The 72,089-nt window shown below is 42.4% G+C and overlaps 1 protein-coding gene across 1 annotated transcript; it reads left to right on the top strand.

Moving 5' to 3' along the window:
* Positions 1–18,038: 18,038 nt before the first annotated feature.
* Positions 18,039–40,625, top strand: CDH17 (cadherin 17; the record flags this gene model as incomplete). The annotated part of the gene is made up of 17 exons (XM_080610253.1): positions 18,039–18,083; positions 20,839–20,937; positions 21,590–21,727; positions 23,269–23,407; positions 23,716–23,874; positions 24,555–24,754; positions 26,462–26,593; positions 27,419–27,569; positions 28,198–28,413; positions 29,809–29,885; positions 31,306–31,497; positions 32,503–32,747; positions 34,561–34,691; positions 35,827–36,063; positions 37,003–37,119; positions 37,221–37,337; positions 40,516–40,625. 17 exons carry the CDS (start codon positions 18,039–18,041, stop codon positions 40,623–40,625), a joined length of 2,505 nt encoding a protein of 834 aa, XP_080466379.1.
* Positions 40,626–72,089: the final 31,464 nt, after the last annotated feature.

Here is a 72,089-nt window from a genome sequence, read left to right as displayed (position 1 = left end):
GCACACCAGTCGTGTGTGTCTTGCTTTATAGCACCAGCACTGTCTCACCACCTGGCTAATGATTTGTTAAGAATATGATGAGAGTAACACACTTCCTCCTAGTTCTGATTTGTATGCCTGAGTAATTATAAAATTGAATCGTTTTCTAAGTGGCAGTGGTTTCTAAGCACATACTCCATGTGTATGTACTCAAAAGACTCCAGTTAGACATGGGTTGCCCAGAGCCGAACTCTGACTGCTCTTTGGGTCAATAGGAGAAAGAGAAGTGGAAATTTTCAATGTGAAAACTCAGGAGTATCACATGGATAGACTGAATGATGTCTGACTTCCAACGCCTGCATCTATACATACTGCACACAGGGACTAGTGTTTCTTCCCTGTTGCACTGTTCTCTTGGTGTGTATGGCAAGCTCCAGGATATCACACCCTCACTGGACATGACACTGCCCACCTGAGGCAAGGAGAGCAGCAGAGAGCTGAGGGGAGCACTGGCAGGCACTGGGCAGGCAGCACTGAACGCAAGGGTGAGGGGTAGCACAGCGCTCACCCCTCTGGAGGAAGGACCTCCAGCACTGCTGGGCTTTGCACCCATTCTCTGACTGTGTGGGTTTCACTGAATTGCTTAATGGCTTAACGTCGATGGACCTCGGAATGGACCTGGGTAACTTTTACACGGCCAGGAAGCTGTTTCTGTGACTACTTGTGGCTTTCAGTAATGTGTTTGCATTTCTCCAATTCACAGCTTTGCTCAGAAGTTGCTCAGGGTGTACTTCCTCTCCAGGTACTGTTGAATCACTGAATGATGTCAATAGGGTGTTTTCAAGCTTTGTCACTGTAATATCATTTTAGTTGCTTTTTAGCTATGTTTTCAGTCTTCTGTGCTTCAAGATTTTCCTCTTCCCCTTGGTACAATCTTGTGATATGAATGGCTACATTTGCTCCTCCTCGTTCAGAAAACGGGATGCTCCCTTAAGGATGCTCCTTTATCGGGGAGCAATCCCACGGCAGGATTTTTACCCATACAGAAATCCATTCTCTGATGTTTTTGGCAAAACAAATTGATATTTTTAGGTTTAAGGACTTCAGACTGGCCTTGGAGAATTATTGAAAAGGAACCTAAGGACCCTTGAGAAGAAAAGCCCTACTGCTTTGGACCAGTGGTGTTTCCAGCCCTGTGCCGTCCTTGAGAAGAGGAAGCAAAGCAGTAACAGGAGATGCTGTTCAGGGATATCACCTATGCGACCTTATGAACAGCAGTTTTTCACTCACTTTCTCCACTAGCTTTGTGAAACTGAAATTATCAGTCACTTCCCCTTCAGCCACCTTCTCTCCATGTCAAGAAGTCCCAAACTTTTCAGTGTTTCCCCTAAGGCAGTTGCTCAAATCCCTTAACTGTGTTCATTGCTCTTCTCAGTTCCTTCTATAACACTCTTGTACCTGAGAGGCAGAGGCTGCAGCACATACTACTCAAGATGCTACATTTCAGAGAGCGATACAACATCACTTTCTAGCCTGATTTCAGTACCCTTCTTGATTATCTTTCATATTTGTCGGCACATTTGACTGACATTACACACTGCTTTCAGACCAGTCAATGGTAACTGGTCACCTGCCATCTTTTTACCCACTGACTTGGTTTTCTAAGGTACTTCATCACCAAGAATAATTTTTATGTAAATTATGCTCCATTTAAATGCATTAAACATTTATTTCATGCATTGCTTTGAAAATGACCGATTTGTAATGCATAGAACTTGTCCTAATTAGGGATTTAAATACATATGTTTGGCCACAGGATACAACTCCTATAGTCTAAGTGCTACAAAACTTGTCTTTGTAACGATTATTGAACCAAGTCCTTCCCACAGATAAAAATCTTGTATGGACACCTGAAGAGGTGACAGGTCGGTGAAGGACAGCTCTGTCACCCCTGATAGTGGGATTACACTGTACAACGAGCAGGAGGAGGGATGCCTGCATCTAGTCCTTGCAGATGTTTGCTCAAGCAAGCGGTCCACTCGATGTCACTCACAGCAGTGCCATTTTGAGGACTAGATGGTGTCCTTTTTACTGAATCAAAGAAGGACTAAGTGCCAAAAAAGATCTGTTGTTTGTTTGTGAATAAGAAGTTACGTCATCCTTCTACAAGAAAAGGAAACACGTCATGGAAGTCTGACACTTCCTTTAAGGTGTGCTCTTATCTCCGATGGGTGGGGCCTGGAAACGTTCTGACCTTTGGCATATACTGAAACAAGGTCTTGAGACTGAGTGCAAACTTCTCTGAACTGCTCAGAGCTGGAGGCATGCTGCATGGAGACAAAGAACGTTTCTGTGCAAGTATAATTTTCCATTTAGGTCGTGCAGGCAACCTCTTCAATAACTTGCTGTCCAGATAGTCAAAAACTATTAAAAATGGGTGCAATCCATGAGATAGATAGCACATAGATCCACTAACTGATTTGCATTTGCTCTGAAAAAATTAATTTCATGCTTAGAATTTGGTTGAAAATAGGCCTCTCTGAGCTTACAGCAACCTCAGGGTTAAGGATGACATCTTAATTTTATTCCTGATCCCTTCCTTGACTCTGGATCCAATTACAGCCAGGCTACTTAACAAACATGTATCTCAGTTTTCCTCCTGCATGCTGGGAGCAGCACTGACTCCTTTTCTACCATATGTCATATGGTTGAAAGATGTCATTTTAAATGCCGTGCAAGTCTCAATGATGGCTGGTGCATTTGGGGAGGTGCATTCCTCAGGAAGCAGTAGATGACATCCAGCCCCACCAGCTCCCATGTGCATCACAGTGTTTCCTGTGTATAGTCCTGACCTCAGTATGATAAGACATGGGCTCTGCCATGTGGAGGCTGAGGGCTGCCAGCTGGGAGAGGTCCAGGCAAACCTTGCCCACAGTCCAGCTCCACGCCTGAGGGCCACTACTTTGATGGTTCCTACCTGCAGTATTTCATCAGTGTGGTGATTAAGCACTCCTATTTAAATAGAAGAAAGAAATGACCAGTGTGCTTTAGATTCACAGAAGGATTTAAGTGCTTAGCTCTGGAAGGCAGGGTTTGCTATGAGTACTGCAGGGACTTTGCAGAACATTCACATCCCTGGTGGATGGTATGGGCTGCAAGGCTGCTGAAGTACAAGACACCAGTGACAGTTCTGGTGTCCAGAGTGGTAACCTAGATGGGGAAAATGCGGCTTCCTGGTCCTGCTGCAGGAGTCAGAAGACCTTGGTTACAACAGTCTAGGCTGCTGCATGCCGTACGGTAGAGGAAACCCTTCTGCAGAACCTCAGGCATGGTGCAGGCTCTGTCACTGTGCATTTACTGCAGTGATTCTGGCTATCCTTGGCAAAGTGTTTCCTAAAGTTTGCTGCAATACAAGTAAACTAACAAACTCTTCCTTCTCTAAATAGAAAAGGAGTTTAGCAGGATGGCAGGCAAGTGTATGTAATATATAAAGTTATATAGTGTTGAGATTCTGACCTTGAACCAGGTGATTAAAAATTGCATGTGTCTTCAGAAGCCACATTATTGCCTGGATGCAGTATGTGTTTAAAGCAGTTACAGAAATACTAACCACATTTGCAGAAATAGAAGACCATAGTCAGCTGTTGACATGTAAGTCTAGCTAAAGAAAATGAAACTACTTGAAATCTGGATAAGAAAAAGCTATGGTTCCTAAAGTGACTCTCCACAGATCTGCAAAGCAGAAGGCTCCTTGCACAGCACCTCCAAAAATCCCCAGGAAGACCATGTACCACTGAACCCCTGCCCTGTCCGCTTGCAGTCCTGCCATCCTGGCTTGTGTAAGTAGCACTAATGCTGCTCACTTCACAGAGCTCCTCTCTTGGTTGTGATCTTTGCTATTTTGCACAGGACTTTGCATTAAAAGCTATTAGCAAAAATAACGAAGCCAGATGTGCTGCCCAGCTGCCTGGCTACCATCTAGCTTGTCTGTCCACAGCCCCTTGGCATTAATAGCTCAGCTGGAAGCTGACGCCTTCAGCATGGCTGACTTCTGCCAGTCCATGGCTGATCCTTACCAGTCCATACTCCCTCAGCAAGCATGGCATATACAAACAACTACAGGCTCCTTCTCACGCTGGCAAGCAAGCCAGGCCCTTGCTGGACATAAAAGAAGTAAGAGTTCCTGTTTGGAAATTAAAACAAAGGAGTGAGCTAGTGACTTTTAGGCTTTGAATTCTCTCAAGTCGACATAAGTAAGGCCCTTAAGAATGTTGTTTTCTTTATTTTCATTTTTGCTTTTTTTCCGCCTTCCTCTGGTAACTCTTCCCTGTCAAAGTACATGTAAATGAGAGTTGGATGTGGCCTGAAACTGTAGCACAGCCAGCCAGAAAGTTTTCTTTCTGCCCATAAGGATAGTAAGGCAATAGCAGGGGTGAGATAAATTATTGTTTGAATTGGTAGTGACACACAGGGCCAGCATTCCATTTAGAGCTGGTGAGACAGCAGTAGCCAATGAAGGGGAAAGCAGGTTTGCTCTGTGCCAGTTGCCCACTTAGCTCAGCTGTGCTGGCTGCTGTGGGTAACTGCTGTGCCCTGGTTGTCACTGCTGTGGCTGGTCCTATACGTTTCTTCTGGAAGCCTTCCTGGGTCCACACAGGATCCCAGCTCTTGTCCTCAATACTGAATTCTATTTCTTATGAAATAATTATCCATCGTGCATCTAGAAACTTTGTTTCTCCTCTTAGATAGCTTTACTATTCTAACAAAAAGCCAGCCATGTGCTTCATAGCACCAGCCAAGAAAACTTCCCCAACGACAGACTGAACTCCAGTTTTCAACATTCAGTAGAAACCACCTTAAAAACAAGTCTTGATTACAGTCGTAGTCTTGTGTAGATCCTCACAGTATAGTCACAGTTGTCCAAATACAGAAGCAAAAGTCACCTACAGAAATTCCCAGTGGCATGAAAATATATTTCTGAGAGGTCTCTGATAAAAACTTTGGGGATTTTTGTTTAGATTGGGTAAAAATTAATAACAAAAATTTAGATCAGTACTACAGATACATTGAATTGTGTTAAAGATACAAATTAAAGTGTAAGTGTACAGTAGATAAACAGCTAATGTTTACAAATAAATTAAGAACACATGCATTTATATGTTATAGGAATAAAATATTTATTATTTATAATAGGCAATAATGGTATGCTATTTAAATGGAAGTTATTCAACATTTATGTAACATTCCCTTCCATAAGTCCTTTGCAGCATTTCTACTGTGTCAAACACTTGTGCTTACTCAACAAACTGCTTTCCTTTCTGTAAATAACCTAGAAAATATCTACATAAATATACACGCATAACTTCCATAGTAGCTAGATATTAAAAGCAAAGGAAAACAAACCTGAAACCATAAAAGCTGACATTCATTCTTAAAGTGTAGCGAAGTCTGCAAATATGGCATATTTAAAACTGGATTCCAGAAGCAGCCAAAAATAAAGGGAAAAAAAAAAAGAAACAAATTAAGGAAAATAAATCTGCTTCTGTTGTGCTCACCAAGCTTAATTTAGTAAAAACTTGCAGTGACATGAAGTTACCAATTCTAAGAGTGATTAGTACTTTGTAGGAATTAACTGTAAGAATCCTGTTGTAGTCAAACTATACACACACAAGTCTGTCTTTTATTTATACTTAAAATACTTTACCATTGTCAAAACCTGCTACTTCTCTCAAGCCTGCTTTTGAAAATAAGCAGAATATCAAATAGGCTTGTGTTTCTTGTGTTTCCTTCTTTCTTTTAAAGTGTTACTGGAAGCAAAAGGGCTCTTAATGGGGATTAATAAAATAACCTGATTCGCATTTTTAAAGTAGACTCAATTCTTTGAATTTACTTAAAAGACTTCCAAAATTAAAGATAGAATCTAAGAATGAATTAGTAGAAGTGTCAATGTCTGACAAAGGTGATCTTGTAGTTGGTCGATACTGTTGCGGTTTCAGAAATAATTCTTCCTTTGCTGACTGCTGCACTGGAAATTGCTGACTTTGCATCAGAGCAGAAGGAACACCTACAAATGTCTCATTCAGTGTGGCGCAAAGCATTGTGAGGTGCTATAAATGAAGTTGACTTGGACATTAGGTGTCAGAGTTTACACTTCAAGGAGCTTTACAGGAACACTCTCCCTCCAGCGCAGCTGATTGCCCCCGTCAGCCACTGCTAGAAGAGCAGAAGTGATGGACACATCTCCTGACCAGCTTTTCCTAGGTTCTAAATATGAGAAATACATTTAAGAGAAGTATTAGACAGTTTTCCACAAGCAATGCATCACCATAACCAAAAGATGTAAATAAATTAAGGCTAAGAGAAGTTCAGCAATAACCTATCAAATGCAGGAATCTGAAGGCTGCACTAAAAATTAAACTGTTTTCAAAATAAATAGGAATGTAGCTAAGCATGTTTTGGCCAACAAAGGACAAAAAAGTCCCCTCCAGTTTTATTAAAAAATCCCAACCCACTACCACAAAGAGTGATACCCTGTCCTCAATTCATCTCTCTGTGATCTTGTCACAGTAGGTTGAATGAACATCAAAGGCATTGGACATGTATTGCTTCTCTTTCTGCATTATCTGCTCATTGTGCTGTTTAATTTTCCAGCAAGAGTAATTCATAAAAATAGTTTACAACCAGCACTACTGTTTCAGGAACATAATTCAAAATCCTTAGACTGATAACAACCTCTTTGCACTTTAGATTAAAGATAGGAGCTAAATATCTCTGTAGTTCCAAACAGCATACTAATTCATTTGGAAAATACACAGAAAATTCTGACTGTGACGTTGAAACAATCTTATTTTCCGCTTGATAGCTTTCACAATGCTATGAATATGTGAGGAGTTGTCTTTTGTTCAAAAACGTCTAATCTTCATAGATATAAAGAGACAGGATGAGTCACACAGCAAAAGGTGAACAAAAAAACGTTGTTCTTATTAAGACCTATTTAAGCCTATCATGGTGTTTTGCGGCCTGAATTATGGTTTTTGAATTCCTGGAGTTGGTGGCAGCACTGCTTTTGTGGAAAGCAGATAATTTTTCTTGCAGAGATCTTGCAGAATTGAATTAATCCAAGTCTGCAAAATACTTGGAACTCCTATAATGCATTATAAATGTAAGCATACCATTAACCAGTAACTGATGCAATTTATTCAATATTCCACAAACTGCTGGGTCCACTCAGCGCTTACAGAAGACCCATTAAAACCAAGAAGTTCAGACAAACTGTTCTCCAGCAGGCTGGGTTTTGTTTTATAGATGTGCTACTGAAGCGTGCTGGTCTCCCTTTGGACTGGGAGGAAAATCTGCCCGTGGCAGTGAGCTTGCTGGGTGCCAGGGAGATTGTGCAGCCCTACACTGCTGTACCTGTGTTAGGGATATGGTCTAGGAAGTAGCTACAGACAGGAAATGCAAACGTGAAAGCAGGCTAGAGGTACTGTTCTGACCTGAGGCAGCCTAGCACACCTTGTTGAAGGCTGGGGTAAAAGCAAATGGCTTTGTGTTTCGTTTCCTAGTGACACCTTTAACTTTGTGTCTGGGCTTCCCAGGAAGAAGTTTGTCCTGTGTTCCTGTTGTCTTTGGCCATGAAATTAACCTCTGAGTGCACAGCATTTACTTTCAGCCTTGCTGGTCCTGAATCCCTGTGTCATGGTTTGGATGCCAGTACCAACAGTCCAGCCCAGCACTGCGGCAGCTCTGCTCCAAGGGACTGCGATGTTAAAACTACCAGTTCATCCTCTGGCTACACTGACCCTGAGATGTGAAAAAGCAAAGGTAGCTCTGTACTGATGAATTTATCCAACTGATTCCCTTCTAACTTGAAAGGTGATGAGACAGATGCCAAGTCTGAGATGTTAAAGTGGGAGGTGAGGAAGGGCATCAAGTCATGCACCTTCCATTAATGTCAAGCAAACAGAGGTGTATGCTGAGGCAGGCATTTCCATATAAGTCATAAGTGAGGCAGGGAAAGAGCTAAAATGGTTGCACTCTTTGGAAGTACAGAAGTGAACATGAAGTACATACACTGATAGCCTAATACCACAGCTATTTAGTCACAGAAATAGTCCCTTGAGGTCCTAGCTTGCAAATGGTGTGCCAATGAAAGCTGGTTATCCACTGCTGGTAGAAGTTAAAATTACGTGGTATTTCTGGCATTTTCTATTCTAAGCACAGGAACTAGTACTTTAAATTGTAGGTGGCTGTTACACACAATATGCACAGTCCTATCTAGCAGATCACAGGCCTTATCCTCTAATGGCTCATCCATGTGACAACATCTTGATTACCAAAGTAGGTAATTGAAATAAATGAGATACTTTATGTTTGGCTTGGCCAAACAGGAATGGAAACAAAGGAATTTAAAATTCCTTCCAATAGATAAAGGTCAGTCTCAGCATTGATTCAGGTTTGTGTTGTGAGCCATGCAATTTGACTCTGAAATGAAATAGTCAGATCCCTAAAAGGCTCAAGTCCACTTCTAGCACTTCTCTGGAAGTTCATAATACTTTTGGTGAAAGGCATGGCTTAACCAGATCTCATGGTACTGCTGAGATGAGTGGTAATAGGACTGTTCTGTGATAATTTTTCAGCAGAAATTACATTTATGGCCATCTGACAATTCCTCTAAAGAGAATGTGTGCTAAAATAGACCCCAAATTTTCTATTTAGACATCAAGTGCCTTCATTGCTAGTCAAAATCAAAACAGGTATTCAGTCCTTTCCCCTCTGTCCCTACTTTTGTTGAAGGCTTTAAGGAAGACAACTCAAGGTTGGAAATGCAGATATTATTTAGGGAAACGTACTCTGGGAACTCAACTATCAGTAAGAATTCCTATGAGTTGAAGTTTGCTGCTCTTCTTGCTATTACAGTTGCTGTACAACTCAAGAGAGCCGCTTGGTATCTTATCAGGCTGTAGAAGTTCCACCCTGTGATGTAACACAGTGTCAGTATGAATACTGTCTACGTGGAGAAGAGATGAGCTCAAACCAAGGGACGAATGAGTCAGGATTCTCTGATGCCTGCTTAGGGAAAGAGAGTGATTTCTTTGAACCCATCCCAGCAGAAGCATCTTGTTATAATGTTGAAGCAGTTTTATCTTCACTGGTCAAGATCTCCATTCTTAGGTTTATATTAGCATGGCAACAATAAATCCCGCCATTTAGAGGACTCATTAAACTTGAGATGAGGGTGTTGGACAGATGCTCTGTTGCTGTTTTTGCACAGCCAGGGCAAGGGCAGAGTCAGAAAAGCTTGAGTGGCAGAAACTCAATTTGTATTCAAAGCTGGGCGGATGGGAGGGAGACAGACAAACAGCATCAGCTTCCAGTTACTCATGCCGGTTTTTGAAAGATGTTTTCACTGAAAGGTTGGTTTTCCAGGTTCCCAGGTGAGCAGTGGGACATGGGACTGCCCAGGCACTGCAGATTTCTGTGTATGGTTCATTGAATTTCAGTTTGGCTTTACTAATTCATAAGTCTGTCACCATATGCATATTGCGTATTGTAACAGCAGTTTTCACTAAAGAGGTTGGGAACCAGATATAAGAAAAAGCTTAAATACTGCCGTTTTTTTTTCTCAAGATACTGGAGTAAAATCTAAACCCAAAGCTCCAAGACCTTGGTCCTGACACAGCTAATAGGGACAGTGAAACACCTCAGGAGGTCAAACCCAGGAGGTGAGGAGGTGAAGCAGTGAGCCGCACAGTGCTGGGAACCAGGGAAGGCTAAGCACAGGGCTGAACGTGGGTGTCTATTCTGGCTCTGGTGCTTGGGTGCCTGCAGGAAAGTGTTTGTGCTACATCTGGGACCCAGAGTCCCAGATCCCTGCCGGGGTCCGTGGGGATTTTCTGATTGTGATTTCTGATGAGCAGAGAGGCGAAATAAAGAGTACCCGAGTCCTGCTTCAGTGTGAAGGGCGAATCTTGGCATTTGGGCTTTGCTCCTGGGTTTATTTCTGATTTTTATCCAGTGACTGCTATATGGAGCAGTTGAGGCAGCAGAACCTATGATCACAGTGATAAACAGCCACTGAGACTAGTTTGTTTTATCATGTGTATTTCAATGTCCTACAGGTGGGTACGTACATCCAGATGATAAAATGATTTAAGCCCATCTGTTTCACAGGTCCTAAGGCCATCTGCATTTACATGCGTGTGAATAAACAAGAAAGAGTGTCAGACTGCCAGCTTGAAGTTTGTTTCATGTCATAATGTTATCATGATTTCTAAATAGACTATAGGTGAGGAAAGACTTGGATTTCCTATTTTGTTTTGACAGAGTATTACATATTTTGACCTGTGGAAATTGTGGACACGTCTTTATGTGTATTGAGTAATGACTGAAAGAGGTAAATAAATGACTGCTTCTGCATTTATAAGGAAAAAATATGATTTTTGAATATGCAGTTCACAACTTCTAATGCATATGCTACCCTAAGATGTCATGAGAATTAGCTAGAGGACATCAGCACAATGAAAGAAAGTGAATTTTCCTGTGCTTCAGTATGGAGCTCAATTTTTAATCTCCTTTGGAGGTCTTGCAATAAATAGTGTAAACACCAGTTATCTCTAGAATATGCATTGTTTATTTCAGAAGAGCCATTTGGTTCCATTATGTCATTGCTTGCAAGAAAAAAGAAGGAAACTAAAATCTGTCATCCTGACCCAGGCAAGTTTAACAGCCCAGGAGTTTAACAGCATTAGCTCAGCACCTGACAGGGATCTGAAGACAGCAAATAAGGGAACTTCTCAACAGGCCTCTTCTGCCAGTGATGAAGAAGGCAAGCCAGTAGAATCTATCTGTGTGTGATGAGAGAGGTCAGACATCTGTTCCTGGGGAAGTGGGGACTGTGGCTAAGAATACTACATGTGTGGGCAATTTCTGCATGGATGGGACTGACCAAGGCGTTCAGGGAGATCCTCTGGGAACAAAAGTGGGGATGTGCTGCTTCAACAGAGCCAGTCATGCTGCTGATTGAACTTCCTCCTGCTTTGAGGGTGGCCACACCTACCTGTGAATGGAACCAGCCTGTGATATCTCTGCTCAAGTCCTGGTGGGGATTAGTGAACTGCAAGGTACTATCAGTGTCAGTGCGAGCCAAGAATGAAGTACCATGTGGGTGAAAGACTGCTGGAGGAGGTGGCTAGGCTGAGACACAACAGTGGCTAGGAGAATTGCATCAATGTAATGGACATGGAGTCCTCCAAGGGTAGCCAAACAAAGACGCAGAAAGCATAGAGCAGCAACAGCAGTGGTGTGGAAATAGCCTGTGAGCTTCGCTGAGGAAAGACAGAGGCCATGTCTTCTAGCAGATGGGCAATTCACAATGACAGCTCCAAGGAAGAAAGCTACCAGAGAGAGTCTCTGCTTCTGAGACAGTGTAAACCTTTTTAGTTACCTCACCTGAGCTACTGGTGGTCTGTTACCTGCTTCCCCAGACAGAATAACTGATCCAGCTGAGAATTAATGTTGGCAGGTGAAAACTGAATATTGAGTTCTGGGAACAGGGATGCCTCAAGAAAGATTTTTATCATCCAAGGCCAGTCAGAAAGCCGCATCTGGTGGGTAGGAGAACAGAGTTGCACAAGTTGTATAGCTTCATCACCCTGGACATCAAGAATTAGTACTGTGAAGTGCTGAATACATTTGCATACCTTTTTTTGCAGAGACCTTGCTGAACAGTCAGCGCCATGCTTTGCTGTTGTCCCAACACATGCCTATATAGTTCACCCCCATGCTTATGCCCTTTACCATGGTGCCTCTTGTTCTGCATGATTGCTCACAAAAATGTTTCATCTGATCTTTTGATTGGTGCTTTTTGTCCAAGTTCTCTCTCTCCAACACCACATCTTGCACTGTTGTATAAACATAAATTATCTCAACAGGAGCAAGGGTATAAACAGTATAAAGGGCAAAGCTATCAAAATATAGGCCCTGTAATACTTAATTTGTTCTCAAGATTATGAGAGCCACAGAGATTTGGCTGAATAATTTGGGACTAGACCATTGTATGAAAGGGTAAAGTGCTTCAGAAGGAACTGTCAGGAAAGAAAGTGAAATGTTAATGGGGATGAATACATTTATTTTGAAGCGTTGAGTACAGGTGATGGGGCTGATATGAGTGTATGGTAATTATACCACAATGATACCACAGTCCTTGCAAATTGAAAGAAGGATAAGGAAAAAAAAAAAAAAAGATGGACTTGAAAAGAACATATTTCCATAAAATAAGATTATCAATAAGAAGAATTTCATAGGAAACAAACCAAAGAAAAGCATCAGCAGGACTGACCAGGTCTCTTTATAAATGGAACGAATGGCATAATATGTCCCAATGCAGAAGTAGTATTAGGAAGGGTTGTAAGAATAAACTACTTAGTTTATTAGTTTAAATCAGAGCTCTTTCCTGTTCTGAAATTCACAAGGAAACACAAAGATAGTCATAACTAGGCTACACCATTAAAAGTGATTGTATAGCATAGGGAAATACAAACAAAATCAGAACTACCAATGCAATGGAAATAACATGAAAATACTTTATAAGTGCATTGGTAAGAGCTGTATCATTTGGAAGATTCTGTTTGAAGGAACCTGTCCTCAGCAGCATTGGAAAGTCTCACCTAGGAGAATCTGGGGCACAGCTCATCAGCAAAGGTTGAGAGTGACTAAGCAGTGTCAGGGCAACAATGTGAAAGAGCAGATGTCCGAAAGTACCACAATGTATTACCTATGGAGACTAGGAGTGGTCATTGTTTGCACTTTTTACAATTGGGGAGGTTGCAAGTGTAGCTGACTCTGCTTCAGGAGAAGTAAACGAAGTAGATGACTAGAAACTTGTTTCTTTTAAGCATTATTTTTCTATGGTTCTTTTTCCTCCACTGGTGCTCTCTCCTTTTGACACATATTGATGATGTTATGAAGTTATCATGCTCTAAGAGATCCACAAAAGAAGTATTTTCTAAATAAACAGGGAAACAAGCTGAGGTCAGGCAGGTCCTGTTAGTTTTGTGGGAGTGGAAGAGGGATGTAGAGAGACATAGGGTGAATTGAAACAAGGAGTAAAAGTAAAAAGACAGAAAGAAAAAGTTAAAAAGGAGAGAAGGAAGAAAGACAAAGCTGATAAATGGGAATAGTGAAAAGGATGTGACTAATGATATGAGAAGAGTTGTTTCTGGAAAAACTGACTCACTGAACAATGATCACACAATAAACACCTGGAGGTTTGCCTTCTTTTCATCAGATTTACTGAGAGAAACAGCTGGCTCAAGGCACCAGTCTCACTGCTGAGTTTCTTCTTGTGATTTCATCTGTGGCACAATGTTATGACTGTTGTAAAGCCTTAAGTGCTTCTGCGCTTTGTAATGTGTTTGACATGGGAGATTTTTTTTTCCTGTGTGGTTACAACCTGTAAGCCGCTGCTGTGGCTGATAAATTATTTCAGCCAGGGAAAGATACTGGGGATGAGCAGGCTCACATCTTCCTGTGACTTAAAAAATACATAGGTGTTCAATTAAGTATATTCTGTACCTTGAATTTATATTTCAATTTCCCCACTGCACTTCCTAATAATTGGACTTCCAAGCAGAGATACGAGTGTTTGAAGAAAAATACCTGACTTGTTTTTTTGGCTCTGACTTCTGACATCACAACATGAGTTATTCTGCACTTGTCATGTAAAGGAGGGCTAAAAAAAAATGACATTAGGACTTTGTTTATGTGAGTTTGTAATTGCAGCATGGATTGTTGCTGGTTTGAATTTTCTACTTCATGCTGAAACTACTGCTCTTTCATGTCCAACTAGTACACAATTGATCTGCATGTAGGTCGTTTAGAGTCAACACATTTCCAAGAAAGTTCAGTTCCTACCCTCTTATTATATTTACTTTGAAATCATTAACAATGAGCTCTAATGCTTTTATGGAAACTGTTGGTTTTGAGCTGTGTTCTAAAGATAACTCACTGCTAGCAGACAGCTTTGAGAAAGTCTGAATCATTCTGAGTGCATAAGCAAATGGAGAACAGTTGTGTTTGCAAGCATGCTGAAAGCACAGGGTTTTTCCTGGAGAAACAAACACTGATTTTGAGGGAAAAGTGTGACCTGAAACACATAAACCTTTCCCAGAACTGTACACCTTCCAGCTGTAATAGATTCTAAACGCTTCTTTCTTTGGACACATAAGTCAGAAATTGATGTGCTGCACAAAAAATTTAACAGCTTTCAAGAGCAATCTAACATACTGGGGAAATTGAGAACAGAAGTTAGAACCTGGATGAAAAGTGACATTTCATGAGAGAATAAAATAAGCCTGTTAAAAACTTCTGAATAAGCATGATATTAAAAAGTGAGTTGGCAGAAAGCATAACATTTGAAGGATGATGATTTTTTTTAAAACTTGTTTTTTTTTCCAAATATATTCTATTTATTCTATATTTTACCATAGTCCTTTAGAGTCCTGTTGATTTCCGTTTCCCTTACTACAAGTGCTATAATGCAGACACTAGCAGGGCTGGTTCACTTGAAGGGCTGAAAACCTTAAACAGAAATAAAAGGTGACGGGGGAAAGGAATGATTACCTCCATTATGCAATGAGCTCCTGGAAAAGGGAAAATAGAGTGATTTGCCCAAAATTACCTGAAGTAAATTTCTTGCAGAGCTCAGGCAGAATTGGAGCTTTCTGAGTTGATGACTGACGAATTATTCTCATAACTAGGCTTGGTCCTCCCCTTGCACAGATCTGCTGTGAAAACAAGCCATCTTTATGTCCAGATTCTTGTCTTCTCAACATGAAATTTCCCAGTGACTAGGCAACTAGCAAATGTGATCTCCACCCGAGGCCCACACCTTCTCCTTTCTACCTGCTCTCCTACAGAAAGGATAACTTTCTCTCTGTGGCTCCAACCCGTTCCCTCTGTGTTCATTTCTCACAGCCCAACTGAAAAAAATGTATTCAGAAGGAAAATACCAAAGGACATGGAAGTACTGAAGGCTGTAAACTATCTCAGGGCTACATTGCTTCCTTACACGGCTGCCGTTTCATACCACACCTAGTCATTAAGAATCAATAATTCTCCATGCTGTTAATGTTTGAGCTGCTGAATCTCTAGGGCAAGTCTGAGGAACTATAAACCTCCATGTGGAGAAGCACGGACAAACACTACCAACCTGCACAAAGGTGATTCCCACAGCTGAAAGAAAGAAGCATTTTTAGAGCAAAATAAACTCCTTGTGTTACAGGTAAGGGATGATCTAACTGTCATTTCACAGGAAGATTTTAAAACCTGAAGCAAATGCTTTGCTGAAGGCTTTTCAGGCAGCATTAGGAACTCAGCTGTCCTTGTAAAATGGATGACTGATGTGCTAAGGCTGAGTCTGGTTTGTATTTTATTTGGATCAATTTCCTCTGTGTTCTCTTTACTGAATTTGAACATCTGAGATAAATCATTTAAAGAAAGTAACTTTTTATTTATTTATGTATTTATTTAGCTATTTTTTGTGTAACCAGATACTTGTGATTGTTACTGATCTTTAGCCTCCAGGAATATCCTTTGTTCTTTGTATGTTTATTATTGAAAGTTGCTGGAATATTTAAATGGTGGTTATCCTAGAGATTTCTGTTCAGGCAGGGGAACCATAAGGGATTACTAGGGATATAGCGCTGAGATGAAGCTAAGAAATGAAGGGGAAAACATGGCTCCGACGCTCAGCCAGATCTCAGGCTGCTTTCAGTTAAGCTGATCCTATTCTAACCCTGAAACTGTCTCTTACTGAAAACTTTTGTATGAATTTATATATACTGAAACTCTACTCCGAGTGACAGAACAGTATGTATTTTGGTGCTTTGGTCCTTGGCAGTGCAATGCTTTGTGAGACTTGGTAATAGCTTCCAGCCAAAAATTAACGTTCAAGGGCTGATCAAGCCACTCATCCTGGCCTGGCAACAGGCATCAGTGGCACAACATTAGGGAATGATGCTTGAATAAGAGAAAGGAACAGTGAAGGCACTTACCATGCAAACCCATAACCTACAAAATGGCTGTATTTCCACTTTAGCGTTTTGTAGTCGATCTGGACAGAAACCTGGCTGAGACACAGCGCATTTGAGCAGCACATGAAGGAGTGCATTTTCCAGCATTTTCTGTCCTGTACACTAAGGCTGGACGTGTCCCTTCCTTAAATTTTCTCCTCGCCATAGTAAGTCTTGCTTCTTCTCTTTTTCCTGAATCCAGACCATGGTATCCCCAGACCACCTCATGCAGAGATGAGGGCCTTTTCCCTCACTTCTTGCCAGGCTCTCACAGTACTTTTATCTCCCCAGTGTCCCTCCACCACAGGCTGGCCGAGAGGCACATATCTCCCTAAGAGGGGTAGGTGAAACCATGCAGGCAGCTACTGGGCACACACTGCAGCCTTACCCTCAGGGAGGACATGCTTTTGGGTCCTTTGTCCCACCTGCCACCTCAAATTACTAAGAGATTAGATTGTTAAAGTTCCCACCCTACTAGTAAATGTGACTAAAACTGGCCAATGTATCCAGAAAAGACCAGGAGCAGGAGAGCAGAGAGGTTGTTGGACTTACGGAGGAACTGACTGAATTTCTGCCAAGTCTCTAACTGAATGATCAGCAATGGTCTTGTTTCAAAGTGCCTTCCCAGGAGGTTCAAAGTGTCTTCCTGACCTATGTCCTGCCTGTGCCAGGCTCCAGCACCTCTGGCTGCAGGCAGGTCAGTGAGGGAACCGCGCAGCAGGCATCACTGCCACGCAGCTACCACGGGTTCACCTTCAGCCCTAGTTTCCTGACACATTTATTGTTTTTCCTGATCAATTCAGGTTTCAAAGCAGCACCATTTTATCTTCATCCCATGTTCACACAGCTAGCTCCAGCCCAAGAAGAGAGCCCAGTAATTTCAAAAGGTGTAATTGCACACACTAGAAGACCCTGCTCAGAATGGGATTTGCAAGATAAAATCCTGTGTCATATCCTAAAATGAATGCTAGAGAAAACAACACTATGGGCAGCAGTTTCTATGCTTACAGGTCCCCTTTTTGATCAGCTGGTGATTTCCTCAACAAGAAGGAAAAGGAGGGAGAGGTGGGAAAGTTATGATGGGGAGCCCAAGCAGGAAGATATCTGGAGGGAGCTGTGCCTCTACACTGCCTCCAGAGTGCCATCTTCTCCTTGGGATCCTCCATGGGACAGAGCTGTGGTAGCTGAAGGTTACCTGTAGGTGTGAACCACATAACATGGAGCACCACTGAAGATGGCAGCACTGTACACCAGCTTCACCTCTTTTCAGAGCCGGCTTTGTCCTTTTTGTTAAAATCTAGAAGTTGTGGGAAATCAGGATTTCAGTTTTGAAGAACTGATCTAGTTTCCAGGAGGATGTAACACAAGTCATGGCAGTGTGTGCTCAGCAGTTTTTTGGCCTTTGAGGCAAGCAGTGCTCCCTGGACTTGAAAGTTCCATTTCCAGTAACAATGTGTTTTAAGGGTGCAGACACCTCCAGCTTCCTCTGCCTCTGCAAGCCACACTGAACAGTTGCTTTCTGTAATCAGAAGATAGAGGTTTCAGGATGGTCCTTGCAAGACCTTCATCTTCTTGTGGTTATAGTGTTTCATGAGAACGTGTTGTTGCCTTCAAGAAAGCAGAAATGAAAATGGGACTTGTGTGACATAGCATCACTGCAGCAGGGAGGTTGCATAACTTGAAGTTTCGTGCTGCTTTCTACCTTTGACTGCTGTTGGAGGCTCTCACAGCATGTGGCACCTCCTACACCACTGGGGACACACTTGATGGGAATGACCTTCCCAGCCAGCCCAGGGACACCAGCAGTCTCACCTCCTGTGGGCAGAGCTGCACTTGGTCCTTCAGAGCAAACTCCTCGCCTGCTCCCTCTCTACAGCTTCCAGAAGGCTTAGCTGTAGCCTTTATTCACAAATAGATTGGGCCAGCTCTTTGGGGTTAAAGTGATTATCACCTCTTCTTTGCAGGACCCAAATCAAAGCCTATTCCAGGATGTTTAAGCTATGTGGACTTCAATTTCTGCTTATCATTCACCTGGTGAGTTACAGCTTTTCCTTTGTTTATCTGGGAGCAAATGGCAAAGGTTACCTGTGAGCCTCTGAGCTCCAGTCCGTGGGGTGTCCCAGTCTGCAGGTCAGGCTGGCAGAGTGCTCCAGCAGAGCAGCTGTAACTACGGGTGCAGGAGTACAGCCCTGGCACATGTGTGACCCATGGCCAAAAGCTAAGAAGAGATGTCAATCATTAGGAAAAAAACTTTAAAAAGCCTAAAAGACACATACTTACCCATTTTGCCTCTTGTACTTCCTCCTTAGTTATTTCTTTTTTTCCAATGACTGGGTTTCATGCTAGGAAAGAATTAAAAATAATGCAACAAACCACCGAACAGTGAAGACATCTGTATCATGTTCTGTACTATAATCTATACATGTGCTGACATATTAAATGTATTCCAAGACATATAATGGCACATAGTTTAAACCATTCATCTTAATTATATATGCTCATTATGTTGTCTATATAAATCTCTTTTCAGAAGATTTTCTGGTGCTGAAATATATTAATTGTGCTATTTATGGCTGTCATCTATTAAATTAAATAGATTGACGTTTGTGAAAGCTACAGTGGTGTCTTATACTTTACAATTGAAATTGACAGAAAAGATAAAAAAAGGAGTCAAATTCAAGTCTATTAAAAAATGCCTCAGAATATGGAAACCCCGAGGGGTGGGATTGATGTACAGTAGCGAGTACCTCTTTCTTCCTTCCCATTTCAAAAGCTGCTGCCCGTAGTAGTACTGGCCCACAACGAAGCCGCTCTGCAGGCATTACAGCCATTTTCAAAAGGGATGCCAGCCAGATACTGACCAAGGAGAAAAGCCTATTTCCCCATCAGGCCCCCGAGTATTGATTCATGCTGTAGACATACGCTTGGAAATATTTATGGTCCACATAAAGTAATTTTAATCCACAGGAAGAGATATCTCTTATTTGCTCCACAGCCTGCACTTTGAACCCTTTGGGTTTTATAGCATCAGCCTTTGTTCTTCCATGGCGGAGAACACGACCAAGCAAAAGCCCTCCACAGAACAGCCCTGGGAAAAACCTCCAGAAGCCAGGCTGTGCCCACCAGTGCGAAACAGAAACAGCCACAGCAGGTTAGATCTAAGGTCCTGCTGTCTTGTTTCAGGCAGAGGCCAGCAGTCAGCATTTAACAATAATGGTAAAGGATAGCTGTAAAGTATTCTTTCCTGGTATGTGAACCAATTACATGACTTTTTCTTTGACATTTTTCTACTGTTGTTCGCTAGCATCTCTCCTCCTCCTTCCCCAGCTATCACTATATTCTAGTATTCCTGTTTGCAAGAAGAGGCACAAACTCCTTGTAGGCGAGGAGGGCAGCATCTCTGGCTATTATTAAGCAGAATCTGGTGTTATTCAAACATGACTTGTGACACACACACACAGAGCAGCGCTTTAGGGTAAATCGTGCTGAACTCAGTCATGTTTTTGTCATAGACAGAATTAAGTTTTCCCTTGGTAATATGTAGACTGTGCTTTTCTGTTAAGTCTGAGTAGCTGTCCCAGCAGCAATAGCACCAAACCCAGGGGAAAATTCATGCAGCAGAGAAAGTGCACTCCCAGAGCCCAGCTCCATGGAGCAACAGAGAGGGTGGCAATGGCACTCCAAATCCATAAAGCAAAATAAAGTCATTTTTACTCCAAAAGAAATGGAGTTTTACCTGTGCAGCCAAATGATGGAGACCTAATTCTGACAGGCAGCTTCTCAGCATTAGCAAGACCTTGGTGACAGGGAGAGAAGGGTAGGCATTCAGGGGAGTTTCTTCTTGCATGTGGAGAAAGAGGCTGATTATCTGAACCACAGGATGAATTGTCTTGTGTGCAAGGGCTGCTCTGGGAGGCTGATTTTTGCTTTCTTTTTCTTGTTTGAAAACAAGAAAGGTACTGAAATGTTAGGGCAGGAGTGTGTGAGGAGGTCTTTGGGAGGGGGTGGTTGTAAAACTCATATAAAACTCAAAAAAAAGAAATTGCCAGAAAAAGCACCATGTGAAGGCATTGTCAGCCATTAGGAAGAAAACAGACGCTGAGACAGACTTACAAGGCATTTTTGCAACAAGGTAGAAGCCAAAGATCAGCAGGATGTGTTTGCTCTGGCTGTGGTCTGCACTCAAGTGCAGCTGATGTGAAGTCACAGGGCTCAAGCAACTTTCCCAGATGCTGGGGTAGTAGGGGACCTGGGGAGCTCCACCTTTTCCCCTTTCCTTACAAAAAAGGGTTGGATTTACTCAGGAAATTACAAGGGGTGCAGCCCCAGTTCCTTCCCATCCCCAGATGTGGCACCGGGTCTCCCAACACACTTGTGGCCATGGGACTGTGTGGCTCCTGAATGGGATGTGGCTGGTCCTGCCAGGGACCAGGAGGTGGTCCAGAAATGCTTTTATGAATTTCTTCTTGCTGTCAGTCTCCATTCAGCTCTTTGGTGCTTCTGTTTGCTCTTGAACGTAGATCAAATCTCATGTAATTATGCAGTGGTCAGAAAAGGGTAGGGCCCAAAAGTTTGTTTCCAAATTGATTAATAAATAACACTGCTTTTAAAAATAAATGTACGCTAAATAACTCAGAGGTGTTCAGCACAAACCAGAAAGAGTCTCCTCCATTATATTACAGCAAAATAACTCTCAAGAGGTTCAGCTGATGCAGACCTGATGTTTGTATGTGGTGACAGCAGACATCCCTCATCTGCTTTCCTCCATCCCTTTCTCTATCTCTCATAGGCAATGTGCCAGAGTCTGGGGGACCTGCATGTGACTGGGCCTCTGAAGGACATGAATTTCTCTATTCCAGAAGGAGCGGGAGTGCGCTTCATTTACCAGGTAATCAAGTGTCTCTTGGTAGCCAGCCCAGTCAAAACCCCCGTAGTTTGCATACTGACCTTATGTGCAGTATTGTTATCTGTGCTGGTGGGAAGAACAGTCCCCTGAGAGGATCTGAAATTAACTTTGACTTCCTCTATCTGGGAATTCAAGAGTCTGCATGCAAAAGACATCAGACAATCCCTTCTCAAACACATTTTGAGATGATATCCAAAGACAGGGATTAATAAAACCAGCATTCCTAGAGAATGGGTTTCCATGTAACTTGTGTCATCATTTTCCTTCAGCTCTGAGGTTTTCTTCCCAAAGCCATAGCCACAGAAGGACAGATCCGGCTCCCATGCAGATGGAGAATGTGTCATTTTTTTCCATTCCTGTGCTCAAACAAAGCCTCGTCCTAAGCAGACGTTTGCTTTGGAAAGAAACCACAACTGGGATTTCCTGCAGCATTCAGGAAATAATGTGAAAACTCCTCTGTTGAGGATCAGAAAAGAGCAGACTTGTTTGAGCAGACTCTTGGAATATCATTCCCTCAGCCAAGCACACTGTTGGCCATAGATTTTAAAGACATAAAAGCATGAAATTGTTTTGGTTATGGTGAAAATGCTGAAAAAAGGGGATGAGTTTTTCCTCTGTTTTTTCCCCATTCTAGTTCACATCTGAGCCACCTGCTGTGAGTTTTCTAGCAACTGGAGAAAAAGATGGAATAATTGACATTGTGCCAAGGACAGGCATCCTGTACCTCAATGGGTCTCTGGACTGGGAGACTAAAGCAGTGCACAGGCTGCAGGTAAAAACTTGGTGAAAAATAGGAAGGGAGGGTTATTCATATTCACCCTTTTTTGGTAAACCTGAAATTAATGGAAAACTGCTGAAATTACAAATTCTTTCCTTTGTCTATGTTTACAGGCAGCTCTTTCATTTTTAATATTGAGCTTTGCTGACTGGCACATGGTTCTTATAGTTCTGAAACTATTGCAGGAAAATGCTGCTTAACACACAAAAGTTATCTTGAGAAAACAGAAATTACCCTGATGCCAACACCAGCACTTTAGTTCTTCTAATATGAGGAGGACTCTTGACTGGAAGTGAAATCTGGCCCCATGAATGAGATTCGCTTGTTAACCTTGAAGACTGATTGGGTGAATTCCATGGCTGGAATGGGAAAATCAGATATTGTAATCTATTTAGGAAGATTATATTCTGTTTAGTGACAAATGGTGTGAGTAAAAACCACAGAGGCACAGATCTAACCTCTGTTAGATAACAACAGAAAGCTTGTTTCATATGTGTCAGAGGCTATTAGATTAAAAAGCATTCTGTGCTTGTCCTGCTGTTACACTCTTTTCATAAGGGTGTCATTGTAAACACTATTGGGAGTGGGACAGTGGGTAGGCGGTCTTTTGTTCTCAGTGTACTGTTGTGCTTTTATTCTGTGTCAAAAATGGTGTTGTCTTATTCTGAGGCACAGGCTACTGAAAAGAAGAAGATTGTGAGAGGATCAGTATCTGAACAAAGAACATTATGATGTTTCAGCTAGCCTTAGCTATCTTTCTAAAGCCTAGCACTTCAGGTTTAATGGTTTCATGTTCTCATCTTTAAAGCATCCTTGGAATTAGAGAGGACAATTTTCTAGCCTCAGAAGTTATTAACCCTAAACATGGGAATCCTTTACAGACAAGTAATGATAGAATTGAAAAATTATACTTGGTTAGGCATAGTAACTAAGGCATAAAAACCACATTTTCCAATAACAGGTAAAATAATAGACATAAATAATCATAACTTGTTCTATTATATGCAAACAAAGTTAATTCTGACAGACATAATATATACTTGGTGCTTTAAGGTTGAAGAAATATAAAAAAGAAGTCAAATTGTTTGGAACGAAAATGCAATCAATCAGAACTAGGAATCAAGTTTTCTTTACAAACCCATAGATGAGTCTATTTTTCTGGTTGATACTTACAATAGCACACTTGAATCTGCTATATCATGTTGGGTTTTCTCCCTGTTCTTTAGAAACTGTCTATTTCTATTTAAAGAAAGTGTGTAGTCTAAGCTGTTCAAGAATACAAGTAGTCTGCTGAGACTGGAAGTGGGAAAATTGTTATCAGAAGTAGGAGTAGGTTATTTTGTTCTGTTGGCATTATATACTCTGGCAAATCATTATCAGTGAGCTACACCATGGTATATACCTTGTAAAAGGAGCCACCCAGTGATGACTCACAGTAAGAATGACTTAACATTTGACATCCTGATGTTCATTTGTGTCATTTAACTTATATACAAAATATTTCTGTGCCTTTTTTTTTTTTTTTCAAAATCAAGGTGGAAAGCCTGGATGAAAACGGAAACACAGTGAAAGGTCCATGTGCTGTTACAATATATGTGGAGGATATCAATGACAACCCACCAGAATTTGACCAGATGAAGTATACTGGAGCAGTGAGGCAGAACTCCCGTCCAGGTAGTTGTCATAATAATTAAATATTATAGTTAATGGGAAGCTGGGTAGATTAGTTTAACTACATTTCCTGACATCTTCTTCATCAACTGGTCTTCACAACTATTGGGAAAATACTATGCAGAGCTGGTGAGGGGGCTACCTGTGGGATGACACACCGGCAATGTAACCTTTACGCACAAGCATTGTTTACCACGAGAGACACATAACTTTCCATAAGCTGCCTTCCTAGCTTGAGAGCTCTGCTTGGATGGACTACATGTTGAGGTTTCAGTCTCCTCTTACTACTGTTTCTTCTCTAATCCAAACAGGCAAGCCCTTCATGTATGTTCACGCCACTGACCGTGATGATCCTACCACTCTCCATGCACAGCTGGTGTACAACATTCTTCATCATTTTCCCAATCCTTATTCAGAAATGCTTTTTCAGATTGACAGTGTAACTGGAGCAATCTCACCGAGTAGAATGGGTATGTAAAAAGATTCTTATTTGTCAAAAAAGCAAGCATGTGTTTCTGGGTGTACATAGGAGCGAAACAACAACACAGCTCTCATGTTAAATTCTGAATAAATGGGACATACTCCACTGAGGCCCTGGTTTTGGGGGAACTTTGTGTCCCACCAAATTCAAGGGAAGTTGTCAGAAATGGAGATTCGGATCTAAAAGAACACTGAAAAGAGAGGTAAATCCTCTGGCCCTCAGGACTACACTGAGCAATGCCTTGGGATTAATCCTCTTCCTTGAAATATAGAAACCCAAAAGCAGTAACATGAAAAACACAGAGAAAACTCAGCTGGCCACATAATCCCAACTGAATTGAAACAGTTTAAAACCCCCTGTGTCTTCTGCTGGACTGAATAGGAGCGCCTAACTGGAGTGAGGGATGTTCAGTGATGGATCTGCACAACATGAGACCACAGCACAGAAATCTCATGCAGTTATGTCTACATGATGCTGTGCTGCATTGTGCAGAAAAGCCAAAGGAAATGGCTAGCTAAGATTTGGCACAAAGGCCAATCAAAGGAGTGAGTCTGGAGCAGATGAAGAAGCATAGTGCTTGTAGAAACAGAGTGCTTATAGTGCAATGGACAGATGAACCATCTCCACAGCCTCTGCTTCATTTCACTTGGCTCTTTGCTCTGTCTCTAGGCTCTTATTACTTAGATCCTCAAAAGCAGGACACCTTCACACTCGTCGTCACTGTGAAGGACATGGCAGGAACGACAACGAATGCTTTCACCAGCAGCACCGATGTGATCATCACTGTGAAAGAGAGCTTGTGGAAAGCTCCCTCCATCATTCACATCCAAGAAAACTCAACCCAGGCCCACCCTGTCAACATTAGCCAGGTAGGGCCCTTGACCATGATCCCTGTACCTCTCCTCAGTGCCATGGAGTTGCTTTTTCACAGCTGACCATGAAGGTGTCCCCACTGCACTCAACACCAGGCTCTTCAGAAACACTTTGGTACCTCCCTGTTATTTTTTGTTATATGGTATCCTTTGGGAATGATCTCTAGTTGATCTCATTAAATTATTGTTAGTCTGAAAGTTAATAGTTTGAATAAAATCAATATAAACATTAGAGTGACTGGACTTTGCCCTTCAGTTTGGAGAGGCTGTTAGCACTGCCTGTGCATGAAAGCATCTCATAGATAGAGGAAACATTTGGATAATTTTGTTGCAGTGTAATGACTGGAAGCAAAAGGGTGCTTTACAAGGCTACTTGGCACAATACAGAAGATAAAGCTCTTGAGACATCCCAAGGGAGCTCCCAGAGAGTTGGGACCCTCTGGAGGTGCCACTCTTCTCTCCTAATGGGATTCTTTGGGCACTTCCAGCCTCACTCTAACACCATGGGCCCTCTAGGCTTTAGGCAAACCAAGAGCTAACCTGTTGCAGGTTATTCAGAGGTTAGCTTCTTCTATCCATAGAACAGTCTGGCTGGGGGTCATCTCCACTGCAATCCTGGACCAAGAAAACTCTGCTGTGACCAGTCTGGTGTGATGCAGCACACCTGTTATATCAAAAGTACCTTGGCAGGACTGATGCCGTCCTTTGGCATTCTGCATTCTCATGGTATTCCTCTTTTCACAGTGCAAATGCAAAATACTTTGCTGATCACGGCAGATCAATAGCAGTGTACATACATTGGCAGTTATCAACTAACGGGCCAGCAGCCCTTCAGAAATGTTTGACTTTGAAAAATGCCTTGGCACTGACACTCAAATGCCGTCACCCCTTGGACATGGCAGGATTCCTCGGATTCTGTTTGCAAAAGTAATTGACTCAATGTTATTCCCATTGGCCTCAGTGTCTGTCTGAGGCAGTCCAGAGGGAAAACAGGTGAAAGAAAAACTAATATGCAATGGTGCTCCTATTCAGAGGTCACTTGTATATAAATTTCCTGTGGCAGCCAATGACATGTGGATTCTGCATAGGGGAAAATGAAATGCAGTTCCTGCAATATAGTGTATATATAAAAACCCCAGTAATACTGACTCCTTCATTAATTTGGAAGTCTGTTTACTACATTTCATTTTAAATCTGAAACACCCCCCTAAAGATACTTCATCACAGACTTTGATTCATATAAAGAGCACACAGACACATTTGTGCAAATAGGTACCTGGTATTAGTTTTGTTGTTCCACATCTCTGAATTAGGTAAACCAAAACAACAGTCAGGAATAGACAGTGTAAGGAGATGGAATAAATTAGTTTCAAGACATTCAAATATATATAATGCTTTTTTCTGATGTATCACCATTTAGCTCCACATCCCAAAACCCTTCCATAAAAAGATAAGTGTTGTAGCCCATATGGACAGCTGAAGAAACTGAGGTAAAATGGCTTCAACACAACAATTCAGAGAACAGAGGTGGATTATCAGCCTGGTTTTCTGCAGCTCATCCCAAGAAACTGCCAAACTGTTAATTTTCTGGTTTACGAAGCTAACAGGAATGCAATCTTTTCTGTTTGCGGTCCAGAAATGATCTTTGTTAAATCTCAGTCTGTGCTTCTGACTTCCTATCCTGACTCATTTTTGTGGGCTTAGGTGCACTCAAATGAGCAAGATGTAATTTATGACATCTTTGAAAAAGAAAAGCTGCCCCGGCTCCCATTTTCCATCGATCAGAATGGGGTTATTTACGTGACCGAACCATTGGACAGGGAAGAAAAGGATACTGTAAGTAAACACATAAAACCTCACCAATGGGAGAGACCACAGCAGGAAGCTGTTTATTGGTGTGGGACTAAATACAAGAAAGCTCACTAGAAAAGAGTAAAATCTTTGTTTCTTCTAATTTCTCTTTGGGAATGACTTGATAGATATGAGAGAACATTCATCCGCTACACTGCGAACAGCCTTCAGTTTAGTGCCCTACAACATTTCTTCATGCATCTGGCAGTAGCAATCACTGCCCATAGTGTATGTATAATGTACAATACAGACCAACCATGGCAGGGTTGTAGATGCGTGAGCAAGAGGTAGATGATGGCATTTGTGAAAGACAGGAGATTTGGATGTTTTATATCTATTCCAAATCCCAGGGGCCCAGGGATCTTTCCAGAGCAGAAGCAGAGTTTAACTTTCAGTTGCAACTGGGAAGTTGACCTATCTAGGGGCCTTTTAGACAGAAACCCCTCTGTCCTCTTTTGTTATTTGAGGAAATTTAGGCACAGAGATTAGATATGCTGGAGGAATCCTACCTCTGTATGTGACAGATGAATTTGCAAAGTGACGATAATGAGGTATTCCTGCTTTTCTTGTATTTTTGTGAGAGCAAGTTCAAAGTGCAGTGAAGTATTCAGGACTTAAAAATTCTTTTGAGATCTCAGACTTCAGGTGCTAAGAGATGATGGAAGAGTTCTGAGTTAAACAGAGTGAAAATACTGAACAAACTCATGAGAAAATACTTCATTTGCATGGAGCACTCCATAGTTACACATTTAAATGCAAAATATTGTCACATGACGTTCAAAACATCTAATCTCAGTATTCTTATTGCAGTATAACTTCTTTGTGATCACAAAAGATAACAAGGGAGAACTGGTGGACAAGCCTCTGCAAATTCATGTTGCGGTGGAAGACATTAATGACAATCCCCCTGTGTGCCAGAAGGCCCTCACTATAATTGAAGTTCAAGAAAATGAAGGTGGAGGTAAGAAAACAGCTTCTACTCATTTATGCATCCTTCTAGTCCTGTTATTGTTTCCAGCTGGGTGCATATAAAGCTAGAAAGTTTGATCCCAAAGAGTAAAGCGTAGCTGTCCTAGATAAATGTTTTGCTGTGCAAATAGCCTTGTTGTTTTCACTTCAAGAATTCATGTGGAAAGGGTTTCAATAACCTGAGAAAAGCAGACCCAAGACACTCACTTAAAAAATGCTGTTCCATATAAAACAGAAAATTGCATTTTCCACAACCACAGTTTTGGACAATTGCATAGAACGTAAAAAGAAAAGCACACCTCTTATTACTAATATCATATAATCTGTCCCCAAGTCTTCACATCAGTTATCTGGTTTCAAGGCTGAAGTATCTATTGTTAGAATCACTTCTTCTGATTAAAACACATGGCCCAGTCTTTTTGGACTGCCCCAAGCCCAAAACAGCTGGTTGGGATGCTAAAGGAAAATCTCCCAGAAGTTAAACAATTGTATCCTTTGCAGTGTTTTCCATGCAGTTGTATTTTTATTGCCCCTCTACTCTTTGCATTGATGTCACTGTTGTCAGCATGTACATCTGTAGAGGTAAACGACCACTGACTCTCGTCTCTCCTCTCCCACAGGAAGTAATATTGGCACCCTCTTAGCTACGGACAGGGATCAGGAGGACACCCTTAATTCTCGCCTGCAGTACAAAATTGAAAGTCAGGTTCCTGATGTTCCTGCAAGTAATCTCTTCTTCATTCAGCAAGACACTGGGATTTTGCAGTTAACTGGCCGTTCATTAAACAAGGGCATTGCATCCAACTATTCCTTGAAGGTGCTGGTGACAGATGCAGGTATGTAAATGCCTTGTGTTATATACTGGAATAATTGTGTTCAGTATCGGGAGACCTGGAGGATTCACTGGAGAGGCATTAGCACTGAGAGCTGGCTTGCTCTGGCATGGTACTGCCTTGTTCTTGAGATGCAGAGAGGTTAATCATGATTCATAATACAAGTATGGAAGGAAACCAGCTCCAGGGCAGAGCATGGCTAAATTGGGAAGCTTGTTAACATGTACTCCAGTAAGAGATTTCCTTCCACAAGGAAAAAATGTTGAAGAGATCATGATTGTGGTTTTCCCCAAAAATCTTTCAAAGGCACTTAAAGAAGAAAATCAAGAAATTAAACACAGCTGCTCAGAAAGTCCAGATAATGTACTTTAAAAGATTAGAAGCTGAAATTAATCTTCAAAAAGAATCTTGTCCATTATAAAAGTTCCCAGAAGTCTTTTGTGGTTCACTGAATGGAAAGGAAATCAAACCCCATACTAAACCTTAAAGCTTAAAGCTTTGTGCTGGAGTCCTCATAGTCAGGCAAAACTTGTGGATGGAGGAACTGGTATGTAAAGAAAGTAGTGTGACATATATGTATGTGAAATAGCATCATTTAGGCAGATGATATGAAAACCTTGCAGAAGGAGAAGCTGATGATTTGTTTTGGTTACTAATTTGAATTCCATCAAAACAGATCTGTTTAGAATATTCCTTAACTTTCAGCTTACAAAGTGCATCTGTAAAACACCAAAATTCAGCTACATATGGATAGCACATGACCAGAGAGAGTATACTTTTAAAATCACAACCCCTCATTGCTATGGGTGCCCTTTCTCAGGTAGCACTTAGATTTACATAGAACTAAAATTTAAAGCAACTTTTATGAATAAAAATGAGGGTGCTGCCTGATGACCCACCAAGAGGGCAAAGTAGCATAACAAGCTGGGGCTTACTTTTCAACATGCAGAAGTAATATTGAGAATGCTAACATAATTCATAGAATCATAGAATCATAGAATAGTCTGTGTTGAAAAGGACCTTCAAAGGTCATATGGTCCAACCCTCCTGCAATGAGCAGGGACATCTTCAACTAGATCAGGTTGCTCAGAGCCACATTCAGCCTGGCCTTGAATGTCTCCATTATCACCCTGGTAAAGGGATATGATGAAAAAAAAGTGAGGGACATGAAATGAAACAGGATGGGACAATGCTGAAGAAACTGGGAAAGTGAGCAGTAAGAGTGAGCTTGTCATTGACTAAGAGATATTGGAGACCAAGTGCTTCATACAACAGCAGGACTTTGACTGAATTGGGCAATTTGGCAGCGCTCACTTTTGCTCACAGTGAACCCTTTCAAAGGAAAGTTATTTTCAGCAGAAGGACTGCAGTGACGCTGTTTGTTCTCTTTCCACGCAGTATTCCAAACAATCTGTGACGTGCAAATACATGTCATCGACATCAATGATCAGATTCCCATCTTTGAAAAATCAGATGTGAGTATTTTGAACACCGTTCTTGATGTCCCAATAACTTTTGACAAATGTTTGAGCATACGTTCAATGTCTATTGAACGCAAGTGGGAAAATAACCATATACAGAAAAAGTAACAGCAATCTACTAGTGAAATAAAGGCAACATATTGCTGCAAACCCTGCATATAAATTCTATCTAGAGAGTGAACAGTGGGACAGACTCATAGTTCTGAAATATAAGGTAATTTGTTCAGTGGAAAACTATGTGTGCAGAAAGAAATTATTCCATTAAGGCAGTTCATTCCAGAAATATAAGTTCTGGAGGGAAAGGTGGAAGAAAAGGCTTTGAAATTAAATAAAGTAGCTAAATGGAAAAAAAGTTAACATCTCTCAAGTTCTCTTCCAAAACCTATATTAATGTATCCAAAAAAAGCCCACAAGTGAATGGAAATCAAAGGCTCTATTTTCTTTAACCAGAAACAGTAGTCCTGTGATCCATGCCCAAATGCACACCTGCTGGCCCTTGGTTACAGAATGGGTGTCAGGCTCTTGTTTCCTCCTCTGGTGGAGGTGCTGACAGCTGGCAGAGAGACCTGCAACCTTCCATGACTTCTGCCTGCTGGCCTAAGCCTCTCTGCAGGCGCTGCAGTGGCTGAAGTATCCACATTTATTTGCCTAAGCTACACCCACACTTACACGCAATATAGGGCTCAGGAGAGCTGTCTGGCCCATCAGGTGTAGATGTGCTCTCGGGGAAGTTGTGGTGGCTTTGCTGACTGCCTTCATGGCCCAGTTCTCTGTTGATGATGACAGGAGCTTGAACACAAGCAGATTAGCAGGCTGTTAACTTTCTTACCTCAAGGTCCAGGACTTGGTTTTAAGATGAGACTGATGGGTCAGGGCACACATCAAAAAGAGTAAATAGAACCGGGCTGCTAATGTTGCAATGGCCTATGGTGCATGGAACAATTAAATATTTAACAATCAGTGGCTATGATGCTTACTGGGTACAGAGGAGCTGTATTATCCCTACTCCTGTGAGAACTGCATGAACATGGAGTGGTTTCAATGAAGGAGGTAAAGGTTTGGGACTGTTGGTCACTGTTCACCCCTTGGCAGGTATCCCATCACCTTTGATAAATGTATGGCTAAAAAGGGGGATATAGCAATTTTGCAGAGACCCAGCTTGCAGCTCTGGGTTCCCATGGGCAGTGAGGTAGCTCACATGTATTGCTGCAGAACACTTCAGTAACGCTTTAGTATATTTTTCTGACCCGGTTATGTCTCTGCTGTGGAGTGTACCCACCACTTCCCTCTCTCACACAGCTGCTCTGGGTCAAAATACATCCGTGCTTGTGGGTCGCAACCTTGGTGTAGCACTCAAGTTTTATCTGCAGATGGTGGTCGGTGTGTTATGTATAAATGATCTCTCTTTCCTCAGTATCACAATGTGACTGTTGCAGAAGATCTCCCAGTAGGAACAGTGATACTAGAAATTCAAGCTACTGATGGAGATGAGCCTGGCACAGGGAGCTCCTACATCATTTACCAAGTGAAGGAAGGAGATCCAAATAACACATTCTTCATAGAGACAGATTCTGAAACAAAACGAGGGTTCGTCAGGATTAACAAGGTGAATAGATGGGTTTATTCTTCTCCTTTATATATATATGTATAAATATATAGCTGGCTCTGCTGCAGGCACTTTCTCCAGCAAAGCAGGCTCTGGTTGATGAAGTAGGTCTTTATGCACCATCAAGAGAAAAAATGGCACTATTTGATTTTGCAGCAGCATTTCTGGAAATGAGAAAGTCAGCTAAATGCTTCCACAGGCTGTAGTTGTGGTGGTAGGTTGTCATGAGGCAGGTCCTCCTCCCTGCTGGTGGCCTGGGCTTTTGCGGTGGGCGCTGCAAATGATACCAGCATGTCTCAATGTCAGGATGGAGAAGCAGTTTGTTCCTGTTGAGGCAAATGTTAACTGTGACAAAGCCAAGGTCAGAGAGTGCTGCAGCAGGTGATATATCCCACATGTTGAAAGCTGGAGAACACTTTCTCTGCACCCATTAATTTCAATAGCAATAGTGCTCTCCCTTTGAAATTAGCCTTCTCAAAGGTGCTTGAATGACGGGTCCAGAAAGACTATCACTAGTTTTTCAAGAGGTGAAGTGTTATTTGCATCTGGTTCACCTGCTGCTAGCCAGGCCAAGGGCAGCATTTGGTGGACCATATTCAGGCTCAACCTCAGTGTCTTTTTTTCCCAAGGAGGCAATTGTGAGAAACTCCACAATGTAATAACCCTCACACGAATTTTGTCACCCAGAGGTCACCCAAGGCCTTCTCGTACAGAGTTATAAATATTATTGCTGTAATCAGGATATAGTTATTGAGCTTAGTCAGGCAGGTGGCAACATTATTAGGAAAAGCAGTTGCTGAGGAGGCCTCCAAATGGGCATATGGTTTCATTTAAATTGACTGTTCCCAGTGTCATTGTGCTTCTGACAGCTCCCCCTTATTTAATCAGTGTATGAGATGCAGTCTCCTCCTTGAAAAGAGGGGGACTTTGTGGTTTCCCATGGGAGCTCCCCACGACAGTAGGGCCACTGCTTAAAGCACCTCTTTTCTTTCCTGATTTATCTAGGCTCTTGATTTTGAAACAGCTCCAGTGTACAACCTGGTGATCAACGCCACAAACCCTGAACCTCTGGTGTCAGGCGTGCAGTACAATTCAAGCTCCCTTGCCCTGTTTAAAGTATTCGTAACAGATGTGGATGAACCACCCATTTTCCATGAGACATTTTACAAAGGAGAAGTGTCTGAAGATGTTCCTGTCAATACCCTGGTCATGACAGTGGAGGCCTATGATCCTGAGGGGGATACTGTACGGTAAAAAAAGTGACCATGATTTGTTTATTAGATTTAGAAAACTGTTCTGAAAGAGGTACAAGGAAATCACACCCAATATTTGACAGCAGGAAAAGACTTTTACAAAAGTCTTATCTCCTAGTAGAAGGTGGAAGAGTGGCGGGGTGGTGGCCAGTGACCCACTTGGAACAGACTGTTGGGCGGTGCTTTTCTAACCAGCTTCCTCTCTGTGCTGTGACAAGCGTCAGCCAGTAAGACCTCCAAACCAGGAAACTAAAAGGGCCAATATATGTCTCGAAGGAAAAGGCAGAACTGGTCTGAGATTAACAGGGTTTCCAGATCCATAATGCCTTTAACAAATGAATGAAGCACATACTGCGTACCCCCAGGAACCAGTAGGGCAGTAACTGCTTTTCATGTTCTACAGAAACTGGACTGCAGAAAACAGGGCTTTTTCTCCACGAAAACACACAACCTGCAGTGAAGCTCAATTCTGTCACTGACAATTAATTAATTTTCTTTTCCAACTGCCAAGACAATATGCCTGCTTCCACTGTGGATGCAAAGCTCTGTGCCAGACAACTCTTATGCTTGTGAGGGGGATGCAAAACCTCAAACTGACCCATTCAGTGGCCCAATGCCATGTTGTATGATCAAGTCCCCTTGAGTCTCTGCCAGCTCATGGATGCACAGTGCTGCGTTGCATGGTGTAAATGTACTTTACACAGTAAAGTCAAATAAAAGAATTATTTGTGGCTCTTGCTGCACAATTCCCCGCTGGGATGCTGAGCAAATCAACCCAAACCAAACAATCCTTGAAATCTTACTAAAATTTGGCAAAACACCAAGTAATTAATGGACTTGAAGAATATGATTGTTAGGCCTCCCGTGGATTTTTATTCCCAGAGGTTTCTCATCTGGCTTTCTACTTTACCCTAGCTTTTGGGAACTAGCATGTTTGAAAGTGAGCCATATAGTCCAGAAGCTCTGGGGGATGATGACAGATGACAGGAATTCATACATACATAAACCACATTTCTGCTAAGAAATAGGTTAAAGGGCACAAAATAAAAAGTATAAAAAGCAAAAGATGTACAAGCATGTCAACATGCTGTTTCTAATGCAAAGGGTACTGAAAGAACAAAAGCATTGAATAGGAAGGTCAGGTCACATCTACTCAAGCAAATGCCTGTGCTTTACTGGGTCATATGTTCATGGTTAAATTTGTACAAGTAAATACCCAGAGACCTTGGGTTTTTTTAAACAATAATATAAAGGCAATTATGTGGTGATGTTTAAAGCACTCTCTGTTCCAAGGCTACCCTGATGGCAACTATAGGCTGCTCCAGACTGGTAGCAGATAACCACTGGAGTCCACCTTGGGGTCCAGGCTCCTTGCTGACCCAAAAAAGGACGCCTGGCTCTACTGCTCCCTCTTTCCCCCAGGCTTTGGCTTGTGCCCCAATCAAAACTAAGATGTGGGCAATGTAATGGGGAAAGAGAGACATGGGGTTGGAAGAGAGAACACTTTTGGACCAAAAGCTCAGAAGGCCCTAGACTTTGCAGTCAGGAGGAAGGCTGAGTTGCAATACACAGGCTGGAGGAGTGGTGGCGTTGCCATAGTGCTGCTCTCACTCTTACTCTCAATAATTTTGGCTTCCCTTCCTCTGTCTGTATTTCCTCTTTGGTTGTAGTCAAATCAGGACTCTTCAAGAACCCTCTCTCCAAGTACAATTGTGATCAAGTCTAAAATCAACGAAGAAGTGCTTGCTTTGTCAGCAACTTTTTGATTTGGAATAGTATATGTGATTTTTTTCCCTATCTCTTTCCAAAGATACTCCTTAGAAGGTGATGTGAGGAAATGGCTGAGGATTGATTCAACCACTGGGCAGGTATACACTGCTTCCACTTTGGATCGAGAACAACAAGCAATGTACACAGTCAGTGTTGTTGCATCAGAGCTAAGTAAGTGATGAAACAACTACATATGCACACAGAGGAATCCCCTGCTCTTACTGCTTTATGAGGAATTATACTTCCCATGTTCATGAAATTACAGGAACATGTAATGTATCCTTAGATGTTCATATTTCTTAACAATTTAACTTTCTCAAAAGAAATCTTGATGTTGTAGATAATGAGGGTTAAAGGAGGTTTCATGAAGTTAGCTATCGTATTTGCTGGAGTCGCACAGCACATAAAAAAGGCTAGAATTACTTCAGTGTTTTCAGCATTAACATTTTCTGCCACTTTTTTGCTCTATAGCTGTAAAGATTTTAGTCTTTCATGTAGGTACATTTAGGCGTCCTGAAAGCATACCTGGAGAGTAACTTGCAACCTTGTACAGAATTTTACTTTATTATGAATAAAACTGGTACACTAGTTAGTCTGAAATATATTATGGCTACTAGTTCCAACCATTAGAATCTTTCAAAAAGTCCATCTGGAGAGATGTCATTATGTGATTTACATTTAATAGATGTTAAAAACTCTGGACTATATCTGATTGAATTAGGTACAAATCTAAAGTTCCTTTATTAAAAACAGATAAACAACAATACTGACCACTGTTTTTGGAAATATGGGTAAAGATGCAGTTCCTGTATGTCAGGAAAAAAGAATGTTTCCTTCAGCACCAAGATGGAGTGGGGCTGTTCCTGCAGGGACAAGCTGGAGAAATGACAGGGCTCTGTAAGGTCTTGGGCCCTGTGTCCAGGCCTTAGGCAGAATATTGACTTGCATTTCCTATCTATAGAAGAGAGATGGGAAAGCTAAGAAGTTTGTGTTCAAGAGTCTCCAAAGAGCACTGGTCACCTTGGATGTAACCACCTATCAGATGTAATGCTGATGTGGCCACTTACCGGATATGATGATCTATCTGCCTCCTTTCACTTACTAGTTTTATAGTTAGCAAAAGCAGCTGGCATGAGCCCCTTAGGGTGTCCTGAGACCTTGCCTCTGCAGTCTGCAGACAGAATCCTACCTTCCGCTGCCTGCCTGATGGTGTACCTATAGAATAGCTGCAAATGCAACAGCCCAGCCTGTGTCCAAGATGTGCATGCAACTTTGCATTATCTAACTATAATATCTAACTCTACAGACAATGCAGCTCAGAAATCCAAAACAACCTTGACGCTACAATTACTTGATGTGAATGATAACCCTCCTCAGTTAGCCATGGATTATACTAATTTCTTCTGCCATCCGTTAAGTGGAGGAGAGAAAGCTCTGATTCAAGCTACTGATGCTGATGAACAGCATTATTATTCAACATTTACTTTTTCTCTTGCGGATGATATGAATACAAGAAATAGCTGGGAAATCTCAAAAGTCAATGGTAAGTTAATAAAGCTATTATTACAATAATATGGGACCCTTTAAGTACTCTGGGAAATGTAAAGAAATATTGAATTCCTTTTCATTACTATTATTGTATATCCAGTATTCCATGCAGAAAAAAAAGAGGTTGTTGAGAAATTACATGCATTTTGACATGTATTTATTTGAGCACCTATGTCATTATTTTTTCCAAGACATTATATCCATTATGTTGCAAACTGAAATTTCACTAGTACTTCCAGCAGAAGAAACATATAAGAACAAAATATACTCTGTGATTAAAGAACACAAATCACTTCTGCTATTGAAATAGAGCAGTTTGCAAACTGCCTATTTCTGGCATTTCATGTACAAAGGGAAGTCATGCCTCACCAAGTGGAGTTATTTGAAGGGGGGTCAGTAAGTGTGTGGATAAACGCTTGGCCAATAGGGCCTGTCTGACTTCCTACCAGATACTTGATGAAATGTCCCATTATAGAAAGCTGGGTTGTCGTGATGTGAAAGGAGCAAGTTTTGAAAGGATAAATCATAAGTTAAAATTGAGGAGCTGGAGTAAATGGTCAGCTCTTGCAGTGAAGGGAGTTCATGTACAGTTTGCCAAAGTGTTTTTGGAGAATGATTTAACTTGGTTAGGACTTCTATGGTTATGGGGGGGTTATTCTTGGTTTAAATGTGATGCTTTCATTGTAGTACTCCCCAAAATCAGATCTGGCCTGTTGTGGAAATTAGGATGTTAATTCTAAGACTGTTTGACACTGAAGGCCAGGCTAGTCCCTTTTGACTTAATATCTGCAAACCAATGACAACTGGGGTGGGGGAAAACAGGAACTACCAACATGTACACAGCAGCCTTAAAAAACAGCATTTGCAGCTGGTGTGAATGTTGAGCTACATTTCTTTCTTGTGCTGACATGAATGTTCCATTTCCTACTTACAGCTACTCATGCTTACCTCTCTCTGAAACATGCTAACTTTGAAGAGAAGGTGTATAATGTTCCAGTAATAATTAATGACAATGGAAAACCACCTTTGGAAGGAAAAGTGAATGTTGAAGGTATACGATGCACAGAACTGTTCACTTCAAGACAACAGTTGCTTTTATGAATAACCAAACTGGTTAACTTCTTATTAATCTCATGGCATTTCTTTTTGCAGTAAACATCTGCAAGTGTTCAAGTGAAAAGTCATGCTTTATTGAAGTAGAGCGTCAGCACTCCTGGCCAACTGCTGGCCAGGCAATTGGGCTTCTTATTGGGGTTCTGCTCATCATTGGTATGTCAATTTTCTTGATGGTGCTGCTGCATTTCTGACACTCATTTGCTTGTTGGGTGGAAAGATGTCATGAATGTTGCAGAATGAGCAAAAGAGAGAGAATCTCATGATTGTGCATCATGACTTCTCCAAACTTGTAAGGTTTTGGTCATAGGAATAGCTTTATTTTACCTGTCCTAGATCAATGTACAATGACACAGCAAACAGCTATGACAGAAGAAACTGCTGCACTGGTAACATATTATGACTTCATTGCTACCTACTGCCTTTTCCCTGTCAGGAAAAGGACTGGAGCCCTTAGATTTTAGTGAAAATAGTGAAGCATCCAGGGAGGTCATGCTTACAATGTCTGTACCTGTAGCTTACAATTATGATTTTATCACCCATTTCACCTTCTTAGCTTTCCATTTTTCGTATGGATAATTGCTTTGAGTTGTGGGAATCTGGCATTTGCATAACCAAAGCACAGTTACATAGTTAAGCAGTAGTGAACAGTATTATGTTCTTAAAGGCATGAGCTGATGAAACTTTAACAAATAGCTTAAAATGTTTTCAAAACCAAGAAAAAACCTTTTTGGGGGTATAGGATAGGACACGACAGGAGAAGACAGGATAGAATAGGATAGGATAGGATATATCTGTTGGAAGGGACCTACAATGATCCTCTAGTCGAACTCCCTGACCAATTCAGGGCTACACAAAATTTAAAGCATGTTGTCAAAGGCATTGTCCAAACACCTCTTAAACTCTGACATACTTGGGACATCAACCAGTTCTCTAGGAAGCATGTTCTGGTGTTCGACCACCCTCTTGGTAAAGAAATACTTCCTAATATCCAGTTGTAGTCCATTTATTCTTTAACTGTCTTTCAGTAGTATGATCTTCCCCATAATTTTTCCAGGAACTGAGGTTAGACTAACAGCCTGTAGTTCCCTCAGTCTTTCCTCATGCCCTTTTTGCAGATAGGAATAACACTGACTACTTTCCAGTCAGCAGGGACCTCCCCAAGATTCCCAAGACCTTTGGTAGATGATCGAGAGTGGTCCTGCCATAGCTAGGTTCCTTCAGTATTCTCTTTATCAGTGTAAATGCAAAAGTCAATGAGGATGGGATCCAGTTCCCTAGGAAGTGAAGAGCAAGAAGAATTCAGTACTCAGTCCTGTGTGATTTTTGAATGTGATGGTCACAAGAGTCAGGCTGGGAAACTACGACTCAGCTGTAGAGAGGGGAGGAAGCGTGGAAAACCCATGACAAAAATCAAAGAAAAGGAATTAAATACATTACAGACCTCATATTTGAAAAAGTTGGATTAAATTAGAGGATAAAAGAGAAAAAACCCAAGAATTATATAAGTTAACATTAGCTCAATTCTAAAAGAAGAATGAGCTCCCAAGAACAAGTTCAGTACCTAAAGTGACAAAACCAAACCTCTGTGTTGATTTTCTTTTCTAATACACAAACCCCTAAAGCAAGAGAAAGTGCCAATACATATGTGATGCATATGTGTGTGTCTTCTGAAGGTAAAAAGAGAAAAAGAAATCAGTGAACTTAAAATGGAAGAAGCCACACTCAGACCATGTGATCGACAGAGAAACCCCTCAAACTGCATCTTTATCATCTCTGTTCAAGCTTCTCATACCATCTAATTCTGCACAATGCCTTATTCTTATCCCTCACTTAGTTTAGTGTCACATTTAAGTGAGAATTATGTTGGATAACTGACTGAAGATGTTTTCATTACAAGAGAGCTGGTCAGCTTCAGAGAGCACCACAAAAATTGTTACTGCTTTATGACTTTTTAAAAATACAGTGTATGTATGTAGCTCATAAAGGAATTTAGAAATGAATTCCTGCAATGGATATGCAGGGTTTTTTCAATAGCAAGTTATTTTCACTGTAAACACAAAATCAGATGATGGCCTCTCAGGTGGATGTAACAGAGGCCAGAGATGGGCAAGTAAAAAATGAGAAGTATCCAAAGATTTTATGAAACCTGGGGAAATCACAAACATTGAGTTTGGCCTTGAAACTCGGCAGATATAACCATAAAACCAGCCATCTCCTGGAGGCCTGTCTGACACCAGAATGAATTCCTGCATGAGCTAAGGACTCTCTCAGACCTCAGCATCTTTAATACCAAAAGCAAGGATCTTTTGCAGTCTTACTTTCTGTAAGAGCATAGACACTGGAAAACAAAATACAGCACAACAAAAAAATAGACCCCAAACCCAAAGCCAATCCTTTCTGATGGGAGAAACTCTTTCATTGAGACAAACTGTCTCTCTCCTGGAAGGTGTTTCTCCCACCGAGAAGAGGGTAGAAGAATAAATATCACATGTCAGATACTAGGCATGTTCCTTAAGCACTCAGATACCACAAATACGAATGTGAAATATGACCCACTACAGAACAGATATTCAGAGAATGAATGGGACAAGGGGAGTAGCTGAGCATTCCTATAGACTTTAGTAAAGGAGCAATGAGATGTTGAAAGTGATAGGTAATCTAACACTGAGAGGAAATAAATTTACATAAATGTAGCAAGGTCATAATGAATTTAAAAGACCAAACAGAAATATATACATTAAATATGCATATTTGATGTGTATATACACACATACATATGTATATATGCATTTGCAGACATCTAAATGCCTTAGATTGGATATGGCAAGTGACGATAAAGGGTATAAATATTTCTGTTCCAAGCCAGAAGAAAATTTCGATCATTCTTGGCCATAGGTGCATAAATCTCTGGGGTCCATCAGTTATTCCTAACAGATACCAAGGACTTCCAAAAGAACAATTTTGCTGTCAGTTGTCTCAGCTTTGCTGTGACAGAATTGCCATTCCAGTGGAAAAAAAAAACAGGGATTACAATTCAAGACAAACATGACAAATCACTGCTCAAGGGGAGAGGGGCTAAAAAAGACACTTTGCCATCTGTTCAGATCGCAGAGGAGAAGCTCTTCTTTGGGGAATGTCTCCTGAGACCTGAGGTATCTGATCATGACCAAGCAGTGCCTCAGGTCACTGTTGGTCCAGCACTGCATAATAATTCCCCAAAGCTGTTTGCTTCTGTTCAAGAGATAAAGGAGTATGGATATTACAGTGTGGGTGTCAGATCCGTTGCTAAAATGTCTTTTACCTTCACTGACAAGTGCCTTCTGTTTTTCAGGTTTTATTGTAGGGGGTGTGTTTTTTCACATGAAATACAAACAAAAGAATGAAGAGAAGAGCCATCAGAAAGATGTAAAGGATAAGTCTGAACTTGATAGGCTGGCTTAATGACTGTTCCATCAAGAGACAAAAATGCCCTTTGGGTTAGGAAGGAGTGAGCTTTGAAGATCCCAAAGCCCAGAAGTATGCAATCACAAACTGAGGATACAAACATGCAAAAGCAGGCTCCCAGGGCTTTGTCCTCACTTTTGTAGGTAATATTATTCAGTCATGAAACAAAAAATGCATATACATTTCAGCAGCGGCCATTAATAAGAATATCAGCTTTGACTGAAGTGTTAACTCATGACAACGCCAAATGCTGAGCTCCTGCAAGGATCAATACATGGCACCAGCCTTCTTTGTTTGGCAAGCTGAAGTACGCATGCACTTTCCAGAGGACTATGTTTTATGTAACTGCACATCTTTGGCTCTTTCTATCTCAGTGAGTTACTGAACAGCAGAATGGGGAATAAAGTCCTGTGCTACATTTGAAGATGTCCTGTGAAGCTGCAAGAATCTCTCTGATTCTCAGCAAAGGAGATCCCAAACTTACTGCAACCTGTGATCTTTCCTGGGTATTGCCTGCTTATGTTATGCTGGTGAATTTGTACTAGCAATATTCACTGGCAATGTGATATTTCTGTTTTTCAGTTTTGAAATCCACAAAGTATAACCAGTTTGTGAAGCACAAACTTTCTTATAGTTTCTAAGTTAAAAAATGCACTCTGAGTCATGTGGAGCTGGGTAATGTGCTGTTTTATCATACTGGTGCAGATATTGTTCTTGCCCCCTACACACTGGATAAGAATAAAAATGTTCTTTAAAGGTTTTAATGCCTTCTTATTTTATAAAAATTAAAAAAAGAAAAAAGAGTGCATGAGAGCGAACCATGGCTGCTTGGTTATCTATTGAATTTAACCCTCACTTTCATATAACACAGATTAAAAATGGCTCTCAGGACAGAGCGGTACATGTGTAGCTGATTCAAGATGCAATGATTGCTGGAGGCACTTACAGTAGAATGTATTTGAGCCCAGGATGACACTCAGAGAAGGAAAGCCTTTCTCCTGACAGCATGCCTATAGAAGGACATTTCTGGTGACAGTTTGAGGGAGGCTTTTCTTTTAAGCTATAAATAAAAGCTGACAAATATTGTGTTAAACTGAAAAGACAATATACTTCTGCAAACACTGAAGCAAAGGTCATATGGAAAAGAGTATGTTTGTTTACACATGATTTTTTTAATAGCTTTTGCATGCAGCACAGAACTAGAAAGAAAAGGGCACTTTTTTGGTACCATTGCATTATAATAGGTTTTCCTAGAGTGCTGCCAGAAAAAAATTTGCTTTTGGGCTTCAGTGACACAACCCAATTGTTGTACCTCTTACCCCAGCTTCCTCAGCTGCTGGAGCTCTGCTTTTTGCTGTGGGGCTCACTGCTGGAATGTATTTATTTTATGATGGGAATGCAATCCATTATATTCGGAAAGTATGACATTAAGTTACGTCAGTGTGTCCAGGCATCGGAATTAGTATATTGTTTTATAAATAAAGGAGCCAAAGTTCAGGAGTTGTTGTACTCAAGTATACCAATACAGCTTTATCTGAAGACAGGGAAAATGTGCAGAAGTTTCACTTTGCTTTATCTCCCTGACCTTTCTGTTTGTTATTTTTACTCAAAAGCATCTCCTATATTCAACAATTTCTTTTCTGGAGAAGGGTATAAAAAAAATGTCTTATTTACCTATACTCATGGCTGTTTGATAGCTGGCCTTATCCCTTTCCTCAGCCTACAAAGGCATTGCCACAATTTCTTGTGTCTCATGGGCTAATGCATTGTGCCATCTGCCTAGCTGCTCCTAGACAGTGAATAGCAGAGCTTCTAGGACAAACAAAAGTCTTCCCACCTCAGTGTCTTGACCACATCTTCAGTCTCAAAACCTCCCAATCTCAGTGTATCAGAGGTTAACACTCCTGCAGGTAGTTACCAAATGTGGTTCATGTATGGTAGGAGAGGTCTGAATGGAGCTGCCTTGAGCTGCTCCTTCTCCAGCAGCTGCCTTGAGAAAGCATCTCTAGGGGCTGAGCACATTTCCCTTTGCTGCTGCAATGACCTCCGGACAGCCCACACTCCTGCCTGCAGCACAGCATAGCCAGGGCCTGCAGCGCCCTGAGGGCTTCACCCCACCTGCATCCCCTTCCCCACACCACTTGCCCAAATTTCCCTGCACTCAAAGGATGTGTCATGTTCACGCTTGCATGGGCATTACCTAAGCAACGCAGCTGCTAACGAGCCTGCAGCTGGGGTATGATGGGCTTCTTAGTGCTTCTTGTACTGTGCAATATTCCTACCCTCAAAAAACCCCAAAACCGCCAAACAAACAAGCAACAAAAAGAAAAGAAATAAAAAAAAAACCCAACACATTTCCAACCCTGCCACAAATATTCCCATTTTCTTCACCCTCTTCCTGCCTGCTCGCCAGCCAGGACTTCACCCTTAGCCCTCTGGGGCTTTATTTAACCCAGTACTCCATCGATTCAGTCTTTTGGGAGCCAGACAAAAACTCTCACCCAGCCTTAACCCTCCCCCAGCAGCAGACTGCTGTCCCCGGCCTCCTTTCCAGAGGACAAATTCAGTTTTCTTTGGGTCTCTGGAGATGAAGAGAAGCAATATGTATTATTGTTCCTTCCCACCATGCTTCCCACCAGCCCCAGCTGGTTCCCAGGTCCCCGCAGGACCAGCAGATACTAGAACGTTTTGCCTTTGTACATTACATTTTGCTCTGAATTCAAGTTCTAAAGGATAAGCACTGCTTTTTGAGCTCCTCCAATTCCTGTCAATGTCTGTTAGTCACTGACACTTTTGGTAATAGCTAACAGCATATGAACTGCACTTTACACATGAAAGTGTAAAGATATAGACAGCACTGAAAGCAGAAATTAGTCCAAACTTCCAAAAAATAGTCCTCTGAAGTTGGCCACATTATTTTTTTCAGCAACTTTGAACTATTTCTTATATTCAGTTTGTATGTTTGAATAATAGGTATGGCATACCGGCATGATTTGCACACATACGCAATTCACTACAAACAAACTAGTAAGGTCTACAAGTATTAAAAGTGAATTAGTGCTTTAAATGCAGGATACTTAAAAGAATATTGTAGAGAAGATAAAGCTTTCCTGCTTTATATTCGCAGATTATCAGAACAACTTTAGACATTGGTAGCAGAAGGACAAATTTCGAAAACAGTGTTGATGGCTTTGGACTCCAGTTACAACCTTTCTGCCAAGAACAATATCACACAAGAAGTCCAGTGATGAAATCTGCTGAGAATATGTCCTCTGGCGCTGTTCCTTTCCATGGCTTCTCCTCCAAGCATGCAACATCTCATTACAAGGTTCACAGATAGCAAAAGATGTTTCAGTGCTTTCTAATTCTTTTTTACAAGATTAGAGACTTATCAGGGGTTTGATTACCTCCAGGATTAATGGTGTATATTAATTAAACTGTCATTATGCCTATTTTCCAACATTTTTGTAAATATAAACTTGAAAAGTACAAACAAGATTTTTATCTGGGTTTATAGAACAAACACCACGGAACAGCAGCTGTTGGAGGTGGGAAAAAGAGTTGTCCTTAATCCATGTTTTGAAGTACAGTTCATCAGCTCTGCTCACACGATCAAACACACAAGGCTGCATCTACCACATAGAGCTACTGCTGTGACTATTAATAGGGATGAAGATAAAGCAGCTGGTGGTGGCATGCGGAGGGCTGCGGGCCAGCCGTGCAGATGGGACTGCAGTGCCAACCAGGCTCCTGGAGCCAGCAGCAGTCATGGAGGGACAGACCCCTAGACCTGGGGAATGCAGGGACACATGGATCTTCACAGTTACAAAATGGCTTTATAGTGAGCTATGCTCTTGCAGTAGGCAGGCACCCACCATGGGTGGGAAACTGACTGGTAAAGGAGAATTGGTTTGGGCTAAAAGAGGATGAATGCTCTCCTAGTCCCTCTGTGTAGCAGTGAATACTAGATGCACCTCACCAGGAGTTTGAGAAGACTTTACTTTTAAAACCAAACCAATAACATCAAAAAAGAAAAACCAAAACCAAAACAGACACACACATTTATTCCTGGTGTTATTTCCTGCAGATTTGTCAGAACTGTGTGCTGAAATTAGCTAATTGCATGTGCAAACTATAGCAAGGAACCACACAATCCATAGTTACAACTCCTTCTAGACCAGACCTCTCATGCCTAGTCTCTAAATGTCATTCTAATTGCATTCACCCCCTCAGAGACATCCTCCTTCCCTATGGGCTGACTTTGGGCCTTGAACAGAGGATGCAGAAATCTGCATCTTAAATTACAAGACAAAGTCCTAGAGCTACAAAGACAAGATGTTCCCGTGTTCTGTGGACAGAGCTCAGACAAGGCAGGCACCACAGCCTGTGACCAAAGGGTTACAATGCTGCACACCCGGCAGAGCAGTAAAATACCATGGAAAAGTTCAGGAAGATGAACAACATCATCATGTCAAGGATCCTAAGCCAGGAAAAATACTTCCAGTTTTTTAACTGCATATTCCAAAAGCAAATCAGAAGATTAAAGGCAAACCAGCAGCAGATCTTTGAACTTGTTGCTGAACAGCATGTTCTCCCACTGATAGCGGAAGACTGTACAGTGTAAGGATATGAGCTACTCGAGCCTGTTCTGTTTACAGCTTGGGGGCCAGAGATAGGCAATACGTAAGATTGCAAAAGGATATTGCCACAGATGAGCTCAAGGGGAAGAAGTGTCATGCATTTGCAGCTAAGAAGATGACAACTATTATTGCCATGAGCCTCATGCATACTTACATCTAGTTCATCTGGTTATGATACCAGTATCATAAGTAGATTCCTCTTGCCATTCCTAAACCATTCTGTAAGATGCACGTTAGTGCTGAATATGGTCAAGAAATGTTTTTCCACAACCTCCTCCCCCAGTACACTGCTCCTCAGGACTAACATCTAACTTGCAAGTCCTGTAGGGGAGTGCAGGTCTAGCATGTCATTATCGGTTCTCAGAAATGAGGAAGAAGAATAGAAGCTGGAAGCAAGAAAGAGGGGTACTCTGTCTCTTGTGCAATAATCCCATTGCCAGATGAAGAGGCGGGGTCAGCAGCCAGTTGCTAACAGTCAGCATGGGCATACCTTCTGCTGTTTCTCCACCTGCCAGAAACAGCCTCTTTGAAGATTTCACACCCTGAGGTCCTCGTTGCTGAACTACATTCCTATGTTTGAATGGTTTCTTTTGCTTGGCAAAGCCAAAGTGACACAACAGCTGAACACACAAGATGTATCCTCAGGTGAGATTCACAGAGGGTTTATTGCATCCCTCTGTGGAATGCAGCAAGTTCACATCTGCTGCTCATCCCTTCCCAGCCAAGTGACTTGTCTGTTCTTATATAGCTCTGAAAGACCATTGTTGGAAGGCAGTAGAGGACCAGCACTAAATAGAGTGGAGCCAGTGAAGGTTTGCTGGCTTGATTTACCTGAGTTACAACCCAAGAAGACTTTCAAAACCAACTTGTCTCAGCCAGCTGAGCAGACTGACAAGAGTTAGGGACTGGCATAGCTAGTGTGATGTTGCTTTCAATCCCAGAGAGATGACGGTGGGAGAGCATCAGAGGGCAGAAGGAACAAGAAGGCAGCACCAGGCAAGACATGCCAAAACATGAGAGTAGGAGAGTACTCTGAGCCCCAGTTGAAAACCTCCAGGAGTGGCCATGGCTGAAGGCTGTGCAGCTTCTCTAAACCACCACTCTTTCCTACCTGGAAGGAGGTTGGTGAACTGCAGAATGCAAATACACCCTGAGTCTGGTGACTAAAGAAGGGTTAGAGACAGCAAGTGCCAAGTGGCTTCAGAAGCCGGGGGATTTCCAGCTGCCACCTCTCTTGAGCTGCTTTTGCTGGTGGCTTCTGGTGCCAGACCTGACTGAGAAGACACCTGTGGTTTTATATTTTCATTTGTGGCCAACCTCTGAAAAGCTGCAGGTTTTTTTCGTGCCCTTTGGATAACTCTGTTGATGTCAAATCTGCTCTTATGAAACTTTTTCCATTTCCCCAGGAAATATTTTCTGTTAATACATTCTTATCCTTTCCTTATTGATTTTATCTGCAGTGCCTTTTGCCAAGTCTAATTTTTAGAGCCTTACGTTTATTGCTCTGGGTCCCAGTCAGTAAGTGTTTTGCTGGGCTCCCTTTTTTTTTTTTTCCCATGGTGCACAGTGCACTTCTTTCAAGAGCTCAGAAGGGTTTGTTATTTCTGTGTAAGTCAAGCTGTCAGTGTGGGCTACCAGACAGGATGAACGAATAAGAGATATGGCATCTTCCTACATGGTTACAGCAGGGGAGCTGAGGCCAAAAGGAAGTTGAATGATGCCTCATTAGTTAAGATAAGAAGGAAATGAGAAGGGGACACATGGGAAGCCCTAGGCAGTGACTGTGTTTTCTTATGCTGCTGGCTATGTGGTTTCAAGAATTAGAAACCATTTTGTACTAACAAGTCATTTAGTTATAAGTATCTTGTATTTTAGGAGCATCCTGGATGTTGGGCTTGCAGGTTTCCTACCTGTTAATGTCTCTTACCTGTCCAGAGCTCTGTGATGGTGCAGGAGAGGGTGACCCCAGGGACAGTGGGACCCTTAATGCTCCTGAGATACGCATGTTACAAAGACCCCTCCCTGCGTGTCTTCTGCATTGGTCACTTGTTTGCTCTGCCATCATCAGACCACATGCTTGTCTTATTCTTTTAAGGCCTAGTTCCTGAAAGCTGTGAGCTGTAGTTACAAAGAAATGTCTTCTCTGCCAGGTCCGCGCCTTATCTGCAAATGTCAGATCTGCTGAGAAATGGCTTTTAAAGCAACTTGTGGCATTCATCACCTGCTTGGGGCTGTGGACATTCCCTGCAGAGCTCTCGCTGGGCTGATGGCTTGTTCACACTGGCTGAAGCCACCAAGCAGCTCCTTTCATGCTGTTTGCATGGATGATGTACCCAGCTCTGACAACAAAGACCATTCTGTATGGACTAAGCGAATGCTTGACATCAGCAGCAATAAGCAAAAGTTGTAGTGTGGTGGCCCAAAGCGGGGTGTCAGCCCCAGCAGAGCACCCTGGTGCAGTGAGGAACCCTGCCTGGGAAAGCATTGATGGTGGGGGGGGGAGGGAGCTTGGCCAGACGCATGGCAACGCTGAGTGGGTGTCATGTAAAGGGTGTTCAGTTTGCAGGGATGTGGAAAGAGCTGTTTTCCCAGGGGCTCGGGAAGACATTATCACAGCGGAGCTGTGATGATAGCCACTTTCCCAGGGTGTTTAGAGTGGAAGATACCCTGGATATTTAAATATTATTGATACTAGCAATCTCCAGAGCCTGTTTGATTTGCAAGGGCCTATCACCCAGCCCCAATCTGCCTTTGATGTGCATTCCTGCATACGCACAAAGCACATTCATTTCCTTTTGCAGTGTTTTCATTTGCTGCTAGGAAGCCTCTTGGCCCCTCAGACAGGCCTGTGCCTATTCAAACATTGTCAGTAGCTTTTATATCACTGAGAGTCCTAAACAAACTCTGCTATTCTGCTGCACTGCATACCAGTGTTTTACCATGGTCCAGAGAGTTTCAAATTCCCACAGTAAGACCTATGGCTTCTCTTCAGGAATGATCCACCATTACCACTGCAACTGACAAAAATATTTGCCTGAAAACTGAGTTCTTGTCAACATCCACTGTGGAATCCTACTTTCTACCATGGTAGTCTAAAACAGGGCTTCCCTCTCCCAAAGAGGTATTAAAGGTGCCACCAGAACATGCAACAGGAAGAATAAGATGATGCACAACTCAAATATATTCTGAGAAAGCTCTCAAGCTGCAGTTCGTTCATGTGGCAATGTTAGCTGGAGGTAGTCTTAACAAAGAAGCGTGCCCATAAAACACCTCCATGTGAAACATCCTTGTAAAAATTGACATGGATGGGAGACAGAACAGTTCTCTGTTACAGAGGCCACAGCTCCCTATGGCACTTCTATTTGTGTCATTATTTATTGTTATGATGGTTGCAGCAGAATAACTATAATTAACCTGCCAGTGGCATTACTGTTTCTCAGGGTGCACCACGATGCCTTCAGAGTGTGGTGACATGAAAAGACAGGCAAGCATGTTGCAACTGATGTGTGTGTTACCAAGGATGTAGAATGGACCAGCTGAAACTGGAGGAAAGCAGAAGTAATAGAAGTACACAGTAGGGTTTGCAATAAAACAGGCTGGGCCCAAAGCCAGGGTGGAAGTGTTGACAAGGCAGACTAGGGTGAAGCATCCCTGCCCTTGGCACAGGGATTGGAACTAGATGATCTTAAGGTCTTTTCCAACCCAAACCATTCTATGATTCTATGAGTCTATCGCTGAGGTCATGATTCAGAACATCAATGAGCCTTCAACCTTACGCATCAAACAGGAATACTGGGGTGCAGTCTTCAAAAAAGTGTCAGGAAATCTAAAAGGCAAGGACAGTAGGGAAGAGAGTGATTGGAGCACAGTAAATAGGCTGATCAGGAGCAGTCATCAACACCTGTGAACCCTAAGGCCGTGGCCAAGTCTGTTTCTGAGGAGTATCTGGCTATGCTGCCTGTCCTACAGGTGCTGGTCTTCCACAGATCCTGGATCATATTTGCAAGGCCCAGGCAGATGGCAATGACATAACCCTTCCTAGCTTGTGAATATGAGAACTTGTGGTGTCACCCTCTGGGGTTCAAGTCATGATCATGGATAATGACTAACAGGGGAGGAGAATGAGGAAGATGTGAGCAAACAGAAAAGGGTTAAGCAGAGAAACATGACAGTCTTTCCTGGACTTCTGTAGTGTTGGGCAAGAAAACACACTACACATCAGTGCTTTAGCTGAAAACAGGTTCAGATAACAGTGGCAAGTAGGTTTGCATCTTGAGGACTTCCAACACTTATCTGTCAGCTGAAAAATTAAGTACTTTCCAGGAGAAACAGTGCAGATGTTCCTGCCAGACTTTCTTGGCATGGTGGTTGATCAGCTTTGCTGCACCTGGGATTCAAGCAGAGCCACTAAGTGCAGAGTGGAAGCAAGGAGGAAATCCCCAGCTGACAAAGAAGCACTCCAGAAAGTGAAAGCATGGAGGGCATGGTCCTGAGTGAGTGTGGTCAAGGTTTGGTGTACATCATATCACTCTGATGAAGACTGAGAAGTCGGTGGTGTTACCTAGAACTGATTTCTATTGCAGGGCACTAATTGACAGAACAATGTAGAGGGATTTGAAAATGATGTTTAGAAGACCAAGGATTTACCGTCAGGTAAAAGAAATGAGTGTGGGCCTCAGCCTGAGATTACTCTGAGCGACACTGCAAGGAACGAGGTGCTCTAAAGGGCATTGGGGGATCCTTGCATGGAGACATCCACTTCTGAGGATGACAGTCACCAGATTCAGACTTGTGAGCAAGGCATCACAGAAATGATTTCTGAGAGCAGGGTCAGTGCTGTCTGCAAGGAATGAAGTACGGCCTGGCACAAGCAATCCAGGAGGTTCCTAGACTGTGTGGAAGACAACTTCCTTCTGCAAGTAATAGAGGAGCCGACAAGGAGAGGTGCCATGCTTGACCTCGTGCTCACCAACAGGGAAGGGCTGGTTGGAAATGTGACGCTCCAGGGCAGCCTTGGTTGCAGTGACCACGAGATGGTCGAATTCGAGATCCTCAGGACAGTGAGAAGAGCGTGCAGCAAGCTCACTGCCCTGGACTTCAAGAGAGCAGACTTTGGCCTCTTCAGAAGCCTGCTTAGTAAGGTTCCATGGGATACAGCCCTAGAGGGCAGGGGGACCCAGGACTCTTGGTTGTTATTCAAGGATCACCTGCTCCAAGCTCAGGAGTGTTGTATCCCAACTAGAAGGAAGTGCAGCAGGAGGGCCAGGAGACCTCCTTGGATGGATAAGGAGCTGCTCGGGAAAATTCAAAGGAAAAAAGAGGCTTATAGAAGGTGGAAGCAGGGACAGGTGGCCTGGGAAGAATACAGGGATGCTGTCCGGGAAGCTAGGGACCAGGTGAGGAAGGCTAAGGCCCAGTTAGAATTGAACTTGGCTAGGGATGTTAAGGATAATAGGAAGGGATTCTATAGGTACGTAGCGAGTAAAAAACAGACTAGGGACAACGTAGGCCCCCTTCGGAAGATACCGGGAGAACTGGCTACCCTGGATTTGGAGAAGGCTGAGGTTCTTAATGACTTCTTTGTCTCAGTCTTCACTGGCAAAGGCTCTGACCGCACCACCCAAGTCTTGGAAGGCGAACGCAGGGACTGTGAGAATGAAGACCCTAGGCCCACTGTAGGAGAGGATCTGGTTAGAGACCATCTTAAAAACCTAAATGTACACAAGTCCATGGGACCTGACGAAATCCATCTGCGGGTCCTGAAGGAGCTGGCGAATGAAGTTGCTAAGCCACTGGCCATCATATTTGAAAAATCATGGCAGTCAGGTGAAGTTCCTGACAACTGGAAAAAGGGAAATATAACCCCCATTTTCAAAAAGGGGAAAATGGATGACCCGGGGAATTACAGACCAGTCAGTCTCACCTCTGTGCCTGGAAAAATCTTGGAGCAGATTCTTCTGGAAGGCATGCTAAGGCACATGAAAAACAAGGAGGTGGTTGGTGACAGCCAGCATGGCTTCACTGAGGGGAAATCCTGCCTGACCAATTTGGTGGCCTTCTATGATGGGGCTACGAAACTGATGGACAGGGGCAGAGCAGTTGACGTCATCTACCTGGACTTGTGCAAAGCCTTTGACACTGTCCCACATGACATCCTTGTCTCTAAATTGGAGAGACATCAATTTGATGGGTGGACCACTCGGCGGATAAAGAACTGGCTGGATGGCCGCACGCAAAGAGCTGTGGTCAATGGCTCGATGTCTGGCTGGAGACCGGTAACGAGTGGTGTCCCTCAGGGATCGGTGTTGGGACCGGTCTTGCTCAACATCTTTGTCGGTGACATGGACAGTGGGATTGAGTGCGCCTTCAGCAAGTTTGCCGATGACACCAAGCTGTGTGGTTCGGTTGATACGCCGGAGGGAAGGGATGCCATCCAGAGGGACCTCGACACGCTTGTGAGGTGGGCTGATGCCAGGCTTATGAAGTTTAACCATGCCAAGTGCAAGGTCCTACACCTGGGTCGGAGCAATCCCAGGCACAGCTACAGGTTGGGCAGAGAAGAGATTCAGAGCAGCCCTGTGGAGAAGGACTTGGGGGTGTTGGTCGGTGAGAAAATGAACATGAGCCGGCTTCAGTGTGCGCTCACAGCCCAGAAAGCCAACCGTATCCTGGGCTGCATCAAGAGGAGCGTGACCAGCAGGTCAAAGGAGGTGATCCTGCCCCTCTACTCTGCTCTCGGGAGACCTCACTTGGGGTATTGTGTGCAGTTCTGGTGTCCTCAACATAAAACGGACATGGAACTGTTGGAACAAGTCCAGAGGAGGGCCATGAGGATGATCAGGGGACTGCAGCACCTCCCGTATGAAGATAGGCTGAGAAAGTTGGGGCTGTTCAGCCTGGAGAAGAGAAGGCTGCGTGGAGACCTCATAGCAGCCTTCCAGTATCTGAAGGGGGCCTACAAGGATGCTGGGGAGGGACTCTTCATCAGGGACTGTAGTGACAGGACAAGGGGTAATGGGTTCAAACTTAAACAGGGGAAGTTTAGATTGGATCTAAGGAAGAAATTCTTTACTGTGAGGGTGGTGAGGCACTGGAATGGGTTGCCCAGGGAGGTTGTGAATGCTCCATCCCTGGCAGTGTTCAAGGCCAGGTTGGATGAGGCCTTGGGTGGCATGGTTTAGTGTGGGGTGTCCCTGCCCATGGCAGGGGGGTTGGAACTAGATGATCTTAAGGTCCTTTCCAACCCTAACTATTCTATGATTCTATGATTCTAAGTGCTGTGGGCTTCTGTGGATTGGTGTGATCGTAGGTACTACATGAATCGATAGATATTTAGATCTTGAGTTCATGTGTCTGGCCACCAGAAATTGCCCATATTTTAATTTGTGCCTTCAGGATGAATTTTTTTTTTTTTTTTTTTATATGACAGATAAGCCTTCAAGTCTTAATATAAATCCAAGGTAGCTGGTTTGGTCTGTCCAGGTGGGGTAGATCTTCATAAGGAATTTTACTGGAACTAGCTTACTAGGATAATTCCAGCAGAACAACCTCTATAAATTGCACATTTTTTTAGTGTTGTAACTGGGAGGTCTCAGAACAGTACAACTTGCATTTGCCCTTTACTGGGTGTCTGCCTTGCTGTTTTGATTACTTGGCTGATAAGTAAGTTATAGAAGTTTAAACACTGAATAGAACAAGGACCATGCTTCTTGTTGCTTTGATAGCACATCCTTAACTGCAGAGTTAGAGGCATCTGCCCCCACGAAATGAAGCTCTGGAGGGTTTCAATGTGTACGTGTAGGGATGAGGCGATCATCGGCTGCTCCAAAGCAAAATGGAATTCACTGGAACATTTAATCTCCATTTTGGAGAGTACAGATAGAGAGGCCAAGCCTTCGGTGAACCTGTAACGTACACCAACAAGGAAGCATGCATTTTTTAATTGTTGGATCAGCCCTTAAGCATGCAGTATCAAAACAGTGGTGCAGAAGAGGAACGTCTATGGCCTATTGGAAGATGGTCTGCAGAAATATCATGACTGACACCTCTAGACAGATTGTCTTGACAGAGATGTCCCAAGGCAAAGGAAATGTAAAGATTATTCTAGTTTTCCAAGAAAATGGGTTATTGCTGTATCATGTCCCTATGCATCAATCTAAGGCTAAAATATAATGGATAAAATTCTGGAACACCACTGGAGCATTTAAAGACATTTGATTATATAAGATACCAAAGTATCTATATCAGATGTAGAGTGTTGTCTTCCATTCACTGCTTTGATAAATGCAGGCGTGTTTCCGGAAAGCCAACTTAAATTTAAAACCAGTGCTTTCTGCTGTCTTTGAAATACTTCATTTCTGAAGACTGGGGGATAAAAATCTCCAGGTTTGACTTGATGATGAGGATAAATGACAAAGCTTGGACTCACCCTTAGTATGAACTTCACCTTTCACTATCAAGTTCCAGAGCATTGCTGGATATACCAGCAAAGAGTGTTATGGGCTAGTTCTTAGAGAGAGGGAAAAGATATGTCTTTAGTGTTGTTAACTCAGTAGAACTACATGATGCTATGTATGGCAATGCGTCATCTAAAGCCAGGTACTGTAAATGTGTCTTGACTATGACAATGGCATGGCAGTAAACAATAACAGCAGCAGCTGTATCAGGAGAGGCTGCAAGGATAAAAATCCTCACATTGCAGGATCCATTGCTACCTGCAGGACATGTGAGGACACTGAGGGCAGCTCTAGGATCACGCCGCTGAATTGCAGTACATGGGGAGAGGAAATTATTTTCCTTGGCTGACTAGACCAGGCACAGCAGAAACAAGAGGAAACCAATGAATAAAAGGCTATAAAAAGGGAGCTTAGAGTTTCGTGTACCAGCTATGAAGAAAAATGTCAAGGATGAGGAGACTCGATGGCAATTTAAATTTGTTCTTGAGGCATAAGTGGAGACATCTCTAGGAATGGATGTGATGACAAAGATGACAGAAGTTGCAAGAGGGATTACCTGACAACAGCTATTTATTCATGAAACCCCACCTGATGTGGCCAATGAAACAGAGTGCCTGTGGGCAAATGGTAACACTGAAGATGGACAGGACATGCAAAAAGGAAGATGCTGGTGTGAGAAGGGGAGCAGAAGTAGGTTATCAAGAGAAGAAAATAGTAAGGAAGAAAGACTAAAAGAAAAAGGTTATACAGGAGTACAAAGAAGAAATAAAGCAGTAAAGAGGATGTGATTGCACTGAAGGATAGAAGAGTAACTATCTCCACCAAAGGAAGAGTAGGATAGAATCTCAAGAAGTTGAGCTGGAAACTGGTAGAAGACCGTAAGTGTGTGTCTTAGTTGTCAAACTGAAGCAGAACTGAAATGTTTAGGATGCCGTGACTCAAAAGGCTGCAATCATGTGAACATACTTTAACCTTCCAAGTTCGGTTTGAAGAAAATACTGGAGCTCAGATGTTCCTGGATGTTCTAACCAGAAGATACTTTCCAAAAGTTACCAAACAAACAAAAACAATACTATTTTAGACTGAACATCAGTAAGTGGGAGGAAATTATAGAATGCTTGATTATAAAACATAACTTTAGTAATAATATTAAAAGCTTACATTTTCTGGAAAGACTGCCAAAGATATGTCTGTAAACAAAAATTGCAAGCAATGAGATTTAGTAAAATAAAGAAAAACAGTGAAGCTGGCTGAACTGAGTAACTCAGAAAACCAAATGAGAAGGAATCTTGGTACTTCTTTAAGTCGAAAATGCAATAACTACTTGTAGAGAAAGAGAAACACTCCAGACTTAATTGGCTGGGAATCATTTCAAAGAAAAAGTTAGGAATGGTCTTTAAGGAATACAAACAAATTTTGATGAGCACATAAAGCTACGGTCCTTAAAAACTATAAACAAATTCTTACGAGCAAATAAAACAACATTTTTACATCAGGATGTGCAGAGATAAAGTACAAATAAACAAAAAAATCAGAATAGATTTAGAAGCTGCAGTGGAAATGAAGAACAAAACATTTTTTCAGCAGTACATTAAAAATTAACAACCAAGCAACCAACCAAAAAAACCCCACAAACAATGGGGAGAGAAGTGAAGCCACAACACAGTAAGGACTAAAAAGCTGAAAGATTCAATTCATGCTTTTTCTAACTTTACAATAACAAAAATGAAATAAAGTATGGAAGAAAGCAAGGCAACTGAAGGAAATTATTGCATTTGAGGTGTAAACAAACCTTCAGGTACTTTAAAAATGGGTTTCTGCCTCCTGAATTCTTGAAGGATTAATTATATGCATCCACAGTTTTGGTAGCCACAGTTTTAATAGCAAGTCAAAAATGGTGCAATTATTAGTAGAGAATAGCAAATATGATGCCTCTGTTTCAGGAAGGGAAAAAAAATAGTGTTCTGGGCCAGGACCAGTACTCTGGCTTTAAAGAGCAAGCATAACTGAAAAGAAAGATAATTAAAGACACGTAAATAGTAGCTGAATGGGATAAAAGGCACACGGGTTTACGAAGTTTAATTATCCCAGACTGACAGAAGTATGAATTTCCCCTGATAAAAAAATATAACAGATCTAATTCCACTGAATACCAGCTGATATTTTGATACATTGTCAAATGGGAAATGGTTAATATAAGTGAGGAAGGTAGAGGATAGAAGAGGGATTAAAAATCATACCAGGGTTTCACACAGAGAAGGCAAAACCAGATCATGTTGAAAAGGAACTACAGGGCTGAAGTACGTTGTTAGAGTTTGTTAAAGATCAGTCTTAGTTTTATCTAATCAAACATTTTCCTTTGGGACTTCAGCAAAGAAATGCAATTTTTCCAATGACATTTGCTAGAGACACAAGTAGTCTGTAATGGTCAACACAAAGCAGAACCAGAGTATCACAAAGGAATAAAAGGTGACCTTGAAAAATAAGTAATAGAAATGGGTTGAAAGCTAACAATATGAAGGGCACCATCACTGGGGGATCAGAAATCATTTCTGCTGTATCTGAAACAACAGATGGGAATGGCTGGCAAAGAAGCCTACTATACTGGTGTGGTGCTGGACGAGCATGAACCACTGCTGCAACACAGCTGTGAGAAAAGCAAATATGTGCCTAGTGTGTATCGGAGGAAATAGCTTTCACTGCAGACAGCAAATCATGAATATTGGTCTCCAAGACACTGGGAGATCTCATCTGAAACACTGATGACATTTTTGGTCGTCCCCTGTCAAGAATTAATTGAAATGGGAGCAGATGCAGACAAGGATCAGACTGATGAACACTATCCTACAGGAGGGACGAGAGCCTGCTTAGGAGGGAAGAGAAAAGGAATACAAAGGATTTCTAGAAATACATCTGGAAAGAGTAAATGCCAGGGGAAGAAAAAAAGCTATATAAGGGAAACAAGTTGGAAATGTAAACTAGTTACAAACAGTATTAGTTTAGATAATAGGATTTGGGTTTTATGACTCAGAAAAGCAGGACTGTGACACATCCTCCTAGCAGAAGCAGCGAAACAAGAAATTTGCCTGGCATCAACATGCAGCAGGATCCCAGTGTAAAAGTATTGTGCCCAACAGGGTTGACTGTGAAGCAAGAGACTGTGCTTTGTGATCCCATGTGATCTTGGAGGAGGAGGCAGGCCCTTGTTTCTGATGGCATGACCACCCATGGTTCCTGCATCTGAGCTGTCAGCCTGATTTATCTAGAGCTCTGCTTCCTATTCCTTGAATTAAATGTTGTATGCATGGAAATCTAAAAGTGCTCATCTTCAGCCAGCAGTGCTTCTCACTCTTGTTCTGCTTTAGCAGTACAATACATTCCTCCCATTTAAATGAGAAGCTCTGCACATCAATCTGGCTGTTAAGCTTTATACTTTGCTATATCACTGTTGGAAATGCATTACTGACAGCATAAGTGTAGGAACACATACTGTGCTCCCCTTTGGGGACAGACAGTTCTCTTGACTGCCAGGAACCTGTATTCCTCTATAGACTAGTTGATATCAGCTTCTCTAAGTTACAGAAAAATCATATTTTCAAGGGCCATGCATTATATAATAAAACTATAAACTGTGCATAGTTTTGCAACGTATTTTCGTTGTACCAGTAAATGTCTTCAGTAGTATCGTGAGTGAAGTATAACAAAACCAGCCTACAGCTAGTGTCTAAATAAAACAAAGCACAAAGTGGATTAAGTGCTACCATCATTTTATCGTAGACGTGATTAGGAAAACTGCTTTGTTTAAAAGTCACAAAATCTAAGCTTGGATGAAGCTAATCTGCACAGGAAGCAATCTTTTTTCTTTCTTTGTATGTCACTGTTGTTGTTCCATTTCAGCTCCCTTACAGTCTGTGCCTTTTTAAGCAAATACACTGCTGGGCTGCGGGGAACTGGGCAGATGTACATCTCTCATTTTGCACAGTGATGGATGTGTCTAAAAGCCTTGGTTTGCTCTTGTACTCAGTCCAGAGCACAGGACCCCAAGAGTCAGATGTTCATGTTTCATGTTCACTGTAAGCATGTGAGTAACTTGGGATTCACAGGCCTCAGGATTTAGGAAAAAAAAAAAAAAACAAACCAAACAAACAAAAAACCCAAACCAAACCAGAACTGAAAATCAACGCTTGTGGCCGAGAATGCAGGACATGAAAGGAAGAAACTAGCAGGAAAAGTCTGGATAGCAACTGAAGGAAAAGTAGCTGAAGAAGCAGAGGAGAAGGGAAAAGAAACAGAGGAAGCAGAGCAAGAAAGGCACATGAATACAGGAGAAATTGGTGAAGTTATTCAAGGAGAAAAGCACTCAGCCTCGGGAGCTGGATGGGAAGGGAAACAAGAAGGCACAAAATTACAGAAATTTTCAGAAGTGTTTTGTTGACTGTGCAAAGCAGGTGCTAAACTTAAAGCACACTTAGGTGCATTCAGGATCATGGAATCATAGAATCATTTAGATTGGAAAAGACCTCTAAGATCATCAAGTCCAACCATTAACCTAATGCTGCCAAGTCTACCACGAAATGAAGTCCGTAAGTACCATCTCTACATGTATTTTAAATACTCCAGGGATGGTGTCTCATCCACTCCCTGGCCAGCCTGTTCCAGTGCTTGACAACCCTTTCAAGGAAGAAATTATGCAACCTAAAGATCCACTGGCATAACCTGAGGCCATTTCCTCTTGTCCTATAGCTTGTTACTTGGGAGAAGAGACGAACACTCACCTCACTTCATTGTCTCCTGAACACACTCCAGCACCAAAATGTCTTTCTTGTAGCAAGGGGCCCAGGGCTGATCACAGTATTCAGGGTGCAGATTCAACAGCGCTGAGTATGGGGAGATAATCACTTTTGTAATCACTTCCTGCTGGCCACACTATTCCAGATACAAGCCAGGATGCTGTTGGCCTTCTTGGCTGCCTGGGCACACTGCTGGATAATAGGCTAAAATTAAGCATGAATGTAATTTCTTTTATGATTCCCATCCTAGAAGAGAAGGCAGATTAAGAACAGGGAAAGAGCATTACACCTTGAACACCCAGATGACCACCTGGTTTGCAATGGAGTATATAGCAACAAATGCCTTCAGAGTGGGAGCTCATTTACTCACTCCTTCATCTTTTCCCTTTCCATGAGCTCAGAAGAAAAAGGCAGGCTCAGGAGAAGCTACCCAGAGCTGCCTGGTGTCTAGGGGTTAAGCAGGCACTTCAGACAGGCTAAGGATATGATTCATGCTGATGCCTTTACTGCGTTTTGTCTGCATTTCAGTCTCTGTGCTTTGGTTCTGGTCCTAGAGCATTGTGGGAACCAGAATATCTGTTTGGGGAAATTTCTTTCTTTTTCTAATTGTAACAGAGCACCATGACATTTTCAGAAAGCAAATTATGCTGGTGGAAACCCATCATTTCCTGTCCATAAGAATATTTCACATTGACTTCTGCATTTCCAATAAGAAAAAACCCAAATATTTTGAAAAAAAAAGATTATCCTGAAGTAAAAGAAAAACATTGCATTTTTTAAACTGATTGTTGAATTTTAAAATAACAGTAACAAAAACCAGACTGAAATATTCCATTCTCCTTAAAGGCTTCTGGAGGCTTTCCTTTTCCAAAATAAAATGCTCTTGACATACCCGTGTTTCCACGGAAATTTTCAGTTTGACATGAATGGCATTGTTCATCCGAAAAAAAAGTCTTCCACTGGAAAAAATTTTACTAGTTCTTGTGTGGCCGCCCACACCCTCTCTTTCTCCTCAATATCTTTTTCCAGTCTTGATCAGTCGGTCCCCTGCTGAAAAAGCTCTGCCTGCTAGAAAAGGAAGCAGAGACAACACGTTTTCTGCTGTCCTGCTCATTGCTGTGTGTACCCTCTGCTGCTTCCATCAGTTCTTACCCCCCAGGACCCTGCGTAATTCAGGTTTTCAGGGCAGCCACCACCTCTCTTTCTGCAGGACTTACAATGGGGCAGGACTAAACTGTAGATCCCATCCTAACCCCATCAGACAGGATACCTCACTGTGGGCAATGGGACTACCCTAGCTGCAGCAGGCAGGCTGTGGTCCTCAGTAAACACAGCATGTTTTGCTGGACTGCATGTTTGCTCTCCTGTTCCCTCAGCTGCCTCAATATTACTCAATTGAGTAATATTGAATAAGTGCTGATTGCTGACAATGAAAGGAGTTCCGTGTGCAAGCAGCACTGATAACACAGGCCTGAGGCAGTGCTGGCATTTTTTTAACTGCTTTTTGCACCACGTGAGGAGAATTTCTAGGAACAGCCAAAGTGGTTGAGTGTAAGCTCTGTACATAGGAATGTCAAGGAAAAGAGGTATTTATTGCACATAGTAAGTCTTGTTTTCCAGTGCTCTAAGCACATAACTAATTCCATATCATCCCAAGACAGGTTTGTTCGCAGCTCCAACAGCGCTGGTGCAGGGCCCAAGAAAGAGTTATTGCTGTTGCTTGAGTTTGTTAACGTGCAGGGCCCAAGGAAGATTTATTGCTGTCATTTGAGTTTGGTAACAGAGCACTTGGGCAGCAGTGGAGGATGGGGCCATTCCAGTAAATGCAGTGGAAAAATCATCCATAGTGCAGAGCTGAGCTCGTCCCGAGGAGCCGAGCGAGGAAGGGGGGAGCATGCCAGCCGAGTGCCCCCGTGTGACCCCAAACCATCTTCAACTCTGCATTGAAAACAGGAGCTTGTTTTAAAACATCCATTACGAGAAAGTCAAACACAGCTAAATATCACTCAGAGCCCTGCTACCATTTGGCTTAATGATGGCATTAAGAGCGGGGTGTGATACATCGTCGCTCAGCCTGGTGAGACATCCCATGAACTGCCCCAGCTGCAGCATGGGATGGATGATGGGTGACCATCCTGACAAGGGGGCTGCTCAGCAGAGTCAGAAAGGAGCAGCAGGCTGTCTGTCTGGAAAAATCAAACACTGTGATGTAGCTGCTCACTGGAGTTTGGCTGGAAGGTGTAAACACTGCCCTTACAAACCTTCATGGGACTGCTGCTGGTACAGCTGAACAGTGACTGGAACTGCTGTGGAGATGACAAGCCTTGTCAGAAGCATTTATGGGTCTTTAGCTGATTAAAACCAAACTGTTCAGCAATCAACTTATGGGTCTATCTAAAGATGGAAGCAGAAGGGTCTCTTATCCCTCAAATATTTTACAATTAGCAGGAGCTATCTTTGGCAAAAGAAATTGTTAAAGCTTTATAATATTTATTTCTCATAACTTGAGTCTTTGATGTGGCATCTGTCCTCAAGTCTATGTTTTGAAGGGAAATCTAAGAAACACATCTGAAAAAAGCAAAGCTTTATATAACAGTGTGATGCCAAGCAGTGTCACCACTCAAGGACCAGTGCCATACCACAGCACTCCATTGGGGCAGCACTGTCCCTCCTCCAAGCATGAGAGGTAACATTCCTACTACAGCTTGTGATTTCTGCAGAGCTCCAGGGTCACATGTCCTGAAAGTGTCCCTTCTCTGTACCCTGAGGATGCTACAAACCAACCAGAGTGAGTGGGATCTTTCTTTGTGACCAGTGGCCACCTCCAAGAAGTGCTGGGCACCTGCACCATGCAAGAGGCTCAGTGTTTTTCTATCCTCAAGGTGGGGAAGGAGGTGAAGCTGTCATTAGGACTTAAAGAGGCTACTTCAGAGGTATTCCTCTAGCTCCTGATAAGTAATAAACATCAGGCCAGGCTGGATGGGGCTTTGAGCAACCTGGTCTAGTAGAAGGTGTCCTTGCCCATGGCAGAGAGATTGGAATGAGATGATCTTTAATGTCCCTTCCATCCCAAATCATTTTGTGATTCTGCGATTCTCTGATCACCTGTGAAATGGACAACATCAACAGCAGAGAGGCAGAGCTTGAGGTGCTATAGACAGATAGGGAGCCCTCAGCAGACAATACTGGGCTTCAGTGTCTCAGCCTGATTTCAAGTTTGAATCACCTGTGTCTGTCCCTATCACTTGCAATGACACAGCAGCAGCAGAGAATGGAGGTAGACCCTATATGGGGTTTCTTTGCACTCAGAGCTGCTGGCAGCAGCAGTCATCAGAGAGGCAAGAAGCCTGCTCTGCAAATCCTTCTCTTTACACAAATATTTCTTTCCTTGTGTCAATGCAAATGTTCATCACCATTTATTCTGGCACTGGCCAGGATAAAGCCAACAGCAGCAAAGCCAGAGGTCTCTGTTGTTTGTAATCTCTGCTGAGCAGATGAATCATTGCTGTGCACCATCAGATCATTTCTGTTTTATAACACCCTACTCATTTGATCACAAAAATCCAGCCTTGAGTGGGGTAAATTAATTTGGGTTTTTTTGGTTTGATTTGGTTTGGTTTGGTTTTTTTATCCTCACATTCCTTTTGATATTTAGAATGTGATTTTCATAGAAAAATCAGAAGTAGTGATCTGTGCCTGGGGCCAGCTAACATCAGGCCACAGGCTGTGCGTCTGGCACAGCACTTCCTGGGTACCACCATGTTGTAGATAGGGTCCTTTGAAACAGACCCCTCTTAGTTACCCAGTTCATATCCTGTCATCACTTACTTGCTGTTTCATCACTTTGCAAAAGCAAGATAGGTCTGGAAAGTTTATTAAGCCCAATCCCATCTGTCTAATGTCAAGTTTAAAGCTTCCCCAGCCTTTTTTGTGAGTTCACCTGGGTAAACCCTACCCAAACTACACCGCAATGTGCATCAGCTTAGGCAGCCTAGCAGCTGCCTTCAAATCAGGAGGTGACTATGTCTCAGTGGTGCTGTGCTTTAAGTGTTCACCATACAAAAATCTCCAGAGGATGCACTGAAACGAAAAGCCTGTGTAGTTATCCATTGTATTGTCTAACCATACCAACCCCAAAAAGAGCAAAGAACCTCAGACCCACCAAGATCAACAGGGATCCTCCCCAGACTTTGCAACGAGGCTGAAACTGTACCCGTCCACCATGTGTGCGGTGTGTACAGTGGACAGTATTCTCTGTAGGAGCTTCGAACAAAGGGAAGTTGTTGCTGGGATAAGCCCAAAGAACATAAAATAGCTCATCCTCTGGTGCGAGTCTTCTAAGACATTGCACTGCATTTTCTGCTGTCTTTCTAGTTTGCTTTTTTATTCATGGAACTTCTTGTATCAGCTGTGAATTTCTTTGGCTCAGTGTAGTAGCAAGAAGTAATCTGCAACATGCAGCTGGTGGAAAAAAGAACAGCGGTAACAATGGCTTGGCCAGAACTGTAATGTTGTGAATCTAAATAGGAAACAGCCAATGGGATAGAAAACTTCACTGATACCCGAATATACATACTGATATTGGGACAAAGACTATATTTTCTGCCATTGCTCTGAGCTCCCAGGGGCTAGCACCGATGATTGCATGTGCTCCTGCTATGCTGGTGCATGAAGGTTATTGCAGCACATTTGCCTCCCATTCATGCCTTCCTCTGACCCATGTTCTGGACTATCACAACAGCATAAAGGGGCAGCAAGGACCATGGTGATCTGCACTGTACCAGTTATCTTAAGCATTAGGGAGAACTCCCAACTGTTGGAGTGGTATTGAAGCTGTACACTTTGAGTACTGATTTCTGTGAGTGTGGCACACACATTAAAACAAGTATGCCCCAGGTTCTTCCCCATCAACTGCAATGTCCCAGGTCATCTACCAGGTCTGGTTTCCTTGGGACTGGTGCAGAGGCCTTTCTGCTGGCACAAACCCTTGCAAAGCAGTTCAACTCACTGGACAGCACCATGGCCCCTATTCACATGGCATGGCAGCTTAGAGAGGTTTGCTTGCTGATCTTCAGTCAGAGTTGGAGCTCCACAATTTTCCATTATGAAGGAACAATATTTTTAGTGTGGCTGATTTTTAGCAGAGAAAACAAACCCCCAAGCTTTTCTAAATTGAATGTGTTTTGGAGTTTAATTGAGGCTTTGCATGCACATATTAATGTCAAGCTTTATTTATTCTGCTTTGTTGCTTGAAAAAGCATGGGAGAGCCATCTTCCTGCATGTTAGTTATTATTTAAAAAAGGGAACTCCGTTAGTAGGACATTGAACCTTAGGTCACTGCAGGCCAGTGAAAATAAATCCCTTCACCTGTGTGTCTCTGTTTTCCTTTCTACCTCTGCAGGTTTATTCAAAGCGGGAGCTCCTGGTTTAGGCAATGTCTAACTGCATGTTTGCACAGTGTCTGTTTTGATGCTGTCTCAGCTGTGCCTGGGGATGCTGCTGTACATTAAGTGTTTCATAATGACATGCTTGATAATTCTATACATTTCAGAAGGAGCAGTCAAGGTTGTTGAGATCATCTTTATGATTCAGCCACTGCTTTATCATTATTAGCGAAAGTCACACCTACCCCTGCACCAGATTGTGGTGGAATAGGAACAAGGAGTTTTCTCCTGGCTCTGCAGGACCATGGCGGGGCTGTAGGAAGCAGTGAGCTCCTCCTTCCCTGTGTCTCAGCCAGTGGAAGATATGCAGCTTGGGAAGCGGTGTATCCCTCTGGATTCCATAACCGGGTGCCTTTCATGCTGTTTGAGAGGAAGTCTTGAACACATGTTACAAGAAATCACAAGGCAAGCTAGAAACTTCAGAGAGTACAAGTCACCTTTGCTGCTCCCCAGAACTTCGTACCACAGTGTGCCACCAAGGAATGATCATAAGGACAGTCAGGCTAATGAAGAACTTCCGTCTCAGAGGCAAGCACTCAAGCCTCTGAAATATGAACTGGTTTATACAGTCCTGCAAAGCCCAAAACTATAGGAAAGAAGTCTTTACATGCATAGAGACCTGTGGTCAGATTGCTGCTCTGGAGGACTGTTTCTTGGACTTGCTCCATTGCCTCTTGTCCTACAGCACATCATACAGAGCCCTTGTGCCTTCTGTTTGGGACTCATCCTACCCCTCCGCTTTACCCTTCCCATCATGATGAAGGAGAATGGTGGTAAGAAGCTGCTGCCTTTGGCTAAAGCAGCCTTAACCCTCACAGTGACTCTTTGCTTGCTTCTCCCCACCTTGGTCTTTTTTCATCTATCATCTCCTTTCTTGGAGGCTCGTAGGGAATCCCCAGCCAGCACCCTTCTTCAGGCAGCTGCCCCCCCCCCCCCCCACCTGCCTGTTGCTCTCCGTGCCACTCCAGCCCCTTTGGCACGCCACCACGCTGCTTCCTTTTCTCTCAAGGGAGGTCCTGTGGCTGAGAAAAGTGAAGGCGAACTCTTTGTTAACATTTTGGGAGTACATTGCTGTATGTGTTTGTACATAAACTCTTGGAGGTTCACCAAGTTAACTCTGTGTCCTGATGAATACCACCACTTCTGGGACTACCTCTTCATTTCACAGATAAGATCGTTACTTGCTAGTGAGTCTTCTTCTGATTTGTTTCTTATGATGTGTACTTGTGTTTGTAATGTTGTAGTGATCATGATCAGTTTGTAATGTTGCTTTAATTTTCCTTGCCAAGAGGTAAACAGCTACAGACACCTATTCTGTGTTTTCTTGCCTTCAGCTCAGGGACATTGTCATAAATGATATCCCACAGCTGCAGCAGGTCAGAATCCATAGCTCTGTATTTTGAGATTGCTCAGCCACATGGATTTGACAATGTGTTTTGGGAAGAGACCCCTTAAGTCACTAAATACTATCAAACATGTTTTGAGCATTGGAAAAAACCCAAAGATGTGGCTCTGTGACCTCTGTGAATAGCAGCAAAACAGATCACTATCTCCCATTATCTCACAGGAACAGCAGCCATCTCCATACCTACCTGTATGTGCAGAAAGCACAGCAGCCTTTTTCAATTTTTAATTGAAAAAAGCAGATACTGATAAGTACATTCTGCCTGATTTTGTGCTTTTGCTAGTCCCACTAGTGAGTTCTTCAGTCATTCCTCATCTCTTCACACAGGATAATCAGGAAACAATGGCTTCTCAGTCTAATCAGAAAATGTCATCTAATAAAGCATCTAGCATGCTCTCTCTTCAAAGGAGAGGTTTTCTGTCATTCAGATCTCCTTGGCCACATAAAGGAAACATTTGCCAGTGTACACTGTAATAGTGGTTGAATGTTATCAGCTAGTTATTGTGGTGTCTGAAATAAACCCATAGTGCTTGCCATTATCAATTAACCAATCCCATTTAAAATGTTTGGCTACACTGGGGAGAACTGAAAGTCAGCAGAAGGTATATCTTCTTAAACATCATGTTTTCTGGCTGTAATAGCTAAGGAGTCTGATGTGCTGTGGGAAGGAGGCAGGAGCGGCCATGATATGCTGAGCTCTCCCTACTATATTAGGTAACATGGAAGTGGAGAAAGATATGCAGGATTATTAGTAGGATGAAGAATGGTATTTCTCCCTCGTCCTCTTTGCTATATTTTCCTGTTGTACATATCCCAAGCAATTTATGGCTAAGTTCGAAATTCTGTTAGGAAAGTGATGCTCAGCCCAAGGCTAATGACAAGATATAACACATCTGACCTCCACATTATTGCTTCTCTTACAGCTCAGGCTGATGTTAAACAGGTGTTGACCTCTGATCACTGTGCAGAAGAATTAGTGAACTGAGATGTGACACCCTGAATTTACTTTTTACAATACAGATGTCTACAGCTCAAATTGACTGCCCCCACCAAAGCCAGCATAACTGTAGGAAGCATTACCAAAGAATAAATGAAGATGGGAAATTAACAGAATTGTTGAATCACAGAATAGTTTGGGTTGGAAGGGACCTTCAGATCATCCAGTTCCAACCTTCTGCCATGGGCAGGGACATCTTCCACTAGAGCCAATCTGGCCTTGAACACTGCCAGGGATGGGGCAGCCACAGCTTCTCTGGCCAACTTGTGCCAGTGCCTCACCACCCTCATAGTAAAGAATTTCTTCCTAATGTCTAATCTAAATCTCCCCTCTGCCAGCTTGAAGCCATTCCCCCTTGTGGGTGGATACCTTAGACCTAGGTCATCACTTGTCATGCAGAGTTCTAGGCATAACATAGCATAACCCATTCAATTTCTATTCTAGTCTAGTGTAGTCCTTTCCTTTCCTTTCCTTTCCTTTCCTTTCCTTTCCTTTCCTTTCCTTTCCTTTCCTTTCCTTTCCTTTCCTTTCCTTTCCTTTCCTTTCCTTTCCTTTCCTTTCCTTTCCTTTCCCTTTCCTTTCCCTTTCCTTTCCCTTTCCTTTTCCCTTTCCTTTTCCCTTTCCTTTTCCCTTTCCTTTTCCCTTTCCTTCCCTTTCCTTTCCTTTCCTTTCCTTTCTTTTCCTTTCTTTTCTTTTCCTTTCCTTTCCATTCCATTCCATTCTGTGCCATTCTGTGCCATTCTGTTCCGTTCCATTCCATTCTGTCCCGTTCAGTCCCGTTCCATCCCACTCTACTGCATTGCATTGCATTCCATGCCATTCCACTCCACCCCATTCCATGCCACTCCATGCCTCTCCATTCCACTCCATTCCATTCCATTCCATTCCATTCTGTTTCATTCCATTCCCTATGCTCACTCTGAGCTGAGTAACAATGAGACTGTTATTTCCCTGCAATGCCAGGGGTTTTCAGCTCCAAAACCACTTTCAAGGACAAAAGTCACAAAGCTTATAACTGAAAACAGGATTTTATTCTATGATTCCATTTGATTTTGGTTTTGTTACTTTTAATTTTATGTTATTTTATGAGGGTTTGTTCGTTTCTTGTTTTGTGTTAGTTGCTTTTTTTACTGTGTTCCAGAGCTGATGCTCACAAGCATCAACACAGTGCACACGTGCAGCCAGGAGCAGACTGATGCATTCTTCAGCTTAGCTTGCAAAGACATCCCTTGCAGTCTGGGAAAGGAAAACAGAAAGAAGCTGCAGGAAGACAGGTCAATCAGTTCCTGTTTCCTGAAGAGTCAGAATGTGAAGAATGAGCATTGAGATCACCACACAAAATGAACAAAAAGAAAAAGGTGAGTGGTACCGTGGGTATGTCCCAAAGCACGACACCTACCAATGACAAGCACACTATTGACTTCCAACACTCGCTCAGCAGCTGTGCTTCCTGGCCAGGGCTGCATGAAAAGTGCTCTCGTGCCTGCCCGACACTGGTGTTGCACGCAAGAAGAGCTGGAAAGTGCCTGCTGTCAATGGGCAGCAAGGCTGGAGCCCTTCCAAGCACAGGCTGCTGAGCTCCAGCAAGAACCCCCAGGGAAATGGAGCCAAGGGAAGAGCACAGCTCGCTCCTGCTCCAAGCTTGCATTGGGCAGTGGAACCAATGGAAGCCAAATCTTTCTGATAAAGCAGATCATGCAGTCTCTGTCAGAGTTTTTAGAGGGTTCCGTTCCATCAAGGGTTGAGATCTGTTTCTTTTGCCTGACTGGTTGGACATAATCACTTAAAGCACTTGTGCACCTCTGTGAAAGAAGAGTCCATTCAACCCACTGTTTATGCTCTGTCACATACATAGTCAGTCGTGTTCTGACATCCCAAAAGTGCTCATGAACAACTGAGGCAGAAAATGGACAGAGGCATTGCTCTAGCAATCATAGATTGGTTTCAGCTCCCTAAATCCAAGCTTAACTGAAGTGGGTTTCTCTTTTCCTCCCAGCTGAGTTATGCAGACATGGCTATCGAAATACCAGCTGAATTACAATACCCCTCACTATGGACTCACAAACTAGCATGAAAAATCTCTTTATGAGTCCCTCCTTCCTTTTGACATTGCCAAAACAGGGAGTACACTACCCGTGTCTCTAGATGATGGCAATGTTGCTATGGAAAAACACTGGGAAGAAACAGGGATCATCTGTCTTCTCATAGAGTAGGTCACTTTTCAAAAGAGTTATATTTTCCTGAGGTCTTTCTGTGTAAAACAATAATTACTTTTGCCTACACAGAACATAAAAATGAGTGGGAACATTCTCAAGTCATCAGCTGCATCAAAGCTTGCAAGTTGCAATTTTAGAATTATCATTTATCTTATTTGTCCCATTAATCTTATTGCATGGATCTCTTCTGCAAGACATTTAACTTCTAAACTTGTTCATACACTAGATATTGTAATAAATCAACTTATTTAAAATATATCAAGCTGTGATACAACTATTTAATAACACAATTTGTTTAATGACATATTTTGTTATTTCAATAGCAAATTAATAACAAAACTACTAAAACTATATACGGAATCCTTGTTACAAAATATCAGAGCTAATAGTAAATAGCTAAGCAGTTGGGTGAAGAAAATACTGTGAAAGGCCAGGATAATTCAAAATAACTTGTTCCTAGATAAAAAAAGTGTTGTGTTAAATTTGAGGAGATCATTATTTCTTGTCTTGTTCAGTGCTTTTCTCTATTAATGGACTTTTTCCAATGTGCTACACAAATTGTCAAGTCTTTGAGGATATTAAATTCTCATTGCCCCATGCTATTGTGCACAGCAGATTCAGAGATGGAAGCATCTGGTTACAGTGGTAACTTTGGTAAAGATCTTTTAGATCAATAACATTAACTTTCCAAAATACATAATGCAAACAAAACAGGTAAGAACTACAGATGTAGTTCAGCTTTTACACAGTCTTAATAGGTAGAATCCCTTGTAACTCTGTGAAATTTCCACTGCAGAAATGAAGACAATATGAATTTTGAGCCAGATGAGACAATGGGATATGGACCATAGTAATTAGATGAATACGTCTTGGTCTTTGATCAAGTCTTCATCTATCTGTATTTTCTAAAATGACGAAAAACACCAAGCAGCATGCAATGTTTCATAGGCAGGATGTCTGTGATGTAAATATCTTTTCCTATTATTCAGGATTGAATTTTAAATTCTACTTTCTTAGTTACAGTTTGATCTGCAAAGTACTACTAAATATTCACAGTTACAGATGTAGCATTGAATTCTGTCAGTGCCTTTCAGCAATATGCTTAATGGCTTCATCAATTTTTCCTAAATTCATGAGTGACATTTTGTTAGCTAAAATTGTGTATTGAAGGAAAACACTGTGAACAGCCAACATATATCTAGCTGTGCATGAGAACTTGGGCATTTTGCCCAAGTTAGGCAAGTAAATGCCTTTGACATCCTTTCCTGTTCTGATACCTTTCAGTTTACAGCATCAGACATTACATTAGCAATCTTTCCTGGATGTGCCTAAAGCTAAGTGTTGTTCGAGACTTACAGTTTCTATGATCCAGTGACAAAGGAGTCTACGTTACCTTGCAAAAATATTGAGTGGTCTAAAACTTGCAATACTTGCAAAATAAGGAATATTGTGTGAGAAAGAACATGCATGGATACAGCCCTCATAAGTTATTTTTAGCACAAGCATTTTCTAAATGCTAGGCTTTAAAGGAAATTTCTGTTAGGGAAAAAAAAAAGCAATTTCCAAGGAGCAGACATTTGACCCATCCTTGTGTTTGTAAATACAGAGATTACCATAAAATGTTCTTGTTTATCAAACAATCACATCTTCCTGGGAGCTGTTTGACTTTCAATTCTGCAATGGCTCAGCATTCACTAACTGGGAAGCATTTACTCCCATCTCTTCTGTTTTACAGAGCCTGAGGAGCCAAGTCATGTCAGGTGGTAACAGAAGCCTTCTCCAGGACTCCTCAAGCAAATGACACTGCATCAGCACCCTCACGTCCATCTCTTGATTTTCCATGTTGTGTAGAGCTGTATCAGGGAATATGAAAGTAAGAAACGATACCAAATCCCCAACCCCAACCTTGCTGGCTGAATAAGAATTTTTCCAAACCACACTTAGTGCAGATCAGCCTGGCCTTGGTGGACCTGCCTCCCTGTGCCATCCACAGAGCCAGTCAGTCAATTTTACTGGTAAAATCCTCAGGTGGTTACTGTGCCTCTGATCTGTGCTCCTATGAGGTTGTGACCCACATGAGGGGTTCCCCAGTGCCTTGGAAAAAGCCCCTTCACCTTTCTTCCATCACATCATGCTCGATTGAGTCCAACTATGTAAAACCTACGTATCCTTTTTGTCTATTTCTAGTCACCTGGAGATCAGAATGTTCTGCCTATATTTAGTGAAAAAATGAAACTGCCCTCATTGTGCTCCATTTAAAGTCCATGGAGAGCTTTGTTGCTGATTTTAACATGAAAAGGACAGTGCCACTCCCTCCCAGTGCTGGAGCTGCGACTGCTGCACTGCTGCCCTTCAAGCCCCAGCACTAAGTCAAAGCCTTTAACAGAGGACTCTGTTCACTAGCAAACAAATACCAATGAGCACTAAAGGAAGCACTTCTGAGAAGTCACAAGACCAAGGAAAGTAAAGACAATATTGCAGAGGAAAGGGAGGGTATCATTATGCTGCTGGGGTGTGCTTTTTGGTGATGATTTATATTTAACCTACTTTAATAAACTGCAATGACTGTTCTGTGAATGCAAAAATGGATTGAAAGTTTCCATTTGATTAAATAAGGAGAAGAAATTACCCTGTGGCTAGTCTGTACATTCACTGATCAACAATGAAATCTCAATGGAAACTAGTGACCTGCTACTGTCAGCACATAGCCAATTTGAACTAAGCTCCAAGGGGGCAGTCATGCAAGCACCACTTTAGAAATTCACTTAACATAACTTTAAAGCAGAGCTCTCTGTCCAGCTCACACTTTTTTATGTGTATTGTTGAGTAAGACATGTTGGCTCTGGCTATACATGCAGATTGAACAGAACCAGGTTGTGCCAAGCTTTTGTACAGCTGGGTGGATGCCCTGCACCCTGGGGTTTGGATGAATAATCCCCCATGGGACACCAGGCAAAATGGGAGATGGCGTGATCAGGGGCTATTCCCAGGGTCAGGCAACCAGAATGACGGAGAGAAGAGGGGCCAGTAGCACAGACTCCAAACACTATGGGCCAGCAGGTACCAGTACGGGAAAACAGCCTGAGGAACACGTCCTGCGGGTGCAAATATCCACAACCACTCAGCAAGGCAGAGCCCAGCTCCCCAGCTCAGTACCAGCCATGCCAGAACAGGGTCAGCTCCTCCCACAGCCACCCCTGTGTACAGTTGCTATCCTCCCTCAAAACTATTCATCTCTTTTATTCCTGTTCAAGCATCCTGGGAAATGTGAAGCTGACTTCACCTTACCCACCTTAGGAAGATACAGGGGACTTCCTTGTTTACCAGTGGGGAACTCTCTCAGCATAAAAAGACAAACTTCCACCTAAACCCTTCCAAGATGTGCCTGGCAAACTCTTGGAGCAGATTCTCCTGGAAGGCATGCTAAGGCACATGAAAAACAAGGAGGTGGTTGGTGACAGCCAGCATGGCTTCCCTAAGGGGAAATCCTGCCTGACCAATTTGGTGGCCTT

Source organism: Psittacula echo (genome assembly GCF_963264785.1).
Source record: "Psittacula echo genome assembly, chromosome: 2".
NCBI classification, from domain to species: Eukaryota; Metazoa; Chordata; class Aves; order Psittaciformes; family Psittacidae; genus Psittacula; species Psittacula echo.
This window is presented reverse-complemented; position numbering and strand designations above follow the sequence as displayed.